Consider the following 72,089-nt stretch of genomic DNA (forward strand, 5'->3'; position numbering starts at 1 on the left):
CCGACTTTTTACTTAGGGGGTCGATTTTGGGAGCAAAGAAGGCGATTTTCTAGAGGATTTTGGAGTTGATTAACACTTGGGAACATTTGATTTCATTTTGTAAGAACTTTAATTTCATTTTCTAGATTTGTGATCTTGTTCTAGTCATGAGTGGCTAGAACCCTAGTTTCTCCAACTTCATGTCTTGACTTTTTAGTTGTGATTTCAATCATGTGATTTGATGTTTGCTTCTAATTCCTACCTAGTGAATTTGATTTTGTTTTAATTGAATGGTTGATTCTAATTGTGATTCTTATTGGCCATTTGAATTAGGGTTAGGTCATTCAAGTTATCAAATTGCAAAATCCGTAATTGTTTTGTGAATTGAACTAAGTAACAAACACTAAATTGATTTCCATTGAATGGATTTAGTGTAAATCTTATTCACATACACTTTTACACTCCCGAGCTTATGAGGAGTACTGGGTGTTGTTGGGAACATTCACATAAAGTTTCATGCAATCTTCCAATCTAATTCTAAGAGCTTATTTAGATTAGGTTAGTAAGGTTAGGATTAATCAAAGAGCTTGTTTTGGTTAATTATTGTGGTGAATGGAAAGTGTTAGAGCTTGTTAACACTTTCAAGTACCAACTTAGGTGGAATTGAGTAGATATCATTTCATCCTTGGAATAACATTGTTAAATTGTCTTGCATAGAGTTGGAGTTCTCACAAATCCTGAATTTGTTTCATTTAATTGATCATTTAGTTATTGCTTTATCCTCTTGTTTAAATCCTTGCATACCAACCCCTCATTTATGTGACCATTATTGTACCTTCCACAAAAAGGTATAAACACTTGTCCCGTGTCTCTGTGGATCGACCCTGCTTACCTTGTACTACATTATTAGTTCATAGTAGTAGTGTTTAAGGAGTCATTTGTACCCTTTATTTGTTGGGTTTGACACGCCTAACACTCACGCATCTCACGCTCCGGCTCCCAAGTCATCTCGGACCCCTTCCGATGCTGCCACTGAACCAAAACCAAGGGTGCCTCCTTGTTCCTCAGAACCTTGATTTTTCGATCTCTGATTGTCACTGGTCTCTCAGCATAATTCAGGCTCGCATCCACCTGAATATCCTTTAATGGAACCACTGCCGACTCATCGGCTATACACTTTCGCAGCATTGACACATGGAAAGTGTCATGGATCTGACCTAACTCTGCAGGTAGCTCCAACCGGTAGGCTACCCTGCCTACCCTCGCGATCACCCGAAAAGGATCGATATATCGGGGCCCCAACTTTCCCCTCTTCCTTAATCGGATCACTCCTTTCCAAGGAGAGATCTTCAGGAGCACGAAGTCACCGACCAAAAATTCGAGCTCGGACCGATGCCTGTCCGCATAACTCCTCTGGCGACTCAGAGCGGTCAAGAACCTCTACCTGACCTGTTGTATCTGCTCTGACGTCTGAAGCACGATCGCTGTACTTCCCATCACACGTTGCCCTACCTCTCCCCAGCAAATGGGGTCCGATACTTCCTTCCCTACAACAGCTCAAAGGGTGGCATACTGATGCACTAATGATGGCTTTTGTTGTAGGAAAACTCTGCCAAGGGAAAATACAGGCCACAATTTCCCCCTGAAATCTAATACACATGCCCGAAACATATCCTCGAGCATCTGAATCGTTCGCTCGCTCTGAAGTGTCCGCAGACATCACCATGGTAAACTCTAGCTCATTTCTCATATTCATCTTCGATACCGAGCACCAGGTCAGCGTTTGGCCCCACAGCTGAACCCCCAAAGGTCACACATAACATGATCCAAAACATCTCACTAACTTCCTCCCCGTGACCACTATCATGGCCCAGTGACACGCAAGTCACGAAATTCCCTTTTCCTCATAAAAAAATACAATCCAATCGAAGATCGACTCAACTCTAACCTCTGGCGTCTGCTGCACATATTTTCCCGCGCGCCTCGCTGACCCTCCCAACAGAGACGGAGACCCCAATCTCGCCCCCGGTTCAACACCCAGGCTCCAAAAACTCAATACTAGGGCTACTCAAGCCCAAAACTCTTCTACATCATACACTGATCGGAGAACACTCCATCATCACATTCTCTTGCCATCTAGTGAGTACTATGGCTCCCCGCAACATCACAACACTCTCTGACTAGTGAGTACTACGGCTCCCCGCAGTATCACAACACCCTCTGACTAGTGAGTACTACGGCTCCCCGCAGTATCACAACACCCTCTGACTAGTGAGTACTACGGCTCCCCGCAGTATCACAACACCCTCTACCTCCACTAACTCATGCTCCGCAGACTATCATAGGTAGCTACCCATACTCGACTCGAATATGCATCACAGACTCTGGAGGTAATCGACATAACAAAATGCCTACCCTTGCGGAGATCCACTCTCTTAAATAATCCCTCTGGATGCCAATACTCGAAGGGCTCCCACTAGATCCATAGATACTTGATATACCACAAGTCGTCTCAACTCAAGATTCACGAATAACTCCGAAATCAAGATATCATACCCGGACACCTCGGAACACCTCAACAGAACATCACAAGATCCTGCCACAACCACTAATCTCCTGCCCCAAGCATCATATAGATATAATAATACATTTCCCCTGAACCCCATAATTAGATCTTCATTTTTCCCAAATTGCAACTTCGGCGTATCCAATTACTCAATGAGAAAACGCTAACGCTACGGAATACGCTGATAATTCTCCGAAACCCTTTTTCCTACCTCTAAAAATCCAAGCAAGAATACGCATACCGACCCGGGAGTTGGCTGCCCAATCATTCTCTACCTACTTGCAACAACACTGACCACTACCAGGTTCCTGACCATTAACCACCTGTCGTGGAGACATTCATCCTTCTCAAACAAGTACTTCCCGCATTAACTCACTCTAGCCCCCTTTCCTCGATCACCAACATCTCTGGTCTCATGAATTCTTACCGCAGATCTCTATACTCCACTTATCACCGCTCTTCACAAATCTCTGCTTTCTTCCATACGGTACCCGGTTCTCCCCCACTCAGGGTTCGAACCATCACCAATTGGCACACAACCATCCCACAAACTATTTTCACCAGCAAAATCGCACCTTCCCCTGGAAAGTGCTACACAACGTCCGATAATCCCCTTTAAGGAAATCAATCGACCTCATATACTCTGAACCTCAGATGAAATCCTCAAGAACTTCTCGTCACGACTACCTCTAGTCGCTCCGAGTCTCATACCAATCCAATACCAAACAACTCAACTACCCAATAACATCACTGGCTCATAGACTGAACCACAAAATCATCGTACCCCCCACCTCAACTCATCAACCAACGTTCCCACACATGGATCATCCCAAGAACAGGGACCCACTCTCATATTCAATACCCAACATAGATAGAAAACCCACTGCATTGCTAAACTCGACTGAACTCCCCACTGATACCACTACAATACACCCTGCTATACTCAAATAGGTGTAATGTGGTCCTCGACTATCTCAGTCCCAACTGACTATCTGTTCATGATAAATCACTGCCTCGCGGCACACATGCTACCTGATACTCTGGTGGAAAATCATCATCAATGACAACCTGCAGGGTTTACCCCCAAACCCAAAACCTAAACATCATGCTTCTCATGTTTTGCACACGTACATAATTAGTACCACCCAGATCATAGAAGGTGACATCTCCTCTATCGACTGATCGCTCAACTCAGACCGAAATTCTCCCCTCCTTACCAAAATACTCTGAAAGGCTCTCGACCTCCCTCTCAAGGGATGCCTCTTCGAACTCAATCATGGCCCACATACCTAAAACCCATAGCGTCCAATCTCTACCTCATCAATCATGACCGGATAACCGGAGAACCACAAGCATCATTCACTACAAACCATGGTACTCATCCCATGACATCTCTTCTCAATATGCTCCGGTGTATGGTACCCGAACCATAGCATCACTCCTCCATCTGCTCCGATGTATGGTACTCGAACCATAACATCACTTCTCAATCCGCTCCGATGTATGGTACTCGAACCATAACATCACTCCTCAATCCGCTCCGATGTATGGTACTCAATCCATAAGATCACTCCTCAATATGCTTCGATGTATGGTACTCGAATCATAACATCACTCCTCCACCCGCTCATTAGAACCTTCAAAATACTCCCTGTATCAAGTATGGGTCCTCTGCTTTCAGTAGTACGGGCCCATACTACCTGCCACATCTACCCATACTTTCCACACGGACTATCCGGGAGCTCCTAAGTAGCTGCTCGACCTTCTCGTTTACCAATTCTGTCGCACGTGCTCGCTCCCCAGCGAAATTCTCTACTCTGCCAGCGCACTCATCTGGCTAAGGTTACTCCCTAGGCTCTTCCTAGATTCCCACACTTCTCTGCCATTAGCTGCTGAAGAGCTCCTAATGATGCCAACCGTCTACCTCCTGAATATCGTCATATTCACTTGGTAGCTGACTCCCATCATCGAGAGTTCCACAAAGCACGAAGCAAGCAGCATTCCCGCATCGAAGAATATATATGAATCACTATGGGTGATAACTCCGCTTGCTCTGCTCATCCTCGAAAGTACCATCGAACTCTGCAACTCTTCCCCTCGCGGGTTCTAACTATTCTTTCGCTAAGTACCATGGTACTTATCTAGGTATCTCCCCTAGATTACTCCTCTACTCAAATCCCCTAAAGGATTGCAACTAAATATTCTCACTCATACATACTCAAAAGCACATCGCATATAACAACAATTCCTAGGCTAAGGCATCACAAATCAGGCCACTCGAGTCCTAAGATATGGAATACCTAGCCTGTCTCTAGCATGCAATAATATCTCATAGAGTGCATCATAAATATCTCATAAAACAAAAGTAAGGGGTATTTTGGGAAATCACCGTTTGGGATCTGGCTAATTGTACACACTGCTTTTTCTCGCTTTCTCTTTGAACTCTTACTCGCTTTAGAAAATTATTTCTTTGAAAACTTTTCTTACTTCCTCAGTTTGAGTCCAGATTTACCCGAAGGCGCATCCGAATCCCTTAAACCAAGGCTCAGATACCAACTTGTAACACCGAAAATTTCAAAACAATTTTTCATTTAAAAAAAATAATCGTTTAATTCTTAAAAACACTTTGCTTAAAATCTCATTCATAACGAATTACAAAACATAACTCCATTTTCACTTGCATAATAAACTAGGATCCTCAAAACATGACTCTTTCTCTGGTGTGTACAATCGAGCCGGTGCCGTCCCGTGATCCTGAGAGAAACCTGAAACACATAACACAAAACACTGTAAGCACGAAGCTTAGTGAGTTCCCCAAACTACCACTCTAACACATATTAGCCACTCGAGGCTATAACTCCGTTGACCCTCCGGTCAGTGTGTCTCAGTGGGACCCTCCAGTCCCAGCTCTCTGTGGACCCTCTGGCCCTAACTCTATGGACCCAAGGGTCCTAACTCTGAATCATGCATATCACATATCACATATCACAATAAATCTCAACATATAAATAGCATACAAATATACTAGCACATAATACGAAAAACACCACATATAGCACATATTAGCCACTCGAGGCTATAACTCTATGGGCCCTTGGGCCCTAACTCTGCGAACCCTCTAGTCCTAGCTCTGTGGACCTTCTGGTCCTATCTCTGATATACACACAACATAAATCACATAGAAATAATGCGGTGCCACACGTCACATACAATAACTCTGTCACATAACTCTGTTACCACTCTAGGTAAAATATAGTGAGAAGACTCACCTGGCAAGCAGAAAGCAGATATCCCCACACTTGAATCTCGAACTCGTCACCGCCTAACACATAAGGCAAATACTCTCATGAATATAACTCTCGAGACTAGAATCAAACCTCTCTTGGCACCCTATTAAGGGTAAAAGACCATTTTACCCCTCTCTTGGCCCAAAGGCCACATCGCTAACCAAACCCTGAAAGTCAATAAAAGTCAACGGTCAACTTTGACCGGACTCGGCGAGTGCACTAGGGTGACTCGTCGAGTCTACACGTGTCCACTGACTCCCTTGGATCCTCTCTTGACACGTCGAGTATTTCTCTTACTCGACGAGTTTCACCTGGCATAAATCGCGGGGCCACCACGACTCAACTCGCCGAGTCTCAAGAACAACTCGGCGAGTTCCGGCTTGACTCAGTCCCCCCCCCCCCCCCCCCCGACTCTCCCTGACTCACTGAGTCGACCCCTCAACTCGACAAGACCACTCACTGAGTGGTTACAGGCAAACTTCATGCTACTCGTCGAGTCTGTTCTTCGGACTCGGCGAATCTATACCATGCATAAACTCAAACTCACACCTGAGGTCAGATCCGTTCCAATAACTCATAGATCCAGTCCTTCCAAGCACATACATCACATAAAGTTACTATCTTGGTGCTCATGCAAAGGTTCAAAGGCCTTATTTGATGATATGGTCTCTAGAATGCTATTCTAAGCTCATGGCCTCCATTAACACTCATAAAGCTTGAGGGAAAAGAGTCTCTGGACCTCTTTGGGTCCAGATCTAAAGCACCAACACGAGAAGAGGCCAATTACTCCATGGATCATTCCACAAAGAAACTCTAACTCAAAGATTTACACCAAGGACTGAGAAAGGAACGAATGGTTACCTCAAATGAAGTCTCTGAGCTCAGGAATCACTGGATTAGCACCCTCTTTGGTCTCCTCTTGCCTTGATCCTCTTCTATATGCAAAAACACCCACAAATAGTCAAGGATCTTCCTCTTCTCTCTCACAAAACGCTCAAAGACTCTTTAGGGTTCTCTTTGGGGTTGGTGGCCGCAAATGACGGCCATAAGCCCCTTTAAATAGGTCTCATACCCTGAAAATTAGGGTTTCATTAAACAGCGTGGACTCGCCGAGTCCGGACGCGAACCCGCGCACAAAACCGCGATCCTACTCGGCGAGTTTGGACTCCAACTCGCCGAGTCTCCTCACACTCACCCAAAATAAAAGAATAAAATAATACTTGGGAATCCGGGGTGTTACAAAATCAATTTGCTTAACACCAACCCATAAAATTGATCTTCATTTACTTTGTATTTCACATCTTTAACGATCACAATCCAAGAATCATATGGCAAATCCACCATGATCACAAGAACTTGAAAATTTCTAGAGAGAGAAAGTGATTTTGAATGGGTTTTCTAGAGAGAGAAAGTAAAAATCACTTGAATTCTAGTGAAGAAAATCGAATTATGAATAGAATCAAAGATGAATTCGATTTCTAGAATCCTAAAACTCTCTAAAACACGAAGATCCAAGATCATAAAATGAATCACCAAATCAAGAAAGCCATCAAGGATCAATTCTTGATCAAACCAAGAACACCCGCTCTGATACCAATTGTAGTGGTGTTGATTATGATGACATGTGCGGAATTAGAAAGATCTAGTGAATCATCATGTAAAATCAAGAACACAAGGAGTAAATAAATCTTTGTAAGCTCTTATTAGATCTAGAAAGAATATACAAAATGAGTTTGTACAAATTTTTCTCTCTAGTCTAACACTCCAAAATGGATTCACTTACATAATGGGAGTCACTCACTTCCTATTTATAGGAAAGACTCAACCCATTTACACATACAAGGGAGTAAGCCTAAAACACTACATCCAAGAGTGACTTTGCACCCTAACAACACTAAAGAAACTTACTATGTCAATATATATCTTCACAGAACTACTTTAAATACCTAAAAAAATTTCTGATTAAACAAGCTTAATCTTACTGCTGGTGGATCGTCCCTCGACCTCCCTAACAGAAGGATAGAAAGGAACGATATAATGGAAGGATAGAAAGGAATGATAAAATGGCTGGATAGAAAGGACGAAAGGATAAAAATGATGGAAGGATAAAAAAAGTAGGATATTCTAAATAAGGCATGAATAATAGATAAAGATTTGGCAATAACACAACACCTAATATTATATTAGTAGACTAGTATACTAGCTAATATAATATTGTTGTGGACATCCCTTACCATCCTATAAATAGCAATATTTTCCAAGCACTCCAGGGTAAGTGGTCTTCACTCGCTTCAATCTCTCTTATGGAAACATCCTTATCTCCACACAGGCATTTCCACCTCACTAGGTGGAGTTGGTTCTCTTTACACTGACAATCTAACTTGAACGTGAGAGCTTGCTCCCAAGGCATAGTTCATGGGACAAAGCTAACAGTCTTCTTTCTTGAATTCTAACCTTGTGTCAGGACGTACGGGCCAAGGGACAGTCTCAGATAGACAATTTCTATGGGGCGTAGGCCTCCCAAAAGGTAACAGAGGCGTTTCCTCGGGCCGGACGGAGATTGACCCTCGAGTGCAAAGGCAGAAGGGAGCTTGACTGCAAGACCCACCCGTCGAACAGGGGCAATATTGCTTAGGTTTCATAGTCGGGATCCAACCACGACGCACACCTAACAGACATATGAGCTAGATGCAACACCCAGATAACCAATTATAGAACCCAAAGTGTCATCACTTACCCGTTTGCTTATTCTTAAACTCTCTTTTCATTATGAATATTTTTAAGGTATACCGGTTGTAAGCGGGAGACATGTTAACACCATTAAGGGTTTAATGACTGTGTTGGAAGCTACGTAAGAATAAGTAACCAACTAAGCTTAGGGTAACCTAATAAATGCCAATAATGAAAAATAGCTTCTTAACTTTTGTTCTTTTCCACACAAAAAATCGTACTTAGGTTAAAAACGTTATCAAACTTAAACACTTTTATGGCATTATCCCTTTAATTATTCAACATAAATGTCGCTTCTATGTTCTTGAAACTCAATGACCCTAAAATAGTAGTATCATTATGTATTTTTAAATCAGAAAAACATCACAAATGGCAAAGAAGTGCATTTTAGTGGCTCCAAAAAATCAAAATCAATATATTTCTAGGAACAAAGAAATCAATAAAAAAAACGATGAGATAGCACTTGTTCGCTCATAGAACTTATTCGAAGTTACAAACTCCAAAACCATACCGACGAAACTCAAATCGTAAAATCGAAAACCTAACCAAGTGGGATTGAATTTTTATAAAAACCAATATTATTGGTTCAGTCGGTTTTTTTTATTATAAACTCACCATCAAAGCCGAACCGATCCATGGGGTTAAAATCCGGTCCACCGTATATATTATTTAATATTTATTATATTTTAAATATTATTTCTATTTACTATACATATTTTATGTTTAAGTAAAATGAAAATAATCTAGGTAGGTATTAGTTAATAGTTATTTTAGTATTTAAGTTGGATTCAATATCATTTATCTTTTATAACAACGAACTTTCAATGAGTTTGAACCCGAAAACTCAATAAACCATAAACGCACAAATCCATGAGTTCAAACCGAAAACTCACAATCTTCCAAAAACCTACCCCTATGTGTTTTGAAATCGAAAAAATTAAACTTTTACGGTTTTAAGTTCGGTTTTAACAAAAACGACCTATATTCGTTTCTAGGTTGAGAGCTATACTCATCACAACCTAGAAACAAACTCTAGGTTGTGAGGTATACTGAAAACCACCTAAACACATATTTTTTCATCACAAAAGAGGGGCATTGGAAGAAAATATCATGATAAGAATGATGAGGCCATATATGATCTTATAGTTGATTTTGTTGTAGGCATAAGAGAAATAATGACATGTAAATAATAAAGGAAAAACCTTAGAAAAACCCAACACATTTTCATCAAATCCTTAAAAAAATTATTATATTATCTTTTTTGTATGTTAAAATCCTTATATTTTTTAAAATATTTAATTTAAGGCTTTGAGTTCGGTAAACCCTATATAGCAAAAAATGCAAGGTAATCGATTTTAAACGGTTTGATGGTTATAATCCATTAGATTAAATGTAAATTTGTTGAGTTTAAGGCTATGAGGTATCAACACGCGTGAAAGCCATTCCACATCATCATCTATACATCTTCACAACTGATTTACTATTCACGGGGGTGGTGTTCACTAGTGAACAAGAGTGAGACAAAAGAGAGAGAGAGAAAGAAGAGAGATAGAAAGAAACGGTTTTGATTGGGTGTGAGAACCCGTAATTGGCTTCAATCCACACCACCATTACTCCTAATGGGGGCGATGGGGCGATGTTCACTAGTGAACATCTCCTCCATATAGGCTCGACATAGGATTTTTATGTGTGAAAAAAGAACTGTACCCCATGGCCTTATGAAGTTTTTCAATAAAAAAAATAAATAAAAACATGAAATGCTGAAGAAAAAAAGGTTTCTAAAAAATTGAGGCTAAAACTGGAAATTTAGAAGCCTATCTTTTTAATTATCATTTGGTTATCGAATCCAAGATTCAAGAGCCAAACTTTACGAGTGGCAGCAAACACGAATTCAAGATAATAACGGTTTCATTCGATCTCAAACTGGCACGATAAGCAAGATTCCGGCAGAAGGCAGATACGACGGCCATGGTATCAATGAGCTTCGCCGCCGCGGCACAGCCGTTTCTGAAAAGAGCCGTTCAAATCATCCCTAGCCCTAATTTCACACTCCTCAACCATAAGTTTCCTCCCTCTTTATTCCATGCTCCTTTGACTTCTTCAGGTTTCATCATCAATTCTCATATCCCTTCTCAATTTTTTTTGCAATTGGTGTCACGATTTGTCAAATTTACTTGCTTTCTTCTTAATTTTATGTTAATTAGTCATGGGTTTAATGTATACGTACTGAAAGTTAATAATTGATTATCCTTTCACTTTGAAAGTCCAACATTTCACCGTTTAACTTCAAAATTACATGCGAATTCCGGAAGTTTTCTTGAAAACAATTCTCGCTACTTACTGTTTACAACAGGAACTCAAAATACTGATACAATTGGTGTTAAATGTGTAACAACACCTATAAATTTTGCATTTTAGAAATACTAGATTTGACCTCAGAAAGGTCAAACCCCTAAATCTTGATTCCTTTTGTGTTTCAACTTAGGGACTATTGGTATATGTCATGTGGCACAAGCTATAAAGGGTGACTCTGAGGTTTCACTGAAGGGAGTTGTTAATGAAGAAGTGAAGCATATATTTGAAATGGTAACTATGCATGACAAGGGGTAAAAGGGTAATTTTGCTTTTGAAGCTTCCCGAAACAAGAAAAAAATGCCATTTCTTGATTCTTATAGATTCAAATTTCGGTTTGTATTAGGCAAAACGGGCATCATTAAGGCGTGAAGTTCTTCATACGGATTTTCTCACACCACCTGTGTTGAAGGAGTCAATGGTAATTTTAGAAAAGTTAGCAGATGTTAAGGTTTTCTCTCAAGGTGGTTACCCGGAGGCTGAACGTTGCCGGCTGTCAGTTGGTCATCCGGAAGCTTTGACAACCGAGCCCGACGTTGTGGCGGCGATAAGGTGGTTCAGGGTTATTTTTGTCTTTTTTACATTTTAGATTCAAATTTTGGGTTTAAAGATCTTTGATATATTGATTTCTTTTTGATTTTTTTTATCAGTATTTCGGGGAACTTTGGGTTTCAACCTTGTTCCCATGGTGACTTTCTTGGCTCTATTCTTGGCACGGGGATTGTAAGAGATAAAGTAGGGGACATTCTTTTGCAGGTAATATTAGAAAAACAGATACAAACAATAAAGCTGACAGTAAAAAGACACAAACAGTAAAGCTTTTACTCACAGTAAAAAGATACAAACAATAAAACTGTCAGTAAAAAGATACAACAATAAAGCTAACAGTAAAAAGATACAAACAATAAAGCTTTTACTGACAGTAAAAAAATACAAACAATAAAGCTGACAATAAAAAGATACAAACAGTAAAGCTTTTACTGACAGTAAAAAGATACAACAATAAAGCTGATAGTAAAAAGATAAAATGATACAGACAGTAAAGCTGACAGTAAAAAGATACAGACAGTAAAACTGACAGTAAAAAAATAAAAAGATACAGACAGTAAAGCTGACAGTAAAAAGATACAAACAGTAAAACTGACAGTAAAAAGATACAAACAATAAAGTTGACAGTAAAAAGATACAAACAGTAAAGCTGATTGCATAAGTTTAATTTGCATATACACGAATAACAAAAAGTGAAGTTGAAAAAAAGAAAAAGAAATTACATATAATTTGTTGAAAACCATTTGATTTTTTTTCTTTGGTTGTAGGGTGAAAAAGGAGCTCATGTGCTTGTTGTTCAGGAATTAGTTGACTTCCTTACCATGTCACTCGATAAGGTAACAAAGGAATGGACTTTAGTCAATTTCTATTTTAGAGAATGTACTTTGAAAGTCAACATTTAAGGGAATATGTTATAAGTCTATAATCAAATAAGGGTCAATTTCACATAAATTTTATCTATGATAGGTTGGGAATGTACCCGTTACATGTAAGAAGATGCCATTGATTGCCCTTGAATATGAACCACCAAGGTCATTAACAAAAATATTATTTTTTTCTTTTTAATATTTTTAGGGTAATAAACTTAACATAAAACTTGCTTTTTTGTAGGACTAAAACGTTCAAAACAGTAGAAGCTTCTATGAGAATTGATGCCATAGCAAGTGCAGGATTCAAGATTTCAAGATCAAAATTAGTTGCCTTGATTAGGTACAACTCTTATGACAATTTTCTTGATATTATTTGAAAAAAATCATTTTTTTTTGCATTAATTTTGGAGCCTTGTGTTTTAGTGATGGGGATGTGCGTGTGAATTGGGTGACTGTGTCGAAGAATAATACAACTATAAGAAGTGGAGACATGATATCTGTAAGTGGGAAAGGGAGACTAAAGGTTAGATAACACAAAACTGTCTTTTTCCTACTAAATGTTGTCTGGATTAATGATATTTTAAAAGACAATGACGAAAAACTTGAGGAAATGGAAAGAAAAATAAGTGAGGGGAGTTTTGTAAAAGGTAACGACTTAATGGGGAAAGCATATCATTTTCCAAACTTTCTGTTGTTAAGTCGTTTTTTCTATATTAGGTCAAAAAAGAGACACATGTATATGTTTATTAAATAAAAAAGAAACAAACATAAATTTTTTGGTTTTGTCAAATAACACCTTGGTGTTTTGCATTTCGACAGATAGGAGAAGTGAACGAAACCAAGAAGGGAAAGTTTGCAGTTGAGCTCATACGCTTTTTATGATCTTCTTCGTAGTGATGATGCTTGATCGATATTTTGAAAGTTGAAACTTAAAATGGGTGAAATGTGACATTGGTTTAAACTCAAAGGGGTGTTTTGGAAAATATGCAAACTCAATGGGCTTGTTTCACATGCTTGTATAGTTGCTCTAAGGTTGTATTGAATTTGACTATTGAGATATGTATGTGCTTCTTAACGGGTTAATTATTAAAAAGTGTCAAGGTTTTAGGCCATTTTTCGGTTTTTCCCAATATATTAAAAAGTAAAATATAAAGAAAAATAATGACCTCATGGTTAAATTTGTTATAGTAAAGAGTCTTAACTCTCAACATTTGTTTTAACAAAATGTTACCTTCCAACGTAAATAGATTACAAAATAACCAAAGAAATATTTCAAAAAATGTATTACAAAAAATTCTGTACTTTTGTTGTATAATAAATACATAAGTTATCAAGACTTATGTTGTATAGGTATGTTTATTGTTCTTATTGTTATTTGAATTATTTACTAAGATATATCAATATCAAATAAATTTTTTATAACTATATAGATTTTTTAAGCGTAATTCCTTAAAACAATAAATACAATATTATAATTTATAATAATCAAATAAATAAGATGATATATATAGTAATATACACAAATAAATAAAAGTTGGAAAACAATACATATAGAAATGGGCTTTTTAGGCCCACTTACTATCTACAACGGCTATCATTATCATGTCCCAAATTCGAACAATTCAAACTGAATCCAACTCTCCCTCCGGTTCTCTGCATTCTGCAATGGCGACCTCCAATGGCTTCCTAACGACGCCAACCAAAACCACACTAAACGATAAAAATTCTTCTTCATCTGTTTCAAGGAAGCACCACCGTTCTCACCAGAAAACCACCGACTCGTCGTCTTCCTTCAAGGCACGATTCGAAGCCTACAATCGCCTTCAAGCTGCCGCAGTTGCATTTGGAGAAAAGCTTCCAATTCCTGAGATTGTAGCCATTGGAGGTCAGTCTGATGGAAAGAGCTCGCTTCTCGAAGCACTTCTGGGATTCCGATTTAACGTTCGCGAGGTCGAAATGGGTACCCGTAGACCTCTCATACTTCAGATGGTTCATGATCCTACTGCTCTCGATCCTAGGTGTCGATTTCAGGTCAGTTCCGGTTTCCCCCAATTGCATATGATCGTGTGTTACGCATAAAGTTAATTTGTAGTTAGGGTTTATGATTGAAAGAGTTTCTATTTGCTTGCAACTTTAGTTATTTCTTGTTTGATTCTCAAATTTCACTTTAAACAACAGGAAGAGGATTCTGAGGAATATGGCACTCCTATCATGTCAGCATCTGCAATTGCAGACACCATCAAATCAAGAACAGATACACTCTTGAAGAAGACTAAAACTGCAGTCTCTCCTAAGCCAATTGTAATGCGAGCTGAATATGCACATTGCCCTAATCTCACCATCATCGACACTCCTGGATTTGTTCTCAAGGTAACACACATACAATATACTCACAAGTTTTTGAATCAACATCAACATCAACATTTACATACATGTTAATGATACTTATAACTTAAAAAACTGTAATTGTCAGGCCAAAAAAGGTGAACCAGAGAGCACACCAGAAGAAATCCTATCAATGGTCAAGTCATTAGCTACCCCACCACACAGAATCCTTGTATTCCTTCAACAAAGTAGTGTGGAATGGTGCTCATCTTTATGGCTTGATTCCATTCGCGAAATTGATCCAACTTTTCGAAGAACTGTAATTGTTGTCTCCAAATTTGATAATCGCCTCAGGGTATATACACAAACATTCAAAATCCTTCTAAGCTAATCTATAATCTATATACCAATTATACAGATTTAAAAAAAATGTAATAATTCTTGTAGGAATTCACTGAAAGATGGGAAGTGGATAGCTACTTAAGTGCAAGTGGCTACCTTGGAGAAAATACACGCCCCTTTTTTGTAGCTCTACCAAAAGACAAATCAACAGTTTCAAATGAAGAATTTCGCCACCAAATCTCCCAAGTGGATCTTGATGTATTACACCATCTACAAAACTCTGTAAAAGGTGGATTTGATGAAGAAAAATATAAATCCCAAATTGGGTTTTCGTGTCTTAAAGATTACCTTGAATCCGAGCTTCAAAAGAGATATAAAGAAGCTGCTCCAACAACTTTGGCATTGCTTGAACAACGTTGTAGTGAAGTCACTACCGAATTAAACTCCATGGATTCCAAAATTCAAGCCACTTCAGATGTTGCTCATCTTCGTAGATCATCAATGTTGTTTGCATCTTCTATCTGCAACCATTTGGTATAAAGTTGTTCTTCGTTAACTATGTATAGTTAGTATCCATGTAGTATTTACCTATTTACCCCCAATAATTGTTATTGTTATTGTTGGATGAAGGGATCACTGATAGATGGAGCAGTGGATCCTGACCCAGAGCAATGGGGAAAAACAACAGAAGAGGAAAGATTAGAAAGTGGAATTGGAAGTTGGCCTGGTGTTTCGACTGCTATAAAGCCACCTAATGGTAGCCTTCGCCTTTATGGTGGTGCTGCTTTTGAAAGAGTTATGCATGAGTTTCGTTGTGCTACGTATTCAATCGAATGCCCTCCTGTTTCAAGAGAGAAGGTAAAAAAAATCACTTAAAGATGAGTGATTTTTTTTTTTTTTTCGTTTTTGGATAATATGATTTTGAATGTGCTTTGATAGGTGGCGAATATAATACTTGCTCATGCGGGTAGAGGTGGCGGGAGAGGGATTGTGGAGGCGGCTGCTGAGATTGCTCGGGCAGCTGCCCGATCTTGGCTTGCCCCAATGCTTGATACTGCTTGTGAACGGCTTGCTTTTGTGTTGAGAAACCTCTTTGATCTTGCTATTGAGAGAAATCATCTCTCCCATGCTAATTGTAAGTTCTTTCACTTTAGGTTTATGGTTTAGGGTTGGGTTGAGATAGACAGATTTGAAAATTCTCAACCCAACCCAACCCAATCTGTTTAAATTAAACAGATTGAAAATTTCAACCCAGCCCAACCTGTTAGATAAACATCTAGCAGGTTTTCTGGGTTGACTCAGTTAAATTTCAAACGAACATTACGTAAAAAAATGTTTAAACTAAGTAACAACCTATAATATGAAAATAAATAAATATATTTAAACGAATTGGCAAGTTGACTTTTGGTCAAAATTTCAACCGTAACCGAACCTATTAAGTTAAAAGGGTTCTTTAGGGTTGACCTGTTTAATTGAACATGTTGAAAAAATCTCAACTCAACCTACTAATTTTGGAATGGCTTGATTTTTGCCGGTTCTACTTGTTCCAATGTAGATTTGGATTCTTGTTACTGCTCACTGTGTATCTGATTTACATCTCACATGTTTCTTTTGACACCAGTGTGGATGTTACTTTTGAGACATGACTATCCACCTCAAAAAAAAAAAAATGATACGGACTAAACCTGTGATTGTGATTGTGATTGTGACTGTGACTGTTTTTTTGTTGACAGATACAAAAAAGATTGTGGATATGGAGGGATACATAGGATTTCACGCGGCTTTAAGACACTCATACAATTCTTTCATACAAAATCTTTCAAAAGAATGCAAACAACTTGTTCGCCATCACCTCGATTCAGTCACAAGCTCATATTCTCAAATATGTTATGAAACCGATCCTATTACTCCTTATAGATATCAACATTCAACATTATTTCTTGAATTATCGCAACATAAAACGAAAACATCTAGAAAAGAAAACATACCCAATAAGGACATGACACCTGGCAAACTTGTGGACCCACGAGAAGCTTACATGACTATCCCCGAAACCCCGTCGTCTGACCAACCATCTGATGATAATTATGTCATTAAAAAAGAAAATGAAATTTATAAAAGGCCTTCAAGGATTCATGGTAATAATAATAATTTGAAATCGGGTTTTTCGTATTCTGAGATTTGTTTATCGGCTTCACAACATTTTGCACGAATTCGTGAAGTTTTGATTGAGCGAAGTGTGACATCAGCATTGAATTCTGGTTTTTTAACCCCATGGTATGATTCTAATGTTTTTTTTGTAATTTTTTTTATCTTGATGTTTTATTCTCTTTATATAAGATATTCAAACTTTTTTCAATTACATATGAAACTTAAAAACTTTTTTCAATATTTCTAATGCTATTCTATATGTTTTATTTTTTGTAGACTTGTTGACTTTTTTTTCCCATGTGGGTAGCCATAAATATCATGTTTTTTTATTTGATGTACATCAAAAACTTGAAAACTTTATTCATATACATCACATAATTCATAGCTATACAACTTTTAATGCTTTCATATGTACCTTTATTAGGTAGCCTTAAATACGATGTTCTTTTTTTCAACATTTTCATCAAAAAACATTAAAACTTTATTCGATGTTATTGTTTGTTGCTTCTATATACTTGTTTTTATAAATATCATGTTTTTAATTTTTTTTTTTCATGTGGATAGTCGCGAAAGGCTAATGGTGGCACTTGGATTGGATTTATTCGGTGTAAATGATGAAAAGTTTATGGATATGTTTGTAGCTCCGGGAGCAATTGATGTCCTACAAAATGAGCGCGAGTCTCTTCAAAAACGTCAAAAGATATTGCACACTTGTTTGTCTGAATTCAAATCTATTGCTAGATCACTCTAAAATGTTTTTTTTAACTATGTTACATGATGTTTATCCATATAGGGTGTAACAATTGATATAAATAAATAAATACAGATTTATACCAGCTTTTTTGGTTCTCTAATCTAGATAATATCAAACAAATATTTTTTTAGTTTTCTTATCTCAAGGAATGTTCCATTAAAACTTTTGATCGTTAAGCGTTTAGGGTGTTTGGTAAATTTAAAATCAACATATAAATATTCAAGTACACCTCTGAATCAACATTTTCAATTTTGCATCATACGTAACGGTTATTCTATTTTTTTTTTATTTTTTTTTAGTTTTTATAAAGTTCAAAAAATACCTTCGTTTTCTTCGATTCTTTTTTCTTAAAGTTCAAAATGGGTACCAAATTTGAGGTCAAACCAATAACGTGTTTAACATCCAAAGTGGAGCTGTACTTTTCTTTTTTCCCTTCGAAATAGAGGAAGTAATAACGAAGCAAAGTAGATGTTTTGATTGAATAATTTGCTGTTATTTTTGGAAATATAATATATTTGTTGCAAAACTTGCAAACTTTCACCTTTGTTTTTAGGGTGGAACTTAGGGGTGTAACCGACTTGAGCCAACTTGTGAGATACTTGAAATTGACTCGAAAAATATTTGAAATTGACTCAGCTTAAGTTGAGAGCTCGAGCTCGAGCTACTTGAATACATTATTGAGTGGTGCTTCAGTATTGGAATACGTGGCTCATGAAACTCACAGGCTTAAAGAAGCAATATTATATTTACACATTTACCTTATGTTTTATTCATATTTTCATATTATAAGATTCGAGTGGAATCGAGCTCATGAGCTTACTAATATTTCTATTGTAAATTAAGGTAATTTTATTTTCTTAGTAGTTAATCGAGTCGAGCTCGAACTTGAAATTAAGGTCTGAGTCGAGTTTTAAGGTTTGTAGTGTTCGATTCGACTCGCCTCAATTACATCCATCTTTCTCACCCTTCAATCCACTTTCTAACTACTGCTATCATTTCATTCCACATTTTCATCCTATAATACATGAAAACTCATACTACTTATCTCTTTCAACTCACTCAATTTTTTATATTTTATTTTTTCAATTAAACTTATGTTACTAATTTAAATCTAAAAAATTAAAATAAAGTAAAACATAAGATTTTTTGATTAAAAATAAACTATTATGTATGGAGTTAGAAAGATAAAACGACAATTTAAAAAAAAAATACATGATAATGAAAATCCCTAAAAAGATTACTTAATTTCTAAAATAAAATTCTAAAACCCCAACTATATTTTTCCACATTTTGTCCTTTCTTCCCAACCAACATTTGTAGCACACTTCTAGTAATGGTCAGATAGACGGAGAGAAAAAGTTTCATATCTTATACCTATCTCCCGTTCCAATAGTCCAACTTTTCAATTGTTCGATTTCTCACACGATTCACAATGTTCTATCTCGATATTTTCTCTCTTCGGCCTCCTCTCTTCTTACTGATCAGATGTCGTCGATTTCGTTGACGAAATCAACTACTATTGGAGATTGTGTGGATGATGATACCAATTTTTTTTTTCATTTTCGTTTTTTTAAAAGCGGTGAGTCTTCAACATGAACGAATTCGGTCTTGGCCGAATCTGTGTGGAAATTGTGCATTAGAAGAGATTGTGTAGGCATTGGAAGATGATATTTTTGTTCTTTTGGATGAAAGAAGCTGAGAGTTTTCACTGGCTTTTATGACACACAACCATTACGTGTAGTTTTCAGAATATCCCAAACTCTTTCGTTGGGAAAAACTTTTATTTTATTAAGCCTATGATATTCGCTTTGTGCCGATTTTAAAACATCATCCTCGGATCTCCCGCTAGGTAGATTGTTCAACTTTCGGTCGTAGATGGCATTGAAAACGTTAATTTTTTTTTTCGGAAATCCTTTCATTTTGAAATCATTTGATGCCTTGTCCGATCCAACTCTCCCACTTGAGTATTAAAATGGTCTAGAACCCGCTCCCAAAATGCCTTAGAGACCGTTGTTGATTGTCATTTTCCTTATCTCAAAAAACATTGATATACGCTTTAGCTAAAGCCAACTCTTTATTTTTTCCGTCCACTTTTTTATTTTATTTTTTATTTTTGTATAATCCTGTCCGGTCTCCACGACGATTTTAGGGTCGTCATTTGTTTGTTCATTTTGGAAGTTACTGGATTCTTTGAATTCTTGATTTTGAGTATCACAAAGTTGAAAGACCGTGGGAGGAGAATACTTTTATTAGGTTTCCGAAACCGATTGAGAGAATTGTATATACATATTATAACTACTATTATCTGGCGGAAGCCAAAATTGGTTATAAGATTGTTGCCTTGAAACTTGTTTATATTGTTGTTAATAGTTTGGGTTTGTGGATAATATGTCTTTGACTTTGGGTATTGAGAACAGAAAATGGAAAATCTTGAGGATCGTTTTCGTTTCGTGGGCTGCGTACTTAGCTAGAACCACCTTGTTTGTATTTTCCACGAGAATCCATTTGAATTGGAGTTGGATTAAATTGAATGAAATAGAGAAAAATGAATGAAATTGAAGAAAAGAAAGAAATGGAATAGGAGAATGTGTGATTTTTTATACGGTTGAAAGATATATATATATATATATATATATATATATATATATATATATATATATATATATATATATATATATTCTTTTTGACCGGTCAATGCTTAAAAAGTAAAACGGAAAAACCATATGCAATAAAAAGGCATGGAACATGTTGGTGATTTTTGTGTCACCATGTCATTTTATGTAACTGAAACTAACATGTGAGCTAAGGGGCTTCATAAGTTGTACTCTAATATATGTACAGGTTTGTGCGAAGTACACGCATGTATAAGATAAAGTTAGAAGCCAGTTCGACGACAAGTCGGGGGTCCAGAGGCAACACCCCTGGGTCCGGGGTTTCCAAAGGAGCAGTGCACCTTTGGCGGGATCTAGGGGCAGCGCCCATAATGAGGTCTAAGGGGCAGAGCCCCTGGCTGGGGTAATACTAACGAAACTCGTTAGTTTTGGAAACCCTAAATCCTCATTAAAATCCGGATTACCCTGATTTGCTTGCAAAACAACTGATGACGACCAAACCCTAATGAAACCCTAATCTCGTTTATTATATATAAACAACTCTTCCTTTTAGAAGAGATACACATAAATTAGCTCTCGTTTTTCTTTAAACACTCACAAAATCTTTCTAGCAGTTTGACTTATGATTTCTGTGCCTAGAATCGTAACTGTCATCTTGGATTATCCTAGGCTAAATTTCTTGTAACCTAGACATATGGTAGAAATATCAGTTCGGAAAGTGTTTACACGATCCAAGTTGGTATCCAGATCTACATCGCAAACCCTACTTGTTCTAACTGAACAGGTAAATAAGTCGTCTGCAATCAATTCGGCAGTACATTACACTCGTTGAAATCATTACATCGAAGGTACCACCTGTCGTCTATCCTATCATCTATTAGAAAAATGGGTTTCAAACAAGGTTGTAAAAATCGCTCGACGTTAGCTAGTCGGTGGACTAGGGTTAAGGGATTAATCGGCTAGACGGAGATTAATTGGGGACCATTAATTGCTAATTTGTTAGATTTTAAAAAATTAAATATGACTAATATCATATAAAAGTTCATAAATTTCACTAATATCATAACAAAATAGGTTAATATGATAAATACAACACTAATCATACCTCAAATAGTTTCTATTGAGATATAACTTCTTCAAAGTGTTAAAATTTCATCGGGTTCTACTGTTTCAGTCATTTCGGATCTATGGATTAATCGCTAGACGCTCTCTAATCGGTCGAGTGTCGCCCAGGGATTAATCAGAGATTAATCGGGACCTAATCAGGATTTTTACAACACTGGTTTCAAATGCTTGGGAAACTAAGAGTTGTGATAACATTTTCAGATTAAAAGTATTTCGATGGTACTCTCGAAACCTTCAATTGGATAAAACTCGATATAAGAGAAGAAAATAGAATGATGAAATATGATTTTTTGTGTACCAGTGGAGACAACGAGAATGACCAATTAACACGAAAATAACCTCTTGTCTAAAAACTGCCAAATTGACAGTTACATGAAATAACTTCTTGCTTGAAAACTGACACAAAAATGTCACTAAAATATCTTAGAACTAGGCGTAGGATTAGGGTCAAACCGAGTCTAAAATCTCAAATTCAGATTTCTATACATTTTCTATAAAACAATATTAATACCAGCTCGACCCTAGCTAAGGGCTTTGCCTCTTGGACCCCGCTATCAGGGACGCTACCTCTAGACACTCATGGTTCAGGGGTTTCGTTCCTAAATGGGCAGTGTACTTTAAATCTAAATAAATTTAAACAGCTTTACACTCCACACTATCATTTATTCAATATTTATCTAGATTTCATTAGTCAACAAATTAATCTTATTACACATAAATAATATTAGTAATAAAAATCACTATCGTCCTCGCACCGACTAAATCCACATTTATTAGTTTTTAATCATTCTAGCATGAAAAAGATTGGTCTTTATATCTTTAAGGAGTTGTTCCACTATCTTTGTACGGAATTAAACAAAAAGTAAATACGTAAATAATTGAGGCACATTGCCTAGATTGTAGCTTGTCTTGTAGTTGCCGGTTTATGCTATATGACCCAGAAAATAATTTATACAAGAATATTGAAAATTGTCTATTGATTATTTGATTATGCCCTAATCAGGTATCTCTTGAAATGGTGCCAATTATGACTAGATGACCCTAGAGAACGTTAAGGCCCACCACATGAACTTGTTGACTTGTTGTCAATTTGGTGGTCTTGGGCTTTTGTGCATATCGATAATTTTGGTGGTCCATCGATTGATAATTTTGGTAGTTGAAAGGAGATATGTTAAACAATAGATATAGATATGTATTGATGATTTGATAATATGTTTTTGTAACGTTAAAGTCTGATTATAAAGTTAAAATAATTAATTTTTTTGGAGACCAGTAAAACTGTTGTTTAGGCAAAATCGATTCTAGTTAATATGTTTGCTTGTGGTCGAATTTATTAATTTGGTGAAGTTATTGATAGAAGGCGAAAATGTTGAAGTTCTTTTTGTTATATAAATGATAGTTTTCAACAACCTTTAACATAAAACACCGGATCATCCGGCCAATTTAATCATCCGACAGAGAATTATTTAGTGAATGAGAGCTGATCCGTACGTAATAATATTTTTCCATACATAACAATTTATGTTTTAAAATGTTTTACAGTAGAATCTTATAAAACATAATTTGTTGTGTAGGGAGAAAAATATTGTGTATGAATCATTTCCCTTAGTGAATAAATCATTTAGTTTTATCTAATATCCAATATCCGCCTACTTTTTGTTCCTAGGATTCTCCTACCTATTTTAGATGGTGACAAGTGTTATTAATTTAATTTAAATTTGTTTGGGATGTTACATGTGTACATTTGTCATCATCTTAAATAGGTAGAAAGAAAAATAAAAACAAAAGATAAGAAAATATTTAATTTCTCCCCCATAAAATTGAGTAAATGTCTAAAACTTTCCAAAATCCTCTTTAATTGTCATAAATGATGTTTATCCATTTGGGGTGTAACTATTAGTAAAAATAAAATATAAAATTATATTAGTATTTTTAGCTCTCGATAATATAAACTAAAACTTCTAATTTTATTGCCTAAATTTGAATAATCATCTAAAAATGTCTTTAATAGTCATATGTGATCTTTATCTAACTAGAATGTAACTACTATATATTGATATCAACATTTTGTTCTCTAATTTCCATAATATCACACAACACTTGCAATTTTCTTGTCTAAACTTGAATAATTATCCAAAACTTCTTAAAACCATCTTTAATTGCCATACATGATCTTTATATATTTGAGGTGTAACCGCTTATATAAATATATACATAGTTATACTAGTATACTTGTCTCTCTAATCTCGATAATTTCAACCAAATACTCCCTAGTTTTCTTGCCTAAGCTTGAGTAATTGTCTAAAATTATCTAAAATCGTCTTTAATGTCTAGTTCTCGAGGTTTAGCAAAAAAAGGAAAAACTAATGATAGAAAATAAGAGAAAGGGGAGTGAAAAAAATTGTATTTTGTGCTCCCGAGTAGAAGAAAAGTGAAAAGACCTTCTAATGATCAACCTTTATCTCTGTATACCTTAAGATCTAAATCCTAGTTGTCATTTGTGAGATTTGAGCTTGAAAGTGAGTTTTGGTGGTGTTTTTGGTGAAGTAGAAGAAGAAGAACACTTGGAGTTTGCTTGGGATTGGCATGAGCTTGTAGATCCAGAGTCAACTTCATCTTAGCAAGCCATTTGAGGTAAAAAACTTTCATCTTGATGGTTCTTTATGCTAGATCCAACTTCGGATGTTATTTATGCATTTTTAGGTCTTTTAAGCCATATTTGAGATTATGGTCTACTCCAGAAAGCCATGGATGTTAGATCTTAGCACATTTGAGGTCCATTGTCCATAAAAATGCAACCTTTATGAGTTAAATTGGTCCATGCATGTGTTAGGTTCCTTGTTGTGGTTCTCTTTGAGTTTTGGGTCTTATTAAGACATGCATGAGAGTAAAGTTGCAAACTTTATGTGTTAAGTCACTATTTAGGATTAGAATCGAGAGCTTAGCTGGATGGCTTAACCGATTAAGTGCTTAATGAGATGGATTGGTGGTCTACGGAGCACGTGGGGTGTACTCAGCTCGTGCGTTGCACGTACTGGCCCCGGAAGGGGTACGCTAAGCGTAAGCTTGAGTACGCCCAACATACTCACCTGTTTGACTTTTGGGTTGACTTTCACGGGTTTGGGCCATATTTTAGGCTTTTATGATTTGGGCCTTGTTGGGCCATTGGACTTCTGATTTTAGGCCATGAATATGCTATGAGCTTTCTTAGAATTAGGTCCATGATGGATTTTGGGTCCAATTAGGAAGTTGGGCCATATTGGGCCTTAGGATGTCATTAAGGAAGTTGGGCCTTTTTGAGCAAATGAGTTGGGCCTTGGTTTTGGGTCAAGTAAGAAAAAGGGTAAAATGGTCGTTTACCCTGGATGTTGGACAAGTAATTTAGATTCTTGATTATGGATCGAGATCCAATTATTTATTTGGATATTATTTGATGATGTTAGCACAGGGATTTTCCAAATCAACAGATCGAGATTTTATCTGAGAGATTCAACAACTTGAGGTGAGTTTCCTCACTGTGTTTAGTGGGTCGAAGGCACTAATGCTGGCCCATGGTTTATTATGATGATTAGGATGCTACTGATATGTTTACCAGGCGTGGCATGATGTCGAGTGGGGTCTAATGATTATATTGTATACTATTTATCTTTGTGATTTTTGCATGTGTTTATGTGTTTGCATGTATACCGGGCGGGGCCCGAAGCTAGGCGGGGCCTGATGACTAACAGATCTGTTCTGAGCGGGGCTCGATGCCGGGCAGGGCCTGATGACGGCTGAGGCCCATTATATGCTTGATATGTATCATATGTGGTATTTTGGGGGAACTCACTAAGCTATGTGCTTACGATTTTCAGTTTGATTTTCAGGTACCTCTAGTTCAAAGGGGAAGAGCTCGGGATGATTGCAGTGCACACACCACATTGTTCCACGTTTTACATGACTCTGATGTTTTTGGATGTTATTTGATATACTCTAATTTCACTATGGTTTTATAATATTGTTATGGATAATGGTTTTATTAATATAAAAATCAAAATTTATGGTCTTAATTTTTGGGACGTTACACCAACCCTATAATGTCAACATCAAATCCCCGAGGGGCCCAAAGATATCGCTTTTCCTTTATAAGTCAAAAGATATGAATAAACTTTGACTACATAATTATAACCTTTACTTATCATGATATACATGGAAATACGTTTTATGACATCAAGTTACTGATACGTTTTCGTAAGACCAATGTATACAAATTTGCAAACTATAACTTATGCATATCTGCTTGAAGAATAGAAGATATCATCTTCTTAGAATTACTCGTGATTGAATCCATGAAGTAATCTCTAAGTGCGGGTTTAACCAATACTTAAAATCCCCATTTTAAGCACTTATGAGCACAACAACAATCTCCATGCCATGTCTAATTCCCATGAGCATCTACTAATACTCCATGACAATCTTGAATCAATACCCACTCCCAAAAAGTATGACTGATTGTGGTAATTCGAATACATAAATACTCAAGAAGTAAAACATGAAAAATGCACCACAAAAGTAAACAACTGAATAACGTATTACACATACTTATAAATAAATCTCTATTATTTAATCACCAAAAAAAATTACAATTTATTTTGTTACATTGTTTCAACCCATCAACTAATTACTAAAACTAATATCGTCTCTCAGTCCTATGCTCCTAGCATGCTCGATGTGCTTAGACTTGCTCAATGCCTTTATAAAAGGATCATCATGATTATCCTCCGATGATACTCGATTCACTAAGAGGTCGCCATCTTCAACTCTATGTCAGAAGTAATGGTATTTCCTCATAATATGCCTAGATCTCCCATTATCTTTTGGTTCTTTGTCTAAAGCAACCGCAACTTCATTATCCCAACAAATTTCTATGCGTTCTTGGATTGATGGAACAAATCCGAGATTACTTATGAAATTATTCAACCATGTTGCTTCCTTTGCCACCTCACTAGCTGCGATGTACTCTAATTCACAGGTAGAATTAGCCACTGTTTTCTGCTTGGAACTCTTCCAAGTTACAGCTCCATCATTCAAAAAGACTATCCATCTATATTGTAAACGATAATTGTCTCTACCTATTTGAAATTTGGCATCACTATAACCACTCACTATGAATTCATATATTCCACCGAGAACTAAGAACATTTCCTTGGTTCTCACCAAATATTCCAGAATGTTCTTAACTGTTTTCCAATGAGCTCTGTCAGGATTATCGTGAAAACGAATTACCATGATTAAAGCATAATAAACATTAGTATGAGTACAAGTCATAGCATACATGACCGATCCAACAGATAGAGCATATGTGACTTGACTCTTAGCATCTATTTCTTCATCACTGCTTGGGCATTGAGTCTTCCTCAATTTAACGATATGATGAATGGACAAGTCGCCTTTCTTGGAATTTTCCATACTGAAACATTTCAATATTTTATCCAAGTATGTACTTTGGCTAAGTCCAATTAGATGTTTTTTTCTATCCTTATAAATCCTTATTCCAAGAATATATGTTGCCTCTCCTAGATCCTTCATAACTATTGGGTCTAAAAAATATGGTTTATACTTTGCTTTTCTAGGAAATTAGATTTTCAGTCCATGTGGTGTGTGCGGTTAAATGTGTTCACGACCCAATGGGTGTTTACGGCCGTGAACCAGTTCACGACCCTTGTTCCATATAAATAGTGTAAGTGGTAGTGAGAGTGCAAACGGCTAGAGAGAGAAAGTAGAGAGAAGGTGCAAGTGTGTGTGTGAATCTCTTGTAAGGAACTTCATTCTAATCATCAATACATTAGATTCATTTTATTCTTCTTCTCCTTCTTTTTCAATATTTGATCTTGCATCATTTAATTGATTGGGATTCCGCACCATCAATTGGAACTGATTGATACATCAAACGAATTTGGAACCTACAGGTGGTATCAGAGCTTGGATTGTATCAATCATTTTGGCCAGATTTGGAGCGTATTTGATCTTTTTCTTGAAGGATTTTTTCGTTTTTGGATAGTTCTTGGAAAGATAAGGGGGGGGGGGGGTTGTTCTTTGCATTTTCCATAAAAATGAGTTTTGGAACGAGTTTTTGGGCTTAAAAGGGTGAAAAACGTCGTTTTTTTTTTGTAACTATTGAATTGTTCTCGGCCACCGAAGAAGGGTTCTCGACAAACAGAAGCAACTTTCTCGGCCATGATCGGAAGAAGTTTTCACGGCCCTCGGAGCTTGGAATGTATCAATCATTTTGGCCAGATCTGGAGCGTATTTGATCTTTTTCTGGAAGGATTTTTTCGTTTTTGGATAGTTCTTGGCAAAATAGGGGTGGTTTGTTCTTTGCATTTTCCATAAAAATGAGTTTTGGATCGAGTTTTTGGGCTTAAAAGGGTGAAAAACGTCGTTTTTTCGTAACTGTTGAAGTGTTCTTGGCCACCAAAGAAGGGTTCTCGGCCGACGGAAGCAGCTTTCACGGCCGTGATCCGAAGAAGCTTTCACAGCCCTCGGAGCTTTCACGGTCCAAGGTTCGTATACGACCGAGAAGCGCTCACGGCTCAACAGTCTCGCACATTCATGGTCTTCGCCTCGTTCACGGCTCAACAGCCTCGTTCTCGGTCTCTCACCTCACAAGTGTTCGGCCCAACTCATATTCGAATCCCATCTTTGCATACGCGGACCTCGCAAGTGTCCTCATACGACGTTATGTAAAATCCATAAAAGTTGGATGGTGCGTTATGTAACATCCCGAATTCCCAGGTATTATTTATTATTGTATTTTTTTGGTGATTTGTGAGGAGACTCGGCGAGTTGGAGCCCAAACTCGCCGAGTATGATCGCGGGTATGGGTGCGGGTTCGCGTCTGGACTCGGCGAGTCCAAAAGTGGACTCGGCGAGTCCACGCTGTTTAATGAAACCCTAATTCCTCGGGTTTGGAGCCTATTTAAGGGCACTTATAGCCTCCCATTGCAGCTACCAGTCCCTTGAGAGAACCCTAAGAGAGCTAAATCGCTTTGAGAGAGAAGAAGTCACTTTTGGATCTTTGTATCCTTTTTTAGCAAGAAGAGGGTGACAAGAGCAAAGAGGAGGTGAGATTCAAGCAGATCCAGAGTCCAGAGGCTTCATTTTGAGGTAATAGTTCGAACCTCCTTCAGTTTTAGGGTTGATCTTTAGAGTTAGGGTTTTCTAACCCCTTTGGAGAGTGATTATGTGAAGCAAATGGTCCCTCTTCGAGTTTGTGCCTTGGATCTGGACTCAAAGAGGTCCAGAGACCTTAACCCTTGGAGCTTTTTGGGTTAGTATGGAGTTATTGGACTTAGGTTGTCATTTTTGGGACCAAATCTCCTTTTGATGCCTTGTTGTGGTTATACAAGCATCAAGTTTTGAACTTTACGTGACATTCATGCTTAGGAAGGCCAGATCTATGGTTTGGGGAAGCAGATCTGACCTCAGGAGGTCAATAGAGTTTGTGCATGGCATGAACTCGCCGAGTTGTTCTTGAGACTCGGCGAGTAGGGTTTGGGTTTCACGTAAATTGTTCAGCGAGTAGACTCGCCGGGTTGGGGGATGAACCAGTGAGTTAGGGAGAGTCAAAGGGGGGTTGACTCAAGCCGGAACTCGTCGAGTTGTTCTTGAGACTCGGCGAGTTGAGTCGTGGTAGCCCCGCGATTCATGCCAGGTGGAACTCGTTGAGTTAGGGAAGTACTCGACGTGTCAAGAGAGGATCCGAGGGAGTCAGTGAACATGTATAGACTCGCCGAGTCGCTCTAGTGCACTTGTCGAGTCCGGTCAAAGTTGACCGTTGACCATTGATCAGAGTTGACCAGTGTTGACTTGATAGGGTTAGTTAACCTTAGTTGTGAAAGTGTTAATTAGAGATATATTGTGTTATAGGAGGACTATAGCTCGGGAGATCGAGCGCTAGTGATTTCAGGGATTTGCGAGTTATCGAGATACGCGAGGTGAGTCTTCTCACTATACTTTACCTTGAGTAGGTAATCAGAGTTATGTGATAGAGTATTTGTATGCTATATGTATGTTATGTGTTGTACTGCATTATTTCTATGTGATCTATGCTGTGCATGCCTATAGAGTTGGAACCGGAAGGTTCACAGAGTTAGAACCAGAGGGTTCACAGAGTAGGGTCTACGGACCCACAGAGTTATAGCCTCGAGTGGCTAATATGTGCTATGTGTGGTATTTTGGGGAACTCGCTAAGCTTTGTGCTTACAGTGTTTGGTGTTATTTGTTTCAGGTACTAGTGACGACCGTGGGAAGGCGCCGACTTGATCAATACACACATGGGATTTTTATGTTATGAGATCTTGGGATTTTTTTTATGTCATGGATTGAGTTTCAAACACTGATGTTTTTATGAATATTAAATGAATTATGTTTTTATAAAATGTGAAAAATTGTTCTGAAATTTACGGTATTACAAGTTGGTATCGGAGCCTTGGTTTGAGGGATTCGAGTACACCTTCGGGCATATTTGAACTCAAACTAAGGATTTGAGAAATATTTTCAAAAAGAGTAAAAGGTTTTTGGAAAAACGCAGAGTAGAGTTGTGTGTATGATCAGTCCGTGCCCGAACGGTGATTTCCCAAGATACCCTCATATTATGTGTTATGATATTGATATGATGTATTCTCAAGCCAGAGTAGGCTAGGTACTCCTATTAGGACTAGAGTGGCCTGATTTGTGATGCCTTAGCCTAGGGAGAGATGAGCTGCTATGAGATGCTTAAGAGTGAGTAAGTAGCAGCGAGGAGCTTATGAGAGATCTGTTAGACAGTGGATTATGCATGATAGAGTACTTGGAACTTGGGATCCAAAAAGGAGGACTTGGGGTGTATTCTGATACGGTACGGACAGTAGTATTGGGCCCATACTACTGAAAGCACCGGGGCGGTGTACAACCCAAGTAAGAATCTTTGGAATGCCAAGGATCAAGGAGGGATGAGTTGTCGAGTGTGAGTATGCTCGAATGGATTCTAATTTATCGTATGTTGTATTTCAGAGGTAGATCATGGTGAGGACGCGTCTTATGCCTGAGAGCAGTGGGGCCAATGATGAGGAGATCCGCCGGATCATCCATGAGGAGGTGGCTGCGGCCATCAGGGCAGAGATACCAGAGATGTTCGGGTCTATTAAGACCACGTTGATTGAGACTTTCGACGAGCGTTATGCTGCTCTTTCTGAGGCTACTGTTGCAGCGGCCACCGCAGCTATTGCTGCCGCGAGGCCGCAGGGTGGTGATGCGTTGCTGTTCCGAGAGTTCAGCAATACGAAACCGCTGGAGTTTGATGGGACCCAGGACCCGGTGGCAGCTATGAGATGGATTTCAGATATAGAGGGGTGTTTCTTCACTTGCTCATCTCCTAAGCATTTGAGAGTTCGGTTCGCGCTGAACCAGCTTCGCTTGGGAGCGAAGGACTGGTGGAAGTTTGTGACGGCGCACCTTACGCCTGCTGAGCTTGCGACAGTGACCTAGGAGAGGTTCACTGCCATGTTCCGAGATGAGTACGTTCCCCAGGTGGAGAGGGAGCGTTTGGCCCAGGAGTTTCTGACCCTCAAGCAGGGTACTGAGTCTGTTACGGTGATTACCAGGATGTTCCACGAGAGGGCGATGTTCTGCCCTGAGCACGTGTCCACTGAGCAGGCACGTATGAGCCGATATTTGAGTATCTTGAGGAGAGACATTCGGGAGTTGGTGGCGAACTCCTCATACCGGACATTTGCCGAGCTTCAGGCAAATGCCCGGAAGAGGGAGATTGAGCTAGAGACTCAGGCTAGGGAGGAGGCGGAGTCTCGGGGGGAGGGATCGGTGACCGGCACAGTCCCAGCCGGCAGCCAAGCGGGCCAAGCCCGCTGATCCCAAATCTAGGAGCCAGAAGGGCCGCACTTGTGGGAAGTGCGGCAAGGGTCATGATGGAGTTTGTAGAGCTGGATCTTGCTACAAGTGTGGCAAGGAGGGGCATATGGCCAAGGACTGCCCCAAGGGGTTTGCAGTGTGTTTCCACTGCAACCAGACTGGACACCGGAAGGCAGAGTGTCCGCAGTTGCGGGGATCAGCTCAGGGAGCACCTCAGGGATTTGCCCTTGCCGCCATCAGAGCTACCGAGAGTCGGCCAGTGAAGGCCGAGGCGCCGAGGGCACGAGGGAGATCCTTTCAGTTGACCGGGGAGGAGGTCCGCGCAGCGCCCGATGTCGTGGCTGGTACTTTTCTTGTGAATTCTGTACCTGCCTTGGTGTTATTTGACTCGGGTGCGAGTCGGTCTTTTGTATCTTTGGCTTTTAGTCAGCATATCAGTGTTAGTCGTGAGGCGTTGAGTCGGCCTCTGAGAGTTTCCATAGCTGATGAAAGGGTGATTTATGCCACAGAGGTTATCCGTGGGTGCGTATTCGAGATTTTCGGTGTTGGGTTCCCGATTGATTTGGTTCCTATTGCGATGGGTGATGTCTGTGTCATAGTGGGCATGGACTGGTTGAGAAGATTCGGTGCGGTTATCGACTGCGAGCGGCAGCTGGTGACCATACGAGACCCTAGTGGGGGAGTTCTTACGGTGTACGGCGAGGGTACACGTTCTGGGTCAGCGTTTTGTTCGGCCGCTAGGGTGAGGCAGTGTCTACACCAGGGCTGTAAGGGCTTTGTGGCGTATGTGATGGATACGCGGGTTGATTCAGAGACGCCGAGGTCAGTTGAGGAGGTTCCGATAGTGCGTGAGTTCCCGGATGTGTTTCCAGAGGAGTTGCCGGGTGTGCCTCCCGTGAGGCAAGTGGAGTTCAGTATCGATTTAGTTCCGGGGGCCGCGCCTATCGCCAAGGTGCCTTATCGCCTTGCACCTCCAGAGATGCAAGAGTTATCCTCGCAGCTTCAGGAGCTGCTGGGAAAGGGGTTTATTCGGCCGAGCAGCTCGCCGTGGGGAGCACTTATCCTTTTTGTCAAGAAGAAGGATGGTTCACACCGGATGTGCATTGGCTACCAGGAGTTGAACAAGCTGACGGTCAAGAACCGTTACCCGTTTCCGAGGATCGACGATTTGTTCTATCAGTTGCAGGGAGCATCTTGGTTCTCCAAGATCGATTTGAGGTTTGGATATCATCAGGTGAGGGTGCGAGATGAGGACATCCATAAGACAACATTCAGGACGCGTTATGGACATTACGAGTTTGTGGTGATGCCTTTCGGGCTCACCAATGCCCCGACAGTGTTCATGGATCTCATGAACCGAGTGTGCAGGCCGATGTTGGATCGGTCGGTGATTGTATTCATCGACGACATTTTGGTATATTCGAGATCTAGAGAGCAGCATGAGGAGAATTTGAGGGAGATCCTCGGGGTTCTGAGATTGGAGAGGCTTTATGCCAAATTCTCCAAGTGTGATTTCTGGTTGCGAGAGGTCCAGTTCCTAGGGCATCTCGTTAACCAGAAAGGGATATTGGTCGACCCGGCCAAAGTTGAGGCAGTGATGAGTTGGGAGGTGCCGAGGTCACCCTCCGAGATCAGGAGTTTCTTAGGGTTGGCAGGTTATTATCGGAGATTTATCAAGGATTTCTCTAAGATCGCAGTGCCACTCACCAGGTTGACCCGGAAGGGTGTCGCTTTTTCATGGGGCCCCGAGCAGCAGGCCTCCTTTGAGACGCTTCGCCAAAGGTTATGCGAAGCCCTGGTGTTAGCCCTCCCGGAGGGGATGGAGGACTTTGTGGTATACTGTGATGCGTCGATCTTGGGGTTGGGAGCGGTGCTGATGCAGAGAGGGCATGTGATAGCATACGCATCGAGGTAGCTGAAGCCTCATGAGTCGAGGTATCCCACCCATGATCTAGAGTTGGGGGCAGTGGTGTTTGCCCTCAAAATTTGGCGTCACTATCTGTATGGGGTTCGGTGTACGATATACACGGACCATAAGAGCCTAAAGTATTTGATGGATCAGCCCAACCTAAATATGCGGCAGAGGAGGTGGTTGGATGTGGTCAAGGATTATGATTGTGAGATCCTGTACCATCCGGGCAAGGCTAATATGGTAGCCGACGCCCTGAGTCGCTGGGCGGAGAGCGCCCCATTGCGAGATGTATGTTTGCGATTGACCGTGATGGCTCCGGTGTTGGACACCATTCGTGGAGCACAGGCTGAGGCCGTGAGATCGGGGAACCAGAAGAGAGAGCGAGTTTTTGGGTTGGTATCGGAGTTCGTTACCGATGGTCGGGGGCTTATGACATTTCAAGGGTGTATATGGGTACCAATTTTGGGAGGGACGTGTACCATTTTGATGGAAGAGGCTCATCAGTCAAAATTCTCGATCCATCCTGGGGCCACTAAGATGTATTTGGACCTGAGGAGAGAGTATTGGTGGCCCTGTGTGAAGAGGGATGTTGCATGGTTTGTTGAGAGGTGCTTAACCTGCCGTAGGGTTAAGGCCGAGCACCAGAGACCGCATGGTAAGTTGCAACCGTTGGAGGTTCCCGAATGGAAGTGGGAACAGATTACCATGGATTTTATCACCAAATTGCCAAGGAATGCTAGGGGTGTCGATGCAATTTGGGTGATTGTGGACAGGTTGACCAAGAGCGCCCACTTCCTTGCTATCAGTGAGAGCTCCTCCACAGAGAAGTTAGCAGAGATGTACGTGAGGGAAGTGGTATCTCGGCATGGGGTGCCGATCTCGATTGTCTCAGACCGGGATGTACGTTTCACTTCCAGATTATGGAAGAAGTTTCACGAGGAGTTGGGTACTAGGGTGCATTTTAGTACCGCATATCACCCCAGACAGATGGACAAAGTGAGCGGACGATCCAGACGCTCGAGGATATGCTCCGGGCATATGTGTTGGATTTCGGGGGAAGTTGGGATGCGTATTTGCCCTTGGCAGAGTTTTCCTACAACAACAGCCATCATTCGAGCATTGGTATACCACCCTTTGAGCTGTTGTATAGGAGGAGGTGTCGGACCCCCATTTGCTGGGGAGAGGTCGGACAGCGTGTTATGGGCAGTACAGAGATCGTGCTTCAGACGACATAGCAGATCCAGCAGGTCAGACAGAGGTTGTTGACCGCTCAGAGTCGTCAGAAGAGTTATGCGGATAGACGCCGGTCCGAGCTTGAGTTTCAGGTCGGCGACTTTGTGCTCCTGAAGGTCTCTCCTTGGAAAGGAGTGATTCGATTCAGGAAGAGGGGCAAGTTGGGGCCCCGATATATTGGTCCATTTCGGGTGGTCGCGAGGGTAGGTAGGGTAGCCAATCGCTTGGAGTTGCCAGCAGAGTTGGGTCAAATTCACGACACTTTCCACGTGTCGCAATTGCGGAAGTGTATAGCCGATGAGTCGGCAGTGGTTCCATTAGAGGATATTCAGGTGGATGCGAGCCTGAATTATGCTGAGAGACCGGTGGAAATCAGAGATCGGAAAATCAAGGTTTTGAGGAACAAGGAGGTACCCTTGGTTTTGGTTCAGTGGCAACATCGGAAGGGGTCCGAGATGACTTGGGAGCCGGAGCGTGAGATGCGTGAGCAGCATCCGGAGTTATTTGCGGAGCGAGACTTCGAGGGCGAAGTCTAGTTCTAGTGGGGGAGAAATGTAACATCCCGAATTCCCAGGTATTATTTATTATTGTATTTTTTTGGTGATTTGTGAGGAGACTCGGCGAGTTGGAGCCCAAACTCGCCGAGTATGATCGCGGGTATGGGTGCGGGTTCGCGTCTGGACTCGGCGAGTCCACGCTGTTTAATGAAACCCCAATTCCCCGGGTTTGGAGCCTATTTAAGGGCACTTATAGCCTCCCATTGCGGCTACCAGTCCTTTGAGAGAACCCTAAGAGAGCTAAATGGCTTTGAGAGAGAAGAAGTCACTTTTGGATCTTTGTATCCTTTGTTTAGCAAGAAGAGGGTGACAAGAGCAAGGAGGAGGTGAGATTCAAGCAGATCCAAAGTCCAGAGGCTTCATTTTGAGGTAATAGTTCGAACCTCCTTCAGTTTTAGGGTTGATCTTTAGAGTTAGGGTTTTCTAACCCCTTTGGAGAGTGATTATGTGAAGCAAATGGTCCCTCTTCGAGTTTGTGCCTTGGATCTGGACTCAAAGAGGTCCAGAGACCTTAACCCTTGGAGCTTTTTGGGTTAGTATGGAGTTATTGGACTTAGGTTGTCATTTTTGGGTTAGTATAGAGACTCGGCGAGTTGAGTCGTGGTGGCCCCGCGATTCATGCCAGGTGGAACTCGTCGAGTTAGGGAAGTACTCGACGTGTCAAGAGAGGATCCGAGGGAGTCAGTGAACACGTATAGACTCGCCGAGTCGCTCTAGTGCACTCGCCGAGTCTGGTCAAAGTTGACCGTTGACCATTGACCAGAGTTGACCAGTGTTGACTTGATAGGGTTAGTCAACCTTAGTTGTGAAAGTGTTAATTAGAGATATATTGTGTTATAGGAGGACTATAGCTCGGGAGATCGAGCGCTAGTGATTTCAGGGATTTGCGAGTTATCGAGATACGCGAGGTGAGTCTTCTCACTATACTTTACCTTGAGTAGGTAATCAGAGTTATGTGATAGAGTATTTGTATGCTATATGTATTCTATGTGTTGTACTGCGTTATTTCTATGTGATCTATGCTGTGCATGCCTATAGAGTTGGAACCGGAAGGTTCACAGAGTTAGAACCAGAGGGTTCATAGAGTAGGGTCTACGGACCCACAGAGTTATAGCCTCGAGTGGCTAATATGTGCTATGTGTGGTATTTTGGGGAACTCACTAAGCTTTGTGCTTACAGTGTTTGGTGTTAATTGTTTCAGGTACTAGTGACGACCGTGGGAAGGCGCCGGCTTGATCAGTACACACACGGGATTTTTATGTTATGAGATCTTGGGATTTTTTTTATGTCATGGATTGAGTTTCAAACACTGATGTTTTTATGAATATTAAATGAATTATGTTTTTATAAAATGTGAAAAATTGTTCTGAAATTTACGGTGTTACACGTTAACTATACTAGATCGATGAAGAGGTAATGTATCATCAATTGGCATAACAAGCATTTATTCCTCTGGTTGAGCGCTAGTGTCAACTAAAGTATCATTGGTTTCTTGATTTTCCTCAAGATCAATAGTACTACCACTGTTCTCTTTGGATATGAATCTCTTTTACGAAAGACTCCCCTTCGAGCTACAAAAACCACGTTCTCACTTGGTCTTTAGAATAAGTGTCCAAAAGACTTTTGTGGGTATCCAATGAATATACACATCTCATCTCTAGACTCTCATGCCTAACATGAGCCTCACAACCCTACACCTTGATATTTTCAACTGATTGAGTTTTCCCACTCCACATCTCATGAGGTGTTTTGGAAATTTTCTTAGTTGGAACTAAAATTTGGATATGGGTAGGTTGTTTCTCAAGCATATGTAACACCCACAAATTCAAGATAGGAAAACAAGCTATTATACATCATAATAATGATGTATAAATAGGATATTATTTAGGATGAATAATCTTAACCAAGTTATAGTATGCGTGACAAGGATTCCACACATATAAAGAACGCTGAAATCTGACTTCGTATGAAGAAGTTAGGCTTCTTCGAAGTTTCGCACTTTAACTAGCACAACTCTACGTATCGTCAAAAGTAACTTTGATAAATTACTTTTTAGACTTAGTGATCTAAAAAAAGCCACAACGGTCGTTAAACCGAGAGTACGCATATAGAATACGTCTAAATCCGACTTCATTAGAGGAAGTTATGATTTTTCTAAGGTTCAACTTAACAGTGTACAACTCAAAAATCGAATTTTAGATCGGTTGATATTTAGCCAAAACAATCTAAACAAGAGTTGAAGATCTCGTTAATAGAAACCCGATAATATAAAGACAATCAAGAACGAACATCGAACGAGAGAGTTATGAATTTTTAACGGACTTTAACAGTCTAAGCCTGTTAAAAATATATTCTTAAAAATAAAGTCAAAATTAGCCAACAGAGTCTAAACGAAATTTGTAGATCTCATCGATAGCTATGTGTGGATATAAAATACGTTGAAAATGGAGCTCGTATGAATAAGTTATAAGGTTTATAAGATTTTATAAAAATTAACGCGCAATCACGCGCACAGAAAAGACGCGTGGCGTGCATCGAAAACCCACGAGATAGCGACAGATGTCACCTCCCATCGAGCGACACGTCACCCTGGTCGACCAAATGCACAGCGTGCAGGGTACAGGGTGCACGACGCGCACCTCGAATCAGCGTATATAAACTTCCAATTTCCACTCATTTTTCTCACACCCTTCTTCCAAATCCTTTGGAGATCATTTATATTCCTTACTCCCTATATTCCCTAGTTCTCGTTAACTTTAGCGGGGTCCTGCAGTGTTAGATAGCCGGAGAATAGAAGCTCCCGGATCGAGATTATGTCCTTGTAATTTCCCGATTTTCAGTAGGTTACTCTGTAAGTTAAGCTACGCTTATTTTATTTAAGTGTAACTTTTAATTACAATCACAGTCATTATTATGAACCTATAATAAAGATTTATCAGTGATTCCAAGTCGTTATACTGATTGATATACTTATGGGGATGATGCCTGGGTTGGATTTAGTGAGGTGTTTAAAGTGGGATTTCCAAACAGTATACTCTGTATACTAAACATACCCTACCTCCGATATGATCCTACCAGGTTGTCTCTTATCAATTATAGATCAGTATACATTAGGATTATTGAGGAATCTTAATTATTAATTACTCATAAGAAATAATAAACTAAGACTACGTGATAATTGAACCTAGGTCATATAAAGGGAAACCCAAGTGATAAAGCGAAGCGTTGCCCAATTTTCCAATCACCCTCTTTAACAAGTGAGTGCATAATTACTTTCTGCTAGCACATAAATAAAAGTATTCTAAACGCTTAATTTCTAATGGTGTTGTCTTTTTTGTGTTTAATGTAGTCGTACAATATGATTGTTACCTAATTTAACAATATATTTATCATACTTAATAATATGATTGGGTAGTGAAGGTTTGTGTGAAATGACAAATGAGAGGTTGTGATAGGGCTGTGTGAGTCTGTGAGATAGTGGTTATGATATGCCAGTGAAAGTCGTGTGAAATAATAAAGTCATGTCTGTTGTGCCTATCCCAAGTACTTTTGTATTGTTGTGGCTATCCCAAGTATTTTTGTACTCCTGTGCCTATCCCAAGTACTATTGTACTTTCATGCCTGCCGTGACTATCCAAAGTACTAATGTACTGTCGTATTGTCGTGTTTACCCAAAGTATTAGTATACTGTCGTGCCTAATCACCTAGGAATGTTAGATGCATGCTAATAAAGGCCCGCTAAGAAGAATCTCTCTAGATCATCTTATTAGGATTAGTAAGTGAAAATAATGGGAGTGGGGGTAAATGGGGGTTATTTGAACGATAAGTAAAGATTATAATTTTGTGGGCTGAAAAACCTATATACTCACCATGTTTCCCAACCTGACCCACTTAGTTTCTTGCATCACATGTAGCAATACGAAGATACTGATAAATAATATAACTATCTACCGTAAGATTAAAGGAATTCGTAGGCTGCTAGAATATTGATGTAAGACTGTTTATGCTTATGTTTTGAATCATTTATGTCATCCCAAGATTTTTATAATCAATGATAAACATTTATTCGGAAATACTTTTACGGGACTAATTTCGCATATATAAATGAACTCTGATTTAAATAAGCATAAATAAAAAGTTTTAAAATGGCTATAAATTTGGGGATGTCACAACATACCCCTAAAAATATATAGGAAGCGAAGCTCGACTCATCATGGAATGAACCATGTCTAACAAGGTTCGATTTCTCCTCTCAGCTACACCTTAATTTATGGTGTCCTAGGAGGGAAAAATTGTGAAACTATTCCAGATTCCTTGAGGTAGTCGATGTACTTGATACTAAGATATTCTCCATTTTTTCAGATGGGATCATCTTTATCTTCCTGCCCAATTGATTGTCTACGTTATGTTTAAACTATTTGAACTTTTCAAAAGTGTCTAATTTATGTTTGATTAAGTAAACATAACAATATCTACTATAATCATCTGTAAGTGTCACGTAGTAGCGATTAACATCCCTTGTGGCATGTCTGAAGCGTCCATATACATTAGTATGAATGAGGTTCAAAAAACATTCACTTCTTTCACAAGTCCATGTGAATGGTGACTTATTCATCTTGCTTAATAGATAAGACTCACATTCATCATCGTCCTAAGATCAAATGATTGAAACACTCCATCCTTTTGGTGTTGGGCAATGCACTTCTTGTTTATATGGCCAAGAAGACAATGCCATAAGCATACCTTGTCTAAACCATTAGAATAATCAATGTTATACACATTATTTCCATCATTCTCAATACATGCTATAGTTTCATACACACCATTACAAGGATAAGCTTTGAAAATGAAAATACCATTTTTGTAAACGAAAATTGAACCATTGTCATTATCAAACGAGTAACGACATCCTTATCTAATTAAAGCATGAAATGAAATAATGTTGGGTGTCATATCACAAGAATAACGAAAATCTAATAAATCCACCCTAACACCCCTATATAACACAAGCTCATAAATCTTAATCCTAATAATATGAGAAGATCGTCTATTCCCCATGATCATGTTTAGCTTACCATGCCCGACCTATTCACTTTCCTTTAGACCATGCATATCAGAAAAAATATGATAACCACATCCCATATCTAGGATCCAAGAATTAGAGATTTTAGTATTATTGATTTCAATCGTGTACATACCAAAAGTAGAACCAGACGCTTTGGCCTTTCCTTTTTTCACTTCTTGAAGGTATTTTGGGCAACTTTTCTTCCAATGCTGATTTTGGTCACAGTGAAAGCAAACGGCCTCTTTGGGATCACTGACAGGTGGGATTTCATAGTTAGCTTTCCCCTTTGACCCACTAGACTCTCCACTATGGGCTTTCCTTTTCGTCTTGGGATGGTCAGCAACTTTACTTTTCTTTCCCTTGCCTTGATGAATAGCCATGATAGGAGCACTTGCAACACTAAGAGGATGCTAATTCCTCATTCCTACTTCAACTTTTTGCAACATATTATAATTTTGCACCAATTTTGTTTATGTGTTGTTCAAATGATAGGTCAAAATCAACTGATCATAAAAACTTGGAAAGGATTTGATAACCATATCAATGGCCAACTCCAGGTCGAAAATAACATTCATCTTCTCCAATCACTCCACGTGTCTCTGCATTTTTTACACATGAGCACACATAAATTCTCCTTCTTTGTGCTTACATGCCATTAAGACTTTGAAGATCTTGTAACGTTCTTTCCTAGATTTCTTGTGAAACATTTCACCAAGATCTTTGTTCATCTCAAATGGCTAGTAGCATTCATGATGCAAGCAACCTTTGTCGCATCATCATTGTGTTTATTTTGAGCGGTTATTTATTCTGGAGTAGCGGTTTCAATGCCAATCTCATAAATACGAGTGTCGAGAACATACTCTTTGTTCTCATATTAAAGAGTCATCTTCAAGTTGCGTATCCAGTCCAAATAGTTTGGATCATTGAGCTTTTCCTTAGAAATAATCGACAAGAAAGTAAAATTTGAACTTTAAGAGTTGGGAAGAGGAGGAAGATCACCATTTCCATACATGTATTGTGAGAGAAAATTTTTTAGTTAGTTGATTTAAAACCATAATATTTTAACCCAAATTAACATGTAAGGATAGGATCAATATATTCAATTCGAACTTTAAAAAGGGATGCCGTAATAAAATTGTGAATTTATTTTAGGCAGGTAAGTATTAGTACCGATTTCATTCTCTATGAAACTCCTAGATCTTTGATATTCATTGAATCTTATAAATGACATGTTTAATCTCGGGTTATGCTCTCACTTTTGTGATTGAGGTGTCGATGATCACAAACATGATGTGAATAATCATGAAAACGCACGTGACACCCTCGATGTCGTTTATGATCTCCGGTTAATATGTTGGTTAACCACACACAATCCATAGACAACTGATGTGTTTATTTGCACTAACAATTTTAAATTTATAAGTCCTGCCAAATCTAAACTAGCTAAACACAAATAGGCAATGCACCTAGTCGCAAAATAGTATAGGTAAGGTAAGAAGAGTGTCATACACTAGGGGAACTGGCATGACTTTAATTGAAAACTACTGTTACTAATTAAACTAAAGAAATAACTATAAATTGGGGTTTTTTTATCTGATTTTACAAGTTCAGAAAAACTTAATTCATCAACTTAAACAACTAAACTAAATACGATTACTTTAACTAAAGCAAGCAAACATAAAACGATTTTAAATCAAGATTAAAGAGCACTTTCATTAAGCTTCGAATCACCTATACCCTATGACTGATTTCTTATGCAATTGATTATTTAGTTGGTTACCTATTTCTAAGGTTACTAGTTACCTTGTTCTAATTTCCTAGTGTTTATCAATTTATGAACTACTATTACAATGATCATGCAACAAGTGAATACTAAATTGATTTTAATATTTTTGGACTGTGAGTGAAAAGATGTCATGATTTTCATATCTATGACCAATACAATAATTCAAGCACATAACATGGATATTTAATGCTCTCTAACACAATCACAGTTATTAATTATTACCACCTAACCCTAGGATTTCTTCAGTCTCTAGTTCTAACTATTTAATGATCATAAATAACTAAATATTGAGTTCATGCAATTGGAATAGTCATCTAACTACACAACTTGCATATAAGTGATAAAAGTTAGAACTTCAATATGCTAGGTTGTTAATCTATCAAACACAAGTAAAAACCAACATATATAAATCAAAATCAACGCACAATATCAAGGTTCATTTATGCTAAACGAAAGCAAAGGGTTTTAGCCCATAACTAAATCAGAAAAACAAATAAACACTGAGTAAACTAGATTAGACATGTTGAAATCAAGCAAACAAAATGATTTATCACTTCTCGTCTTTAGATCTCTTTGAATCTTGTTCTTCAATCAATCTTTGGCCTTCTTACGATTTCTAGGGAGTTTTTGGTCATCTAAAGTTGCAGATAATCAAATCTCTCCCTCAAATCTGACATAATGGTCGTATATCCAATGTTGCCATATAATACGCCACCACGCCACAAACTATTGAATACTGCATCGTGGAAATGCTTCCTTTATGTAGCCTCTACGAAACCATGCACTTTAGGGCTGTCAAATCGGGCAGTCGTGTCGTGTTTTTGTCAGACACGACACGACACGACAAGGTTTTGGATGACACGAACACGGCATGACACGATGTCGTGTTTTTTTTCATTAACACGAAAACGAACCAATTAAAACACGACAACACGACACGACACGACAAAGATAATATTACATAACTATTAGTGTATTTCATTCATACTTAAAGATATATAACATGACAAAAACGAAAAACGAAAAACACGACAAACATATGCTTAATCGTGTCAATTTCATGTCGATTTTTGAAAACGAACACGACACGACACGACATTGTGTTTTTTAATCTTGACATGAACACGAATTCGAATTTTGATTTCGTCCCGATTTCGTTTTGTTTCATGTATTTTTTTCGTGTCGTGTCATAAATTGACACCCCTAATGCACTTCAACCAGAAATATGATATTATTGACACATCACCATGACATGGCCAAAGGATTACCGTGACTGGTGTCTTCTTCTTGTCAATTTCTAGTCTTTGATGTATGTCTTCAATTTTACAGCTTCCAACTTAACATTGTAGCACCTTTTCTCTTGAGAACGTCATTTCTTCTACAAAATAGATTTTAAATGCAATAATTACCAAATATCTTTATAAACGATTAAAATGTAGCTAAAAACACAAATATATCGAATAAAATATGTGGCTATATATGGCGATATCAACAACCATAAATTCGAGTTTGTATCATCACTTCAACTTTGTAGTGCCAAGTCAGTGTGCCGGTTAGCCACACATGCTCCACTTACGACTATTAAAGAATTGATGTGTGTTTTCATGCTCCACTTACTTTTAATTTGATTAGTGTTCTATCAGAACCCTTTCAGATAACGACCCTCCACTACGCAAAGAAGCTGTGTGTGAAAAGGACACCCATCCGCCGATCATTTTATAGGCCATCTTCTTATACATCTATTTTAGCATAGCTTCTTGAATGAGACATACTCTTGGTTTAACTGACATTATTTAATCTTATATATATATATATATATATATATATATATATATATATATATATATACTATTAACTTTTACAATATATGAGGGTATATTATTAAACCTTTTCAAAAAACTAGGTTTAAATTTATGATTTAATTAACTATTAATGTTGAGTTATAAACTCTTTTGATCGATTAGATCTTTGTAACAGGTAAATAAAGAACATAAAAAACAGTGAAATATAACACAAGTATGGATTACAATGAGTCGAATGATTCAATTACTCAATCCTCAGCAGAGCTCGACTAAGAACTTCCGTTGTAGAGGATTCTAGGGTTACAAAACAAGAACGATGAATATGATTGAAAATACTTATCTAATCATTTCTTATCATTACTTTCTAGGACGCATGCAAGCATCTATTTATAATAAACCCTACAAAACTCACGGATGGACAGGCCCATACCGGAGATAAACATTGGACTAGCTAACGAGCCTAATAGACGCAACACAATACTGGACCTAACAATCTCCCCCTTTGCGTCAATTTGGAGCGAGACTATCATTTCTTCTTTCTTGGACCAGCAGCAGGAACTTTCTTGGTTGTATCAAACAGACGCGAGATAAGCGCAAGGATAGTCTGTCTGAAGCGAATGTACCATTGAATCATGTCGTCAAAGTACTTTTTATCATCCACTGTGTTCTGCTTGCACCGATGGATAATCCCTAAGACATGTTCCAGACATGCAGTGGTATAGAGATGTTTGTCTGCCAAAGCGAAAAGACATTTTTGGCCTTCATCTCTGGTAAACATAATAGAGTTTCTCTTTGGGTCTATCTTTCCCATCTGCATCATGTTTAGGTCACTTGCTGAGCCAACAGGAGATATGGTAGGCTTTTTTTTGAATACGCTCGCTACCTCCTGATCTATCTTTGCGACTTCCATTATATAGCAGACAAGCATCCTCTTGAAGTGGTTGATGATCAGACCATATTCAGCTTCGTTTGTAAGAAGGATGTTGTGCAAGATGATCCAGTCGTGTGGATTCAAGTTGGGAAGATCAGCAAGTGAGAGGGCATGTTCGGTCTTAGCAGATCCCCTTAGCACCTTAAACCGAACGTTGGTGAAGTTTCCTTCCCTGTACGGCTTCAGAACCCGAACATTGATAATCTTCTGAGCGCTCCATGTTTGGTACTGTGGTTGAGCGGCCCTCAGATAGAAATCGACAAAGTACCGATCAACCTTTGGATGAGGATGAGGGAACTCAGCGGTGTTGTCAAAGGCATGGAATACAAACGCCTTTCGGGTTAGTGGCATGTCGAACTGAGAATCGACAGTGTTAGAACGATCTAAAGAGATCACCGGTTCTAGCCACAAGATGATGGGTGTTTCGATGGCTTCTTTCAGTAGCTTCTCAAGAGTCCAAGGAGGAAAAAGAGTTTTCCTGCTCTCGAGAAGGTCGTAAGCTTCTTTTTGTCTTCTTTCGGCTTCTTCAGCCTCTCTAGCTACACGAGCACTGATGTCTGCATCTTTATCTCGACCCTGTCTCTTTAAAAGGTCGGCAATTGTCTCCTTATCATCATTGTCACTCTCCTCAGCAATTTTCTTGCCCTTGTCTTTCACACCGGAACCTGAGGCTTGGCCTACTGGAGGAGGTTCGGTTGTGTGAGTTGCTGTTGAAGTAGGAGGCGGCGGCTGAGACACATTCTCTTTTTCTCCCCCTTGTTTCGGAATGGACACGAAATCAAGGAGCCCTTTAATCTTGCTCAGGAGAGAGAGGGCATGAGCAAGTTTTTCCGCAAGGTCACGCTTCATAGAGTAGTTGAGGATCGGGTCATGTGCTTCCAAGATGTTGGAAATGGATGCGTGGACATCCGAAACACACGAAGAAATTATCTCTCTTTCAGATCGAAGAGACTCAATCTCCTGTTGAAAGTTGGAGAGTTGAATACTCTTGACCTTAAGAGCGGTAGTCTTCCTTGCAAGAGCATCCATGAGGGAGTTCTCAGCAGCTAAGTCTTCTTGAAGCTTGGAGAGGAGCTCCTCAATGGTTGTTTTGAAGGCTGAGTTGTCGTCAGAAAGAGTTTGACGAAGAGAAGCGAACGACTTCAGCTCTGATGCAACTGATGTAGCCAGCTGGTTAACAATTGGTTCCAGCGTTGTTTTGGTGGCTGCAGCAGTTTCCTGTAATGATTGCAATAAAGAAGAAGCATCAGTAAATAGTTTATCGACTTTTTCGGTCGCTGCCTCACAGGCTTTGGTTGAGGCATCAATGGCTGCAGTGGTGGAATCAAGAGAAACTTGATGAGCTTTGGAAAAAGCATCAACAATTTTCTGTATGACAACTTCAGAGATGGAGGATTGGGATGTAGAAGATGAGGCGATGAGCGAATCGATTTTATCGTGAAGCTCTTTGAGATGCTTCTTTGTGATAGGAGCATCGTCATCATCGTCACTCTGAACTTGAAACGGAATATAGTAGACCGAATCAAAGGTCATGTCCTCTCCGCCGAGGAATGGTTCTTCACTCTCAGTTGCATGAGCAGGAGATGATGGTGGTGTTGAAGCTGGAGGCTCGGTAGTAAAGGTAGGTTCAGGTTGGGTGGTATGTTCGGTTGTTGGTGTGGGTGCGGGTGCTGAGGTGGATTTGGGTGCATCAGTATGAACCCCTGTATCAGATACGTTGGTTCTTACTTCTGCAGTTGTTGTTGTTGCTTCTGTAAAGATGGGTGGGGGTACTGGGATGGAGGTGGATGGTATTTGAGTGGTGGAGGTTATGGGGGGGGGGGGGGGGAATAGAAATAGGAATAGTAATTGGTGGAGAAGAAATTGGAGAAGTGGAAATGTGAATCTCTGGTGTAGGCGAACGTGGTGGAGTGTTACCACGAGGAGATCTGTCAGAATCAGAACCCTCTTCCTCAAATTCGCTTGAGGACGAAGTGATGATCAATTTTCGCTTAGGTTGGGTTTTTCGCTTCTTCATCGGAGGGGATTGGACAGCCTTGGTGGTTTTTCTCTTCTTGGGAGATGGGCCTTTCGCTCCCTTTGCAACCTGCTTGCCCTTATCAGTCTTCTTTCCTCTTGGGGCAGGCTTGTCAGCATCGTGAATTAACTTGAGCATCTTAGGAGTAAGCTCTCTCGGACCAGAGCGTCAGAACTCCTTGTATGTTTTTATAATCCGGCTGTCAGCAGGAACATCGCCGTACATCGATTCAGGGATTGAACCATTGAAGGGAAATTTTGAGGCGTCGGAGACAATGATCTTCGTGGTATGGAAAGTACCAATCGAAGACATTGGAGAACCAGCAACAATGGGGATGTTGTGCTTGTCCATCACCCACTTAGTAATAAGAGTCCAGAAACGGGCGTATGAAATCTCAGAGTCCCGAGAAGTTGAAGAGAGACTCTGAATAAGTTGTTGCCAAAGGACCGATCCGTAGTCCATATTGATTCCGTTGTAGACCCCGTACATAATCGAGAGAAAAAGACAACTTGCCCCGTCCGATCCAGCACTGCGTTCAGACAGCCCCTTGAACAGTACCGTAAATAACCCATTCCACTAAGGAGGCAGGCACGATTTCTTGAATTTCGTGACCGTAGTCAGCACCTCGGTGTACCCCATGTTGTAGAACATTGAAAACAGGTGACCCACCGGAATCGATTCAGGGTTAACCCTAGTTGAATCAGGTTCAAACCCTAAAATCGAGTAGAAACGTTGTTTGGAGATCGACGCCTTGTGATCGAGCACGTCGAAGAAAATCATGTCGACTGCCTTTTCATAATGAGCAGTGGCGAAGATCTGAGATAAGAACTCCATAGGAACTGCTTCAACCTTGGTAAGAGCAGGAGCAATCGGCAAGTACTTGAGACACTCGATAATCGGGAACATGAAAGCGTCGTACACATGAGGAATAAGATCAATAATCAAACTCTGCTGGGGACGAATCGACAAGATGTGTGAAGTAGCGTGAACTGATGAAGAATCCGCCATTGTTGTGAAGAAGATGGGAGAGATGATGAACAGTAGAGAGTGTGAGGGTTTTCTTGTTCTCTGGAAATATGGGTGCAGTAAAGAGGTAAACAAAGGTTTACGTTAGCTCTTATACTGTGGGTAGAGGAGAGAGAAGAAACTTTCCCAAATCTTCGAGTGAAATACGAAGACTTTTTCGGAGGCGATTGACGCGTGATAGTTGGTATTGTCGATGATTACGCATGAGAGAGAGTGTCAGTACCGATTTACACGCCTTCCCATCAGGCGCCATTTTTAGATGAAACGTTTCCAATTCGCACGCCTGGCCTTCTAGCGCCGTTTGAAATCAAATTGATTTGACTCTCGCCTAAGTCAGCATTTTATCATCTTATCTTTTTAACGCATCTTTAAAGCAAAATTACCCACGTGGATTAATATTAACCACAACCCATTTATAATTGCCAATCCCATTAAAATGCCTTGTAACTAATGAAATCAAATTTTTGGAAAATCGAAAAGATTTTCGTGCTTAGTGTGTAAAAGAAAAAGAAATAAAGCAACACATTTGAGGGATTATGTGATGTCAATAAAGACACGAAACAATGGATCCCGGGCACGAATCTCTTCCATCAAAGTCAAGAGAGACCTTAAGGTGTGTGTGTGGTTTCCCGTTGAATAACGATCAGACACTTATGAAGAAGTGTTGAAAGGCTTCTTTTAATTAGGCTTATTTGGGTGGCTTTCGCTTCAATTCAGAATTCCTGATCTTGATATAAGACAGAAATCGAACAAAGTATTTGTGAGACTAGTGTAGTCTGTTGAACAAGTAGGTTGGAGATAATTTAAGTGGCAAGGTAAAATAATGTATGTAAAATCTCAAAAAAAAAAAAAAACTGGATTCCAAGGGAAAAAATGTTATTGGTTTTAACAATTTCATAGAAATCACTCAAAAGGAAATTAGAGATTTTACTTTGTATCCTGATGGATAAGTCCGTCAATTCATTAGTGAAAGCTAGAGCAAATTTATTGTTCACCGTCAATGCATAGTAGGAATTGAATTGTGGGTTTCACTTAGCACGTAGTGACATGAGGCTAAGATCACGAACACAGAAATTGTGTAACCATAAACCTCAGTGGTAATTTCTGAGAGTCTCAAGCGTTACGTTTGTGAAGTGAATAAGATGAAGAAAAGTAGTGTAGATGGTGTAAAGAAACCAAAGTACCTCTGCTGTTAAAATAGGGACCAAGCAAAAAACTCTTATCTCAAGTGAGAAGAGAGTTAGGTAGCTCATGATTAGAATAAATATGAAAGCCTAATTAGGAAGACAAGGTTTGTTTGTACCAAGTCAGTAAGGCTATTATTCAGAATCAGGTGAGGCTTTGGACACATATAGCAGCATGCTTCTAGGGACACTTAACTAGTGAAATGATTTCCCCACAAATAGACATACAAAAAGATAAAACAAGAAAAAGAGTAAAAAGATTTTTTGGAATTTTTGAGTTCAAAAAAAACTTAAAAAAAATGTAAACACTTAAAAAAAATTTGAACCGAACCCGAGCGTTCGGTCTATTTTGGGTTTTAAAAGAAATTGGAACCGAACCCAAGCGTTCGGTCTATTTCGGGTGCCAAAAAAAATAAGTTTGAAAAAGAAAAGAACTTTGATAATAAGATAAATGAATTCGAGAAAATAATACAACAGATTTACAACCAAAGAAACTACCTTTGAGTGATAAGCGAAGAGCAGATGATACGACCGAACCCGAGCGTTCGGTTCATTTCGGTACACCAGAACAAAACCTGAACTTGAGCATTCGGTTTATTTCGGCATACATGAGACCCGAACCCGAACGTTCGGTCTATTTCGCTTCCAACTTTTGATCTTGAGAAGTAATCTTTGGTACTGACTCCGATTCCATCATTCCTAGCCCTTGTAGAATTTTGTTGAAAGAAGCTTCAGGAAGAGCTTTGGTGAAGATGTCGGCTAGTTGATCAGTGGTTCGAACAAAGTGAATTTCGACATTCCCATCTTCTACATGATCCTTTATGAAGTGATACCTCAGTGTTATATGCTTGGTCTTGGAATGTTGCACTGGGTTATGACAGATCCTAATCGCACTTTCTGAGTCACAATATAGTGGGATCTTTTTCATATTGAGTCCATAGTCCCGGAGCTGGCTTTGGATCCAAATCACTTGAGATGTACAGGAGGCAGCTGCGATGTACTCTGCTTCGGCTGTAGACAGAGATACACATGTCTGTTTCTTTGATTTCCAGCTTACCAACTTCCCTTCTAGGAATTGGCAGCCTCCAGTGGTGCTTTTCCTGTCTAAACCACAACCTCCAAGGTCTGCATCTGAGTAGGCTTGAACGAAGAAGCCTGAGTTTGATGGATACCATAAACCGAGAGAGGTGGTTTGTTTCAGATACCTGAGTATGTTCTTCACTGCAAGCATATGGGGTTCACGAGGATTTGCCTGAAATCTAGCACAGTAACAAACAGAAAACATTATATCATGCCTGCTAGCAGTAAGGTACATTAAAGAACCAGTCATCTGGTGATATAACGTAATATCGACTGTCGGTTTCTCCAAGGATGGTGTAAGCTTAGTGCCGAATGCCATTGGAACTTTAACTTTTGAGTCTCCCATCATGCCAAATTTAGCAAGAAGAGTCTTGGTGTAAGCTTCCTGGTTGATAAAGATGCCTTCGGGTCCCTGTCTAATATTTAAACCAAGGAAAAAGTTAATCGGACCCATTGAGCTCATTTCAAATTTAGTCTCCATTAGCTTTCTGAATTCAGCTGTTAAGCTAGGATTCGTTAAGCCAAAGATGATATCATTGACATAGATTTGAACAATCATAAGGTGGTTACCTTCCTTCTTACGAAAGAAGGTTGGGTCAATCGATCGTTGTTTGAATTTTGACATCTTTAAAAACTTGGTTAGCGTTTCATACCATGCCCTAGGTGCTTGTTTCAGACCGTAAACCGCTTTGTCCAGAATATAGCAGTGATTGGGGTAATTTTCATTGACAAACCCAGGAGGTTGCTCCACATAAACGGTTTCTTCAAGTTCTCCATTCAGAAAGGCGCATTTCACGTCCATTTGTTAGACCTCAAAGTTCTTATGTGCAGCATAGGCCAGGAATATTCGAACAGATTCCAGCCTCGCTACCGGAGCAAAAGTTTCCTCATAGTCAATTCCTTCCTCCTGGCAGTATCCTTTCACCACGAGACGAGCTTTGTTTCGAATCACATTGCCTTCCTTGTCCATTTTATTTCTGAATACCCATTTGAGACCAACAACTGAGGCGTCTTTAGGAGTTGGAATGAGGCGCCAAACCTTGTTTCTTTCGAACTCGTTGAGTTCGTCTTGCATAGCTTGAAGCCAGTCAGAGTGATCAAGAGCAGTATTAACTGTCTTTGGTTCAACTTTTGAGACGAAAGAATTATACATACAAAACTCTACTTTGGAGAATAGAGAAGTTTGCTTTGCCTTCAGTTGAGATCGGGTCAGGACCTTTTCAGAGACATTACCCACTACCTATGAAACATGATGATCTCTGGTCCACTTAACAAGAGGAGGGTAATTTGGATCATAGGATGGATCCAATTCAGCGTTCACCATTTCTTCTAATTCAGATTGGCTATCATCGTCGTAAAACACATCAGCATTCTCCCCCTCGACTGATGAGCTTTCAGGTGTAGCTGGACTTTCGGGTGGAACTGGAATAGAAATCTCTCCCTCAATTTGTGAGCTCGGGTGTTTTGAAGAAGGTGAATTCTCCCCCTCAACTGAAGCACCATGCTTTGGAGGTTCGTTTGGAACATGTTCTCCTTCACCCATTCGTTTGGCGGCATCTTCGACGATTTGCTTCAGATGGTCGACTTTGTTGTCTGCTGCCTTGGCTTCCGAGAGAGTAGCTTTCTCTGGTTCATCGAATAGTTCTACAAACTGTTCAAACAAATTAGCAATCGAGGCCGTGACTTGACCTGTTTGAGTGAAGATCTCTCCAATTGCTTCTTCAGTGGCTTTTAGCTTTTTGACGTAGCTGTCGTCGAAAGTCACATAATACGTTTCTTCGATCTTCCTCGAACGCTTATTTAAAACCCGGTACGCTTTTGAAGTGAGTGAGTATCCCAGAAAAATTCTTTCATTAGCTTTAACGTCGGACTTGTTACGATGTTCTTTAGAGTTGAAGAGGAAGCATCGTGAGCCGAATACATGGAAGAATTTAACGTTCGGCTTCCTGTTGTTGATGATCTCATAAGGAGTAAGAGAAAAACACTTGTTGAGATAGGACATGTTCTGCGTAAAACATGCTGCAGCAATAGCATCAGCCCAGAAATATAAGGGTAGAGAAGCGAAACTTAGCATCGTTCGGGCCGCCTCATACAAGGACCGGTTTCGTCTTTCGACAATACCGTTCTGTTGAGGGGTGTAGGGGGCTGAGAAGTTATGACTGGTTCCTTTTTCTGCCAAAAAGGCTTCAAATTCTTTGTTTTTGAACTCCAGTCCATTGTTGCTCCTGATGTTGCGAACGACTTTTCTCAGTTGCACTTCAACCTGCTTAATAAACATCTTTAGCTTGAGAGTGGCCTCAGATTTGTGCTTCAGAAAGAACACCCATGTAAAACGCGAAAAGTCATCAACAATAACAAGAATATACTTGCTACCGCTAATGCTTTCGATAGATGATGGACCACTAAGTCAATGTGAAGTAACTCAAGTGGTTCGACAACTGTAGTGTTTATAATGGATGGGTGACTTTGACGACTCTGCTTCCCCATTTCACATGCAGCACACAAATGTTCTCGATCAAACTTGAGCAATGGAAGACCCCGAACATGACCTCCAGTGACAAGCTTGTTGATATCTTTGAAGTTGAGATGGGAGAGCCTTCGGTGCCACAACCAGCTTTCATCAGAATGAGCTTTGGATAACAGACAGATAGCTGGATTTCCTTTGATAGGTTTGAGATTAAGAGGAAACATTTCGCCTTTGCGTTCTGATTTGAGAATCACCCTTTTTGTTTTCTTCTCTATGATTTCTGAACCCTCATCGTCAAATGAAACTTTAAGACCGGTACCTCCAACAAGCTGAGATACACTGATGAGGTTATGTTGTAGCCCTTCAACGTATGCCACCTTTCTTATAGTGAAATCTCCATTGGTTATCATCCTATATCCCTTTATCGTTCCATATGAGTTGTTCCCAAACTTGACATTCCCACCATTCTGAAGAGATCAAAATTCCCTTAGCTCTTCCTTCCTTCCTGTCATGTGACGTGAGCAGCCACTGTCAATATACCATTCTTCGTCGAACTGCTCGTCACTAATAACCTGCAAAAATTAAGCAGATTTAGGAACCCAAAGTTTCTTGGGTCCACGTGAGCCTTTCACAGGAACAGGAAAAGTAAGAGAAACATCAACAAGATATGTTCTTTTTATTAATATTGTTTCATCTTTCTTCTTAATGGTGTATACTTTGATTTTGTTAGGATTAGTTACAGTCGTTTTGGTATCAGGTTTTGGCGTTTGGGCCTTGGACTGCTTTCGGTCATTCTTGACTGTGGAAACCTTCGATTTTCCTTTCAAATCCTTTGAAGAATTTGAACTTTGAGCAGGAACAAAATTAGGTTTAGAATGAAAAGTATTAGAATGAGAGAATTTGGACTGAGAATGTTTCCTGACGTGAGGTTCTAAGTGACCCTTCTGTTTTTGATCATTAGAGGGACTGAACCTTGAACTTTGGTAGCTTTTGCTTTCGGAACCGAACCTATGCTTTCGGGTACTGGTGCTCTCTGAACCGAACTTGTCCTTTCGGTTGTTGTTGCCCTCTTGTGGCCTGACAACACTTTTCTCTGACTTTGAATTTTTGTTATGATAAGAGAAATGGGCGTTTTGAGATCGCCAAAACTGCTTTCGCTCTGAGATATTCTTTTTGTATCTCAGATTCCTTTGCTGCTTTTGATCCTTCACTTGTTTTGGCTGTTTGTGAATGTTAGCCTTTTGCTTCTGCTTCTTGTCATACAGTTCACTTTTCATTGATGATGTTTCGTTTGTGGAAGTGACTTCTTCTACAGGAACTTCTTTTGTACCACTAGTGCTTGGCACATCGAAGTTGTCAGGCTTGTTTAGTGGCTCTGGCACATATCTGCCTTTGGTTTTCCAGGATGTCCGCTCTGACAGACCAACAGTTTCGTCGGCATTATCTATAGGAGCAGACCAGAAAAACTCATCACAACCATCTGCATTATCTTCGTTCACTATGGCAGTGAGTTCGGCTGTTTGATGTTCGGTTACTCCTGTGACCTTATATACCTGATTTGGTGTTGTTCTCACCTTTTGGTACACAACAACCTTTTCTTATAGAATCGGGGACTTATTTTGGGACAATCGAGCAAACTCCACAGAATTTTCAGAAATAAGATTTTTGTGGTTTTCGGGTTCGCTCTTGACAAACTCAGAACAGTCGACTTCATCCTCTACAGAAATTACGCTCATATCATCATCCTCATTAAGCTCAGACGCGTTTTCAACATCAATTTTATTTTCTGAGCTCAAGTTGGCATTCAGCGAGTTAAATTTTTGTATGGTTTCGGTCCTTAGTTTCAGTTTATCGTTTTCATCCAAAAGGTTTTTCAGCATGTCCTTATGGTCCTTGGACTTTATAAAAGATTCGATTTTGTCCAGACCATACATATAGGTGGGATTCACATCACCAGACGATACAACACTTTCGCAGTTATATGCTTCAGCATCGATTTCATCCTCCTTAAACTCAAGGAAGGGTAAAATCATACGATGAATTTTCTGCCCTATTTCACAGTTTAGATGCAGTTGAGTGATGTTAGTATAAAGACGTTTAGCAATTAAACAAAAAACATTTCTCTGTTTCAAAAGTTTTAAATTGTCTCTTTGTAAATAAATGTTTTCGTCCTTAGACTTAATCAGCTCTGACTCCTTCATCTCTATCCACATCCTTCGTTCCTCAATCTTGGATGACACCCTGCTTATTTGGTCAGTTAGGTTAGAATTTGTGACCCGTGTTTGAGTTAAACAACTATCCAGATTTGAGATTCTTGAATTTAAGCTATTTAATTCTCTTTCATATGATTTCTGTGGGACTTTAAATGAAATAAAAAGAGATTGTACCTTGTTGATCAATTCATCAAGCTCATTGATCTGCACACTGAGAGGTTTTGCTGTGAAGCATAAGTCCTCTCGCTCCTTGGTGTCCTCATTCCCACCGTCTGTATTGTATCCCCTCATGTGAGATACATCAGTCACCATCAAACACTTCCCACTGCTTTCGTCACCTCTCGCAACATATGCCTTTCCATGAGATGGCTTCCTGACTTCATCATCCTCTGAGTCGGTTGACCACACCTGCACGCCACCGAACTCGTCATCCTCTGTCGAACCCTGTACAATAAGAGCATTCATAGAAGGGTTAGTAGCAGCTTTCTTCCTCTTGATCTCTTCCAGCTTTTTCATCAACATAGCCTCTTCATCTTTCTCCTCATCCTTTTCTGCCATTTTCTTCAGAACGCAGTCTTTGGCATAATGGTTCTTTCCTCCACAGTAGTAGCAGTTGATGCCAGAATCTCCTTCAGCTTTCGCCTCTTTCTTTGGTTCTTCTGTCTTTGGCTCCTCCCTAACCTTTTCAGAACTATAGCTTCCCTGCCAATTTCGGTTCTTATTGGTAGGGAACCTTTTCTTGATGAACCTCTTTGGATTAGACACCATCATTGCATAATCTTCAGAAGTAAGATCATAGTCTTCTAGGTTCAGATCTTCATCTTACACCACATTTTTGCTTTTAGACAGGAGGTTCAAGGACCCCAAACTTGAAACAACATTCTTCTCTTGTATGACAATCTTTTCTTGAGATTTCAAGATTCCCACCAGCTTTGCCAGCGAATAAGATTTGAACTGCTCATGAGCTTTGACTGTGGACACGACAGCTCTCCACTCGGATCTTAGGCCATTCAAAAAGGTAACCTTCTGTTCAATCAGCTTCCTTTCTATATCATGTTTGATCATCTTGCTAAGAAGATGATTGAAGCGATCGAACGTCTGAGTAACAGTTTCATCGGTATTCTGCTTAAATTCACCGAACTCAGATAAAAGCAACATCTGAATGGAATGTTCCAAATCTTCATCTGTGGAATAAAGCTCTCGCAACCTATCCCAGATTTCTTTAGCAGTACTGCAGGAACTCACTAACCTGAATGTATCAGATTGAAGAGCGAATCGGATTAGTCTCAATGCTTTGATATTGCACTGAAACTTTTCCTTTTCGTCTTGAGCGACGTCTTTTACATCTTTTAACAAATCATTATATTCTTTCTGAGTTTTGATGATCTTTGATGTTCCTAAGTGAGCGAATGGTCCTGACACGATTGCTTCCCAAATAAGATATCCATTATCTTTAGATCCGATGACATAATCTTCAAAATGATGCGCCCAGACTTCATAATCTTGGGTGTAAAGAATAGGAATCTTCGTCGTTGAACCAATGCTGTTTGAGATGTTGATAGGATTAGATTGAGACTCGTCCATGCTTGATCGTTTAACCTGTTTGAAAGATCAGACTTGTAATACGTAATATTAGGGCAAAACAAATAAATGCTGAGTTACGTCAATTATGGAATGACGGCTCAATAAATATCAGTTAATGCGGAATAACCCTAATCGTAAACTCTTTCACAGAAAAGATGTGTATCGATTACACAGCCTCCCGCTCTGATACCAATTGTTGAGTTATAAACTCTTTTGATCGATTAGATCTTTGTAACAGGTAAATAAAGAACATAAAAAACAGTGAAATATAACACAAGTATGGATCACAATGAGTCGAATGATTCAATTACTCAATCCTCAGCAGAGCTCGACTAAGAACTTCCGCCGTAGAGGATTCTAGGGTTAAAAAACATGAACGATGAATATGATTGAAAATACTTATCTAATCGTTTTAATTAAATAATTATCTTAACTAATTCTTTAATTAAATAATATTTTGATTTATGTCTTCCTTTAATTCAAATTTAGGGTTTATCAATTACCTAGTTTTTAGGAGTTTAAATTTAATCAAGTAAAACAACAAATAAGGAAACTAGTAATAATGTAGTGATTTTCGAAAAAGGCAAGAGAAAAATCGATAACCCTAGAGGACTAGGGATTTTTGAAAATCAGGTATAATCTAGTTTTTTTTTTCAGTTTTTCGCAAGTGTTCATATTGTAGACAAAACCCTAGGTTCTGATTCGAATGATAGCTTTTCTAGGTTACAAATTTTAATCAACATGATTTGTACAACGAAATTTACATGAAACTATTTAAAGGTATATGCAACCTAAAGATCTATGGCTTTTCTCATAATATCAACATACTTTGAAAAACCTAATCTAACCAATGTATAATCAAAACTCATAAGTTTAAAACCATATCTTTTGTAACATCCCAAAATATCAAGGTGAATATTTCATTTTTAAAGACAACCAAAACACCCATTTATCATTTACTTAACCCCTTAGAAGTATTTTATTGTAAAATAATTATCAGAGTATAATCTCAAAATCATACAGTTGCAGAAAAACATGGGTGTATGCGATGTGATCAATCTGGGCCCTTCCCTATCGAACCGGAAGTACCTAAACTATAAACAATAATTGTAAGCTCAAAGCTTAGTGAGTTCCCCAAAATACCACATACCATACATAACATACAAGTCATACATATCATACATATCCAACATTCAATAGGAGGTGCTATGTGCCAACCATAGTCTTGCTATTATACCACGAGCTGTATCATGGTCTTTCCTTGTCAGGACGGGGGCCAATACCCTGGGTCTTAAAAACAAGTTCCATGAGCCATCTCCTAGTCTTCCATGCAAGCATCACAAAGACAACTAGCATACAATCTACAACTAACTATCTACTTAAGTGCCAGAGTCGGAACCTTGGTCTTGCATACAGTTTTGCTAGGAGCCACCTCCGGGTCTTTAATACAAATGCCAAGGGCCACCCCTGGTCTTCTAATAACATAAACCAAATGGGCCAGCATTGGTGCCTTTGACCCATAGTACAGTGAGGAGACTCACCTTAGACAGTTGAAACCCACAGATAAAACTCTGACTGTAGATCCGCTAAAATCCCTGCTCTATAAAATACCAGAATAACATCAAATTAATAATTAGGTCCGGACTCACATTAAGATTCCAAATTCGGATAAAAGACCTTTTTACCCTTCCTCTAACTTGGCCCAAGGCCAAGGCCCAATCCAAATGTATAAAAACCAAAATCCAATATAACATCTAAGGCCCAAATATGGCCCAATTTTCCAAATTGGGCCCCATCCCTTTCATGGGCCTTTTCCCTAAAAGTCCAAAAAAATATCAATCGCCCAACCCATGAATTCTGATGGCCCAAGACAAACAAGCCCACTCAAGCCCAAAAGAATCCATGTTACGGAGTACGTTGTGCGTACTCAACCTGTACGCACAACGTACAACTTAAAAGGCTTATACGCGCAACGTACATGCTTGTACGCCCCCCGTACTTACCAGGTTGGCTAACTTTCCGAATCCAGCTCTTAATCCAATAAGACTTCGATCCAAACTCAGTTCTGACTTCCCTAAGGTGGTTAATCACATAAAGTTGCCAACTTTATGTGCATGCATGACTTAATGGGGCTCTAGAGCTCAAAAGAGCTTAATAAACAACTTAATACATGCTTGAGACCAGAACCACCATAAATTTATCACCTTTATGCCCAAGGAACCCTTAATATGTCCAGATCTATAAAGCTAAGCTCCAAAAACCACCTTAACTCCCAATCACCAACCAAAAAAGACCAAAATAACCAAAAACATGCCAAGGAGTAGATCTAATAAATGAAATGGAAAGGTTTGAACTTTATACTTCACAAGCCATCAAAAGAAGGTGCTAAAGCTGGATCTCAAAGCCATCCTCCAAAGAACAAGTCTTCAAGCTTCTTCTTCTTCTTCTTCTTCTAGATACACAAAACCCTCCACAAAAAACTTCACAAGAGCTCAAAAGCACCCAAATAATGGCTAACGAACAAATTAGGGTTTCAAGGGTGAGGAGGCTGGTTAAACAAGGAAAAAAGAGGCTAACTTATGGATTATATAGTGTACAACCCTTAAATTTAGGGTTTTTCTTTCCTCCTCGTACGCCATGCTTACTCCTCGTACGCCCAACGTACAAGGCCTTGGACACACGATCATCCACCACTAGTACGCTAAGCGTACCCATAAGGTACCCCCGCACACTAATTTCTTAGCTAGTACACTAAGCGTACCCTTTTGTACGCCACACATACTACTTACAAGCGTAAAATGCAATTCTTCCAATTCCAAAGGGCAACAGGGAACATCTACATTTCTAAGCGTTACACCTTTGATATTTTAAAAAATAACAACCAGCTTTTCTTCAAGATCTTCCTTGAAAATCAAGCACCAAAAGAATGATGCCTCTAATGGCTTACGTCCAAAACCCTAGAAACTAAGAAATAATTTGAGAGAGAGGAGACGGAAGGAAATTTTTGGTTATGACTTCTCTAGGGAATGATTGTCGAAAATTCCATCCCAATGGTCCTATATATAGGATACCAAGATAAACACTAATTTGAATATTAAAATAATACATTTTAATCTTTATTCATTCGTTTTCTTTTATGCATTTGGAGGCTTCCAAAACTTCTTGGAGGGGCTTCTCAAAACTGTCCCATGCAGGAAGTTTCTAGAATCTCTCATTTGCTCAACCTTTAAACAATTGCAGCTTAACCCTTGTATCTATAACTAATTCTAGTTAACCCAAAATTGATTTCTAATTAATTATAATTAAATTAAATGAATTCTAGTCAATTTATAATTAATTTATTAATCATATAATAAATTAATAAGTTATTTCTCTCTCTCTCTCTCTCTCTCTCTCCTGATATCATTCTTAACTATTTCTGGTTACGAGGGCAACCCAAAAAAGACTTTGATATTATTCATAGGATTATACAAATTTAGTTAAGACCTTAGACACCTTAATCCAAAATATTTTTTTCTCTTTTAATTCTCGATAATATCAAACAAACACTTCTAGTTTTCTTGCCTAAACATGAGTAAGGGGGTGTTTGATATATTGCTGACTGGGTTTGGGTCAGCACTTTTGGCTGACTCGGTCCAATCAACATGTTTGATAGATGTGAATTTCGTCTGACTCGGTTAGTCCTTGCTGACCCACCTCCTGATTTGGTCCATTAATAGAATACAGCTGACCGAGACCAAGCATCATCTTTTGCCTCCTTTCCCTTCTCCTTCTTTTACAGGCACCTTCTTCTCACCATCTTCTCCATCGCATACACCCATAACCTCCATTCCAACGACTTCCTCCCCCAAACCAATAACTGCCTCTGGCCACCAGACATGAGCGTCGCCACCCTATTGTTGCCCTCTCCTTCTCTTAACGTTGACGTGATTTCTTCCTTCTCCTTGCCCCATACACTATTTCTTCCACAACTCCTACCACCTCCGACATATGTGTTGGCTCCTCCTACCTCCGAACAAATCCTTCGCCACCTCCCTGGAGCTTCACCTCACCTAAGCTCCAACCTCCTTCATGAGGTAAGAAAAACCCCATCTTTTTCCTCCTTTTTTGTTCCAGGTATGTATTTATTTATCCGATTTTTCTGCCATATATTATCGTAGATGTTTTTCTCATCTTTATATCTTCTACTTTGGAGTTGTATGTAATTTTATGTACAAGTTCGAAGCAACACAATGTAATATTTTGGTATGCATGTTAGCTATTTGATAAAATGCCTGAACAAAATAAGATGAAAAGTCAGTGGGATTTCTTTGTTTGTGAAATTAGATTATGTATGTATATGTGAAATCAGATTATATATATATATATATATATATATATATATATATATATATATATATATATATGAATTTCTCTGTTTTTTTCCATGTGGGATGTTGGTAGAAATGTTATGTATGTGTGAAATCTGATCCATATTGGTACGTCTCCATGATTCTCTCTGCAGGTACTTCTCCATGCTCATCTTTTATCGGTGTTTTTCATGCTCATGCTTGTCATGATGTTTATGTCGATGTTTTTGTAGTGAGACTCAAGATCAAATTCAAATCCCCTGCAACCAACTTGGAAGGCTTTTGGAACAATTGTGCATGCTTGAGATTAATTGTATAGGAGACTTGCTTTTCATAATTAGTGGATATGTTGTTTTTTGTGTCATTTGTTTCTTTGAATATTGTAACGACCCAATTCTCAAAAGAAAATTTTTTTCATTTTTAAATAACACAACATTTCCAATAAACCACAAAATCTCAAGAACAATTGTTTTCAAATTCATAACATCAACAATTTTATTTCAAATATCAGAGTGTCCCATAAAAATGCCTGAGAGAGTGCATGCCACGCCGTCAAGCCTTGCCCTTAGGCTCAGAAGTACCTGAAACAAACCAACAAACTGTAAGATAATGCTTAATGAGCTCCTCAGAGCATACCCCACCCAGTCCACATAATCACATAATCCATATTTGCTATAAAAGCTACATAAACCATATAATCCATGCATACAAACATATAAGGATACCGTGGACTCCCCCAGGGTCTTACTCCAGGATGTCATGGGCTCCCTACATGGTCTTACACGCAAGTGCCATGGGCTCCCCCATGGTCTTTAATAGGAAAGCCATGGGCTCCCCACATGGTCTTACATTTACGTGCCATGGGCTCCCTCAATGGTCTTTAATAGGAAAGCCATGGGCTCCCCACATGGTCTTACATCCAGGTGCCATGGGTTCTCCCATGGTGTTCCATTCAAGTATACCACATATACAACTAGCATACCTCCTAGTACATAACCAACTAACACGCCACATAACACTACATCAACTAGTGTACCACATATCATAAAATGGGCCGACCTTGGTGCCTTTGACCCATTGGTATGATGAGGAGACTCATCTCTATCTGCTGAATCCGAAAGGTGCTCTCCTAACAGTCCGTGAGCACCCGTGTTGAACAATAACACCATTACCCCGAGTTAGGGTTTAACATAATCTAATTGAAGAACCCAAACCCCAAGTCCTTTCACAATGGACCAAAAAGTCTTCCTTTGCTAATGGGCCCAAAGTCCATGTCCAAAATCATTAATGGGCCTCATGGCCGAATAAAGCCCAACCATAGTAACCATGGCCCAAAACAGAATAGCTGACCCACTAACTCAAAACATGACCATCCCCAATGACTAATTTAGGCCCAAAGGGCTTACAAGCCCAAAACAAGTTTGGGCCCATCTGAAGTGCGTACGCCTTGCGTACCACACTAGTACGCATAACGTACTAAGTCCCTGAGCTGTATGCGCTGCGTACTCTAAGTTACGCCCTACATACAAATAGATTAAGCAACTCTTCCATTAAGTGCTTAATACTCGATGTTCTAACATTAAATATCAGATCTGAGCTCATTAAGACGTCCTAGAGCATAAAGTTGGAAACTTTATGCCCTTGCATGCTATATGGAACTTAAAAACTTCATTCTTCACATTAGGACTTCATATAAAGCTTTAAAATCATGCATGTAGTCTAGATACTCTTCATGCTAGCACCTTTATGCATCTAGTATGCTCACAAAGCTCAGATCTAACCATTTTAATCTCTGGAGTTGCTAAACTCTCAAGAGAAGGTCCAAAACCAACTAAAGGAACAATATAGAAAACCCTAGCTAGATCTAATGAATAAGATGGCAAGATCAAGACTTTATACTTCCAAAGACTCTTCAAGGTGAAGTAGATGCAGATTCTTGAAGCCCAATGCCACTCCAAGCTTGCTTAGCAATTCCTTCTTCTTGAATGAACTATAATATGGCCACAAATACACTCCTTAATATCAAAAACACTCTCACAAGGTATCTCTGGTGTAGAAGGGCAAAATGAGGCTATGGAGGCTGATTAGGGTTTGGTCTAAGAGGTTTAAGGGTGTTTAAATAGGTGTCAAGTCCGAGAATTAGGGTTTTGGCCCTCTATCGCGTACGCCCTGCGTACACGGCCACCCTCCGCGTTCATGCATCCTTAGTACGCTAAGCGTACTCTTGGAGTACGCCTGACGTACTAAGGGACCTTTTATGCCATCATTTTCATTTCAAGGGTCTAAAGAGTAATACCTTATTTGGAGTGTTACAAGTCTCCCCCACTTGGACTAGACATCGTCCTCGAAGTCCGTAGATGCAAATAGATCGGGGTAATGCTCCCGCATCTCGTCCTCCGGCTCCCATGTCCATTTGTCGCCTCTTCGGTGCTGTCATTGCACCTTCACCAGCTTCGCCTCCTTGTTGCAAAGAACCTTAGTCTTCCTATCCAAAACCGCAATGGGTCTCTCAATGTATTTCAGGCTCTCATCAACCTGAATGTCATCCAATGAAATAACTGCGGCCTCGTCAGTGACACACTTCCGAAGTTGAGACACGTGGAAGGTGTTGTGAATCTGGCTATGCTCGTCTGGCAGATCTAAACGGTAAGCCAACTTGCCCACCCGGGAAAAAACCCTGAATGGACCAATGTATCGGGGCCCCAACTTGCCCCTATTCCGAAACCTGATGACTCCCTTCCGTGGCAACACCTTCAGTAAAACAAAGTCCCTCACCTGAAACTCAAGATCCGATTGGCACTGGTTAGCATAGCTTTTTGGATGGATCTGTGCGACTCGAAGCCGGTCGCGCACCTGCTAAATGAACTCGGTAGTCCTGAGCACCACCTCGGTGCTCCTCATGACTCGGTGTCCAACCTCACCCCAACACACAGGGGTCCTACACCTCCGACCATACAACATCTTGAATGGGGGTCGGTGGATACTAGCGTTATAACTATTGTTATATGAAAAGTATGCTAGTGGGAGGTATGTATCCCAACTCCCTCCGAAGTCTAATACACATGCTTGAAGCGTATACACTAGTGTCTAGATCGTCCTCTCACTCTGGTCATCTGTCTGGGGGTGGTAAGCCGTGTTGAAATGTAACTGAGTGCCCAGTTCCTCGTGGAACTTCCTCCAGAATCTAGATGTAAATCGGACATCCCAGTCAGAGACCACCGACACTGACACCCTATGCCTAATCACCACCTCTCACACATAAATTTCTGCTAATTTCTTAGCGGAGATGCTCTCGGAGATCAGAATAAAGTGGGCACTCTTCGTCAATCTATCCACAATAACCCATATGACATACACACCCCTCGATGTCCGTGGTAACTTTGTGATAAAGTCCATGGTGATCTCTTCCTATTTCCACATAGGAATGGGTAACGGCTGAAACTTGATGTGAGGCCTCTGATGTTCGGCCTTGACCTTCTTGCAGGTCAAGCACCGCTCTATGAACCACACAATCTCCCACTTCATGCAGGGCCACCAATAATTCAACCTTAGATCCCTATACATCTTTGTGGCCCCCAGGTGAATAGAGAACTTGGATCTATGTGCCTCTTCCAGGATCTTCTGTCTCACACCCGCTATTACCAGTACCTACACCCGGCCACACTATGTTAGAAGACCTCGACTATCCTGGATAAACAAGGGAAATTGACCCCGAATCCGCTCTATCTTCCAGTTCTCTTTCTTCAATCCCTCTATTGGATCCTTCTTGATCATATCTAGCAATGGAGAGGCCACTGTCATCCTCAAACAAACGTTGGCCTTCCCTAGATGATACAGGATCTCACAATCATAATCTTTCATTACATCCAACCACCTTCTCTGTCGCATGTTTAGGTTCTGCAAATCCATCAAATACTTTAAACTTTTGTGGTCAGTGAAGATGGTGCACCGAACTACATACAAATAGTGCCTCCAAATCTTGAGGGAAAACACCATTGCCCCCAATTCCAGGTCGTGAGTGGGATAGTTCGCCTCGTGAGCCTTCAACTGCCTCGAGGCGTATGCGATCAAATGCCCTCTCTGCATTAGTACGCCGCCTAACCCCAAGATCGATGCATCAGATTATACTACGAAATCATCCAACCCCTCAGGTAGTACGAGGATTGGAGCCTCACATAACCTCTTTCTCAGGGTCTCGAAAGCCAACTGCTGATCCGGGCCCCATCGAAATGTCATATTCTTCTTGGTCAGGCAGGTCAAAGGCACCATAATCTTGGAGAAATCTTGGATGAATCTCCGATAGTACCGCATTAGACCCAAAAAGCTACGAATCTCAGATGCCTTCTTCGGTACTTCCCACCGCATCACTGCCTCAACCTTGGCAGGATCCACCAAAATACCCTCCTGGTTGATGATGTGCCTCAAAAACTTCACCTCTCGCAACTAGAAACCACACTTTGAGAACTTGGCATAAAGCCTTTCTGTTCTCAGTGTCTCCAATACCTCCCTCAGATGCTGCTCATGTTGCTACTTGGTCTTAGAATAGACCAGAATATCATCAATAATAACGATCATTGACCGATCCAACATCGGTCTACACACCCTGTTCATGAGATCCATGATCCAGTTATCTCTGTTGTAACGCCCGTATTTCTGGGCTAGGCATTAATGTTGATGTAATAGTCTAGTTTAACCTTTGTAACTCATTTGAAATAATAAGAATGTATTATTTGAGTATTATGTGTTTTATGCTTAATTGTGTGGCTTAAATGAATTAAGAATAAAAATAAGCATCAAAATGAAATGTTAGATAAACCCGATATCTATGAAGGATGTGGTAGTGGTCGTGATGAGGTTTCCGAATATATAAAGAATGCCAAAATCCGAGTTATAATGAAGAAGTTATGACTTGTCAAAGTTTCGCGACAGAACCAACACGACGTTGTATGACGTAAAATATGAATTTAAGATAGAGCGACACGACGCACATCGAGGAATAATTAGCAACATATTTTTGATTTCTGAATTTTTAATGTTTTTGGATTTTTGAAAATTTTCAATTTTTGATTGGATTTTGTTTATTTCTCCCCCTAAATTTGTGCATGGGTGAGAATGAAATTAAAATGTGCAAATTTAAACTAACCTAAAACAAAAATTAATCCTCAAAACGAATCATTTTTAAAAGGTTCAAAAGCACATCGAACCGGACTTTGTTAAACGACTTTGTGAACAGATCCGCCACATTATTAGCAATGGGAACCTGTTCCAGCCGAATGAGCGATCGCTCATAACAATCTCCGATGGAATGAATTTTGATGTCGATGTGCTTGTTTTTTGAGTGCTGGACTGGATTTTTAGCAATCTGAATAGCAACCTCATTATCACAAAAGATAGGGGTTTCTAGATAGTTCAAACCGTAATCCAACAGCTGATGTTGGATCCATATAACTTGAGAACAACAAGCAGAGGCAACAACGTATTCAGCTTCTGCTGTTTAGGTTGAGACTGTGTGCTATTTCTTGTACTGCCACGACACCAGCCGGTCACCAAGGAATTGACACCCTCCTGATGTAGATTTCCTGTCAAGATCACAGCCTCCATAATTACTGTCAGCAAAAACATATAAATCAAATTCTAAATTTTTCGGATACCAAAGACCCAACTTTGGGCTGCCTTTGATATACCGAAAGATTCTTTTGACAGCAATAAGATGTGAAAGTTTAGGATTAGCCTGATAATGTGCGCATTGAAAAAGTGCAAACATGATGTCTGGTCAACTTGTAGTTAGATACATTAACGAACCGATTATTGATCTGTAGTGAGTTTGATCTACGGATTCTCCATCGGTATCTGGAGTTAGCAGGGGTCTCTCGGCCATTGGTGTCAATGCAGGTTTTGCGTCCTGAAACCCAAACTTCTTAAGTATATCCTCCACATATTTAGCTTGATGGAGCAGGATTCCAGTTGACTTCTGTTGGAACTGAAGCCCTAAAAACATGGTCATCTGACCCAACGAACTCATCTCAAACCTCTTTTTCATAACACCTTCAAACTCTTTGCATAGCTGCAGACTGGTAGACCCGAAGATAATGTCGTCAACATAGATCTGAACTAGAATCTGATCATTACCCACATGCTTGATGAACAAGGTTTGATCGATAGTGCCATGAGAATATCCATGCTCAAGCAAGTGCTTTGTGTGAGTCGCATACCACGCTCGAGGAGCTTGATGTAACCCATACAACGCCTTGTCAAACTTGTAGACATGATTGGGAAACTTCGAGTTAACAAACCCACGGGGCTGATCAACATAGATTTCTTCCTTCACCTTGCCATACAAGAAAGCTGTCTTGACATCTATTTGGTAAACCATGAAGTTCATGTAGGAAGCATATGCAATGAAAATACGGATAGCCTCCAAGCGAGCCACCGGAGCATAAACTTCAGTGTAATCAAGACCCTTGATTTGTCTAACCCCACGAACCACCAATCTTGCCTTATTGCGCACTATGACTCTGGAATCATCCTGCTTATTGCGGTATACCCAGCGTGTGTCAAGAGACTTTTTGCCCTTAGGTAACTCAACAAGTGTCCAAACCCCGAGTTTTTCAGATTGATTTAACTCTTCGTGCATAGCATCTACCCAACTGGGCTCATTTAAAGCCATTTCAATGTTCTTTGGCTCTATTTGAGAGATAAACCAAGAATAGAGACATGTGTTGACATCTCCATTCTGACTTTGCGTTTTTACACTATCGCTCAGCTGACCAATGATATTTTCGATCGGATGATCGCGTTGAATTATTGAAGGTATCTCCTGGCTGATATCATTGAGTGATACGGGAAGATTGTGAATGTTGATAGCTCCATCATTTGCCGAATGATCCACATCAGATGAGCCTAACTCATTAGATGTATCTGCTACAAACTCATTGGCAATTTATTCAGGAAAGAGTAGTTCCATGAAAGTTGGAGTAACAACGGAAGCATTTATAGACATAAACTCTCTTTCAACAGGAGTGAGAGGTGTAGCATCAACATTTGGAGCATCAGGTTGAGCTGGAGATTTTGGACAAGTAAGTGGAACAGATGACTTCCCTGTAGGAATTGAAGAGGATACCGTTGGAGGTCTATAAACAACTTCTTCGTCTTCATCTTCAGGAACAATCTTCGAACCAGAGGAAAAACCAGATGAACCATCTGAATACACATTGAACGATTTGATCAAAGATGTGTAATAAAACAGCCAATCAGGGCCCACTCTAGCATCTGTATCATTCTCCTCCAACCAGCGCACGTCGAAGGATTCTACAATCTGCTTCTTCTTATTGTAAACCCTATACGCAGTGCGTGCAACATACCCTACGAAATAACAGTCATCGGCTTTGACATTAAACTTCGGGTTGGACTCCAGGTGATTCAGGGTGCAAGGGCAACCAAATACACGGAAATGACTGACTGAAGGCTTATGACCATATAGAATTTCGTACGGAGTCTTTATCTGGACTTTGTTGATCAAAACACAATTCTGAATGTAGCAAGCAGTGTTGATTGCCTCAGCCCAAAAGAAAACAGGTAACTTAGAGTCACAAACCATCGTCCTTGAAGCGTCTTGCAGTGTATGATTTCTCCACTCAACAACACCATTTTGTTGAGGTGTGCGAACAGAGCTGTATTGACGCACAATTCCATTTTCTGCGCAAAAGTGATCAAGAACCGCATTCTTGAATTCTATTCAATTATCAGTTCGAAGCGCCTTCACCCGGTTGTTGGTTTGGTTCTCAATCATCACAATGAATTTCTTTATCAGATCAGCAATCCCAGCTTTGTTAGATAAGAAGAAAACCCACGTAAAACGAGAGAAGTCGTCGATCACAACCAGACAATACGAGTTTTTGTTGATGCTTAGGACGTTGACCGGACCAAATAAGTCCATGTGTAATAATTGGAGCACCTGGCTAATTGAATTGACCTGTTTTGGAAGATGTGGTTTTCTATGATGCTTGCCCTGGTCACATGACACACACTTCTTAAATGTTATGAAGTCTTTGACAAGCAAGCCATGCACCATTTCATGTTTCACAAGACGATTCAGATTCTTAGCATTCGCATGACCTAGTCGATGCTACCACAACATTGAATTTTGTTCTGAGACCTTTGAAAAGAGGCAAGTGACTTGATCAGGGACGTTGCTATTCATGTCAATTATGTAGGAATTTCCATCTCGCTTTGATTTGACAAGAATCCATTCTTTCGGGATGACAATGCCAAGCTTTAAGATCAGACATTCCTTATCAGTGAAGTGGGTTGAATAACCTTTGTCACAAATCTAGGATACACTTAACAGGCTATGCTTTAACTCGGGAGCATAGTTAACATTCTCAAAACTCAGCACTCCATTGGATACGGTTCCTTTCTGAGTGATTTTACCACCTTCTCCGCCCGCAAAGGAGACATATCCCCCATTAAAAGTCTGAATGTTGTGCAACTGGGAGATATCTCCTGTCATGTGCCAGGAGCAACCGCTGTCGACATACCAGGATTTGACGACATTCCTCTGCAACTGTCCCTGGACGATGAGCGGAATCATTTAGATTTGGGGACCCAGGTCATTACAATCCTTGGTTGACCCTTAACATTCACAGATTTATCTTTTGATTCTTTAGATTTTGAACTATCATTTACAGCATAAACATAGGATGATGATGACTGGTTGGAAGTTAATTTGGGCATCCACTGATATTTAGGTTTCTGAACAATCACAGGTGGTTTTGAAACATTTTTCTTTTCAGTTTGCTTTGAGCATCGGGATTTTCTACAAGAAGTGGTTGAAGACCCAGATCTGCTCTTTGACGAAATCAACCTTGGCGGAGCCTTGTTCGATTTTGGTAAACTGTTTGTGACTTTGTTATTAAAAACCTGTTTATTCCTTTGAAAAACATCCATTTTCTTGTTTTGATCATCCTTCCAATCATCATCTCGAGAGCGAGTTCTTGGGGACTTTCTAGTTAAAGATCGTCCTCTAGACTCATTCTCCCTTCTTTGTGACAAGTAATGCACAAACATCCTATTTAGACAATTCTAGCAATATGACCAGCAGTACCACAATTAAAACAAATTTTTTTATTATTTGAGCTGGTACTGCAATTCTCTGATTTATTTTTCTAAATAACACCCTTACTTTTCCCACATGAGCATGTACAAGAATCAGACTGTGAGATTGGTGAAGGTGAATCAGGTTGTGTGCTTTGTGAAGAGTCAGATTTTGAGGAAGATGTGCATGAATTAGAAATATCAGGATTATCAAACAAATCATCGAAAATATCAAAGAAATTATAGTCACCAACACACAAAACATTAGTTTTGACATCGGAAACATTAGAAACAAACATTAAAATGTGACGAAGAAACATCATTTTCAGGAACACATTTATTCTCAAAAATGTTTATAGCAACTTCTTTCTCAGATGCACTTAAGCATTGATCTGCATTAAGAGTAGAATCATTAGTATTTTCAAAATGAACAACACCTCCTGAAACAAAACTAGTGGAATTGCCATATTTGAGATGAGGTTCCCTAGCAATCTCCTCTTTTGTCAAAGGGTTATACTCATAAGTGTGATTGAAAGGTGGAGGCACTTTATCATATCCTAACCCCTTTTTCTGGTTATGTTGGAATTCTAAACTGTGCTCAATCATTGAAGCAACTACTTCACTTGACACATCAAATTTTCTAAAATTAAATTCTGCATTTTCAAATTTGTTTTTCCATGTGTCAAGTTTTGCAGTTAGCTCAGTGAGTTTTTCAGTTACAAATCGATAATTGGCACATTTATTATTGTACTCTTCTTGAAGTTTCTGAAATTCATTTGTTTTTGCCTCTAATTTTGCTTTTAATGGTTTTTGTTCTTTTCTAAGTTGATATCCTTCATACTTCAAGTCCTCATTTTCTCTACGTAACAATTCTATATGTTCAAGAAGATTCCTAACATTTTCAGTGCATGTTTGAGAACAAGTAGAATGACTTACCTCCTTCTTGTCTGGCTTTGAAGCAGAAGACACCATAAAAGCAAATTGCAAGTTCATCATCTCTTCTTCAGGATCTGCTGCAACCTCTTCCTCAGGAATAATGTTGATTTGAGCTAGATGAGCATTCTCAGGTCTTGAGATGCTCAGGGCCTGAATCTGATCCTCCCAGTCGAAGGATTGAGCTACAATAGCAAGATTTGCAGTTTCATTGTGACATGCCACATTTCCACGACCATTTCCCATGGGCACCATAGTTCTATCATTATTCACCATCTGGTCTGGCTTTGGACATTCACGAGCGAAGTGACCTGGATTGTGACAATTATAGCATCTCAATTTTCCTTTATTGAACCCAACTTTCTTGTCAGCATTCATTCCCCAGTTATTCTTTCCAGTTTTCTTTTCGAATTGTTTAGCTCTGAAAACAGCCATTGTTATTTGCCAAGTAATGTCCATTTCCTCTACATCTTCTGGATGAATTTGATCCAGATCTGCAATAGACAATTATGGGGGAAGTTCTCCAGCTATGAAGGCATTATAGCAGTTTACAAGTCCGATAGCAAGCACCAAGTTTTCATCGCTTTATTTGGAATGGTGAGAAGGAGTCAACACCGGTGCATTTGAAGAAGATGCAACTTGTGGAACTAGGAAAGGTTGATTTTGTGGATGAGGTACAGCTGATGAAGCAATGAATGGTGCTACAAAAGGAGTAACAAAGGCTTGGTTCTGAGGTTGTTGGACGGCAAACGCTTGGCTTGGAGAGGGATTCAATGACGAGAAAGCACTGTTTGATGAGATTCCAAGATTTGCTGTTGAATAGGAATTCACATGGTTAATCTCTCGTTGTTTGTCATCTAGGTCACATGCTTTGATTATCTCCATTGTTTCTGAAAGATTGAGATGATTAAGATCTTTCGTCTTCTTGATAACAGCCACATTCATATCCCAAGATTTAGGGAGTGAATTTAGTAGCTTCTTGTTGATCTCAGATTTTGTCAAGAATATCCCAGCTGTGTTGATCTCAGTAGTAAGTGAAGTGAATCGTTACAGTTGAGCCTCTAAAGTTTATCCAGGTACATAATTGAACATGTTGAATTTCTGTCTCATTATATCTTGACAACTTTCTTTCATATCCTCATTGCCCTCGTACACCTCTATCAAAGCTTCCCATAGAGCTTTGGCTGAGTCATACTCTCTGAAGCCTTGTGCAATGTCAGGAGATAGAGCCATAGTCAGGGTGGCCAATTCTCGATCTTATTCTTCAACTTTCTCAAAGTCCTCATCAGTGTAGTCAGTATAAGCCTTGTCAATTATCTGTCCATTTG

At 39.5% G+C, this 72,089-nt stretch overlaps 3 protein-coding genes across 3 annotated transcripts; 2 read left to right on the plus strand and 1 right to left on the minus strand.

Annotated features, from left to right (window-relative positions):
* The first annotated feature begins 10,378 nt into the window (after positions 1-10,378).
* On the plus strand, positions 10,379-13,444 carry LOC145075249 (RNA-binding S4 domain-containing protein). Its single transcript, XM_079021551.1, has 9 exons — positions 10,379-10,666; positions 11,048-11,148; positions 11,261-11,466; positions 11,565-11,670; positions 12,231-12,299; positions 12,430-12,494; positions 12,574-12,672; positions 12,756-12,855; positions 13,152-13,444. Exons 1-9 carry the CDS (start codon positions 10,531-10,533, stop codon positions 13,212-13,214), a joined length of 945 nt encoding a protein of 314 aa, XP_078877677.1. The 5' UTR covers positions 10,379-10,530; the 3' UTR covers positions 13,215-13,444.
* Positions 13,445-13,960: 516 nt separating this feature from the next.
* LOC145075167 (dynamin-related protein 5A-like) lies at positions 13,961-17,986 on the plus strand. The gene is made up of 8 exons (XM_079021463.1): positions 13,961-14,363; positions 14,511-14,702; positions 14,806-15,012; positions 15,105-15,533; positions 15,630-15,857; positions 15,939-16,134; positions 16,733-17,276; positions 17,715-17,986. The coding sequence occupies exons 1-8, from the start codon at positions 13,998-14,000 to the stop codon at positions 17,899-17,901; spliced, it is 2,349 nt and encodes a 782-aa protein (XP_078877589.1). The 5' UTR covers positions 13,961-13,997; the 3' UTR covers positions 17,902-17,986.
* An 8,461-nt stretch (positions 17,987-26,447) lies between these two features.
* LOC145076307 (secreted RxLR effector protein 161-like) lies at positions 26,448-27,089 on the minus strand. The gene has a single exon (XM_079022234.1). It carries the CDS (start codon positions 27,087-27,089, stop codon positions 26,448-26,450), a length of 642 nt encoding a protein of 213 aa, XP_078878360.1.
* Between the last annotated feature and the right edge of the window lie 45,000 nt (positions 27,090-72,089).

This window comes from Lactuca serriola, chromosome 9 (assembly GCF_051521515.1).
Source record: "Lactuca serriola cultivar US96UC23 chromosome 9, Lser_US96UC23_V15, whole genome shotgun sequence".
NCBI lineage: Eukaryota > Viridiplantae > Streptophyta > Magnoliopsida > Asterales > Asteraceae > Lactuca > Lactuca serriola.

Excerpts from the sequence above, each read along its gene's own strand:
- LOC145076307 (XM_079022234.1), bottom strand. The coding sequence starts at position 27,089 with ATGGAAAATTCCAAGAAAGGCGACTTGTCCATTCATCATATCGTTAAA.
- LOC145075249 (XM_079021551.1), top strand. The coding sequence starts at position 10,531 with ATGGTATCAATGAGCTTCGCCGCCGCGGCACAGCCGTTTCTGAAAAGA. Across the intron at positions 10,667-11,047 it reads TGCTCCTTTGACTTCTTCAG|GGACTATTGGTATATGTCAT; the intron begins GTTTCATCATCA and ends GTTTCAACTTAG. Across the intron at positions 11,671-12,230 it reads TAGGGGACATTCTTTTGCAG|GGTGAAAAAGGAGCTCATGT; the intron begins GTAATATTAGAA and ends CTTTGGTTGTAG.
- LOC145075167 (XM_079021463.1), top strand. The coding sequence starts at position 13,998 with ATGGCGACCTCCAATGGCTTCCTAACGACGCCAACCAAAACCACACTA. Across the intron at positions 14,703-14,805 it reads CTCCTGGATTTGTTCTCAAG|GCCAAAAAAGGTGAACCAGA; the intron begins GTAACACACATA and ends TGTAATTGTCAG. Across the intron at positions 15,534-15,629 it reads CTTCTATCTGCAACCATTTG|GGATCACTGATAGATGGAGC; the intron begins GTATAAAGTTGT and ends TGTTGGATGAAG.